This window comes from Strigops habroptila, chromosome 2, assembly GCF_004027225.2.
Source record: "Strigops habroptila isolate Jane chromosome 2, bStrHab1.2.pri, whole genome shotgun sequence".
In the NCBI taxonomy this organism is placed as follows: Eukaryota; Metazoa; Chordata; class Aves; order Psittaciformes; family Psittacidae; genus Strigops; species Strigops habroptila.
The window spans coordinates 26,411,838-26,483,926 of NC_044278.2; the positions used below are offsets into that span (position 1 = coordinate 26,411,838).

General features: G+C 40.1%; 1 protein-coding gene across 1 annotated transcript; it reads right to left on the reverse strand.

Annotated features, from left to right (window-relative positions):
* Window positions 1-7,300: 7,300 nt before the first annotated feature.
* Window positions 7,301-49,373, reverse strand: ADAMTS5 (ADAM metallopeptidase with thrombospondin type 1 motif 5). Its single transcript, XM_030476662.1, has 8 exons — window positions 47,535-49,373; window positions 35,498-35,630; window positions 20,996-21,163; window positions 15,013-15,296; window positions 13,601-13,784; window positions 12,976-13,151; window positions 11,949-12,124; window positions 7,301-8,340 (listed from the first exon to the last, which is right to left on the reverse strand). Exons 1-8 carry the CDS (start codon window positions 48,459-48,461, stop codon window positions 7,770-7,772), a joined length of 2,619 nt encoding a protein of 872 aa, XP_030332522.1. The 5' UTR covers window positions 48,462-49,373; the 3' UTR covers window positions 7,301-7,769.
* Between the last annotated feature and the right edge of the window lie 22,716 nt (window positions 49,374-72,089).

The following is a 72,089-nucleotide window of genomic DNA, read 5'->3' on the forward strand; positions in this document are numbered from 1 at the left end:
TGGGCAGGAGGAGACAAGGAGTTGGTGGGGATTTTGCTCTGCTCCAGAACCCTGGCTGAGGAAAGATGCAGGGAGGGATGAAAACCTGCAGTCAACTTTTACTGAAGAGTATAGCTGATGACTCATCTCCCTGTACCCTTTAGGCAGCATAAATGATAAAACTGCCTTCTAGCACAGGTTCTTCACTGCACCCTTCCCTGATATTGACCACTGTATGCTTTCTCATGGGCAGCGACCAGTCTTATAACCATCTAGTGTAAATGTATAAGCAAGATTTTCTGAAACATCTTTATATACATACAAACTATGTAGTAGTAATATTACAAATATGTAACATTTGTAATATACATATTTGTGCATATATAGAGACATATACTGTACCAAGCACTAACAGGATAGCTGTCTTGTAATGTGGTTCAAGCAGATTTGTAGGTAGTGTAATAGATATAGATTATCAGGCATTTTTTTTCTGAAGACTTTGGGCCTGTGCATAGGTACTGGCAGTTCTGTAAAGCTTCACTGCCTTTGTTTGAAAAACCTAGGAAGAAACGCTATTCCTTGTCCTATAGAAATTGTTTCTGTATTACAGGTCGTAAAACACAATAAAGCAAAAACACATTAATGAAAAGCAAAATCCACAATTCATGAAAATACCGGCAATCAACAAATTAGATACACGAGGGATAAGATTTAGAAAGGGTAAGTTTGCTTTTGCTTTTGGAAAGAAAACATCATTTTTGGGGACAAGAAAAACTCCAATGTGATGTTGTGGAATGAGAAGGGATAAGCAAGAGATCAGCATGAAAATTGAATTATAATGCATAATCATATGGTTCTATTAGAAACGTAAATCTTGTTAATAATGCATCTTAAGAGCTACACTTCAACTGGAGTGTGTATACAACTGTGTCACACCAGCCCAATCCCATAATCACTGCTCCTATCTTTCCTTTGGCACATACACTGTGCCAACACTTCTGCACATGTTGTACGCTGCCATTACCTGTTCCAGCAGGGTTTTGCTATTCTTAGATTGGTTTATATGGCTAATTATGAATCTAATTCTGAATATCTAATCCACTAACTGCAGGATGCTGCTTTTTGGACAGATCCCATGGATTTCATGGGGCCTTTGGGGAGGCTCAGGAGATCACAGGTATACACCATCTTTCTGAATTACAGCCTTTGTCTAAGGCTCTGGAAGGGCACCGAACGCCACTTTCTGCACTTTCCTGTTACGTTTCATGACCCAAAAAACCACTTTGACAGAACTCCACTTCACCACAACTGAAATGCAGTGTTTACATATAGAAAGAATATTTATGTCTTAATATAGGGATTAGCTCAATCTCTTTATGCTCATCTGTCTCTAGTGGGGCACAAATGGCAAAGAGTAGCCCACAAATATACCATATAGAACAAATATTTTGGACCTATGATACAGTTTATTACTTTTACTGAAATCACAGAATCAAATGTTTTAAGATTACAACTGGTAAATTATACATATGTAGTAGTTTACAAAACAAAATATTGGCCTTCAATGTGTCATAGTACAGTGTAGACCTTGTACAATTCAGTTCAAATGAATTTATATTTTGCATAACATTATTTGTGATGTAAACGGGCTGACATAGTAGTGCTCTAAAAATGTTAACTCTTCCATTAGACACATACTAGGATGAAAAAAGTTTTGTGACACATCTTGGTTTTTTCAAAGGGTACTGGTACTTCAGCCAAGTCATCTGTAATGCACAAAAAGTGACACTTCCCAGAATATACTGGCACCAATAGAGAGTATAAAGAGGCACATGATAAAATCTAAGCTAAACCAAACGTGTGCTTTCCCGTTAGTCTTCTCTAGAGTACCTCTCTTGTTTTATCTTATCTGATATTAGGCAGATGACCTGGCAATATAAATTGAATGGATTTATTGCTAAACAGGAGTATACACTGTCTCCAAAATACTTGAATTCAGTATCTTATTTCCTGTATCTGATGGGTTTTTAACAATTTATATATGCTTGACTGTCAGTGAGTACGTTTCATACAATAAACTATCTGAAAATTTCACAGTTCATGTGATAAATCGTGTAAACCAGTTCCTATAAGTTAAAAGACAAATTATGCTGTCACTTAAAGTGGTATAAGTCTGAAGCAGCTCCTGCAAAGCCAAATAATGATGTAATGAAGTTACTCTGAATTTACATAAGTATACCTAAAACCAGTTTAACTATTTTGCCCTGTGAGTGGGGGTAATGGAGACCCAAATACTCATTTGTGTATATACATACATCTATGTGTTTATATATACACAAGTATACACATGCACACACAAAACCCAGGCATTTGCATTTAGCCACAGTAAAGTTCTACATGTGCCCATATACGTATTTCAACATGGACTATGCAAGGCTGGTGTATCTGGAAATGGTTTTAGTGTCCTTACAGTGACTGCGATCCTCTGCAGACAATTTTCAGGGCAAATGACATTGTGGGATTTGTTTTTGGACAGTGTCAAAATGCTTGGTATGGTGTGTCTGGAGAGAAGATCTTACACCACTCACCTGGAACACTAAGAATATGTTTGGGGTGTTCCAAATTTTGTATGCTATCACTGAGAACTTGCACTTGTAATAAAGTCTTCTAAACCCCAAAGCTACATTTTGTGGTGCCATTGAGGACCTAATAATTTCTCTTACATTAAGACTCTTTACTGGTACACATGATAAACCAGAAATACCTGCATATACAACATTATTCAGAACAAGTATGTTGAACTAGCTCTACTATACAAGTTAGTGCCAGTGTACCCACAATAAAAAAAACTCTTGAAAATGATACGACAAGTGTGGATGCAGTGATGTATTCTGGCAACTCTATAAAAACCAACCACTTCATTAAAAAAAGACCAAACCCCTTCAAACCAGCAACTTTTTTCCTGAAAATTGCAGCCCATGATCAGAGAATGTAATTTTGGCTCTTGCCATAAGCTCCATCTTCCTCAGTGACAAAGAACATCACCTAAACATATTGCTGAAAACCCACAATTATTAATGTTCCATCCTTACAAATCCAGTTATAGCCTGCCCTAGAGTTCATCAAAGCCAAGGCTTATAGTCATTCCCTGGGATTTTGGAGTGGGTCTTAAGTGAGGAAGTATCACCCTCTGGCCATCGCAGATTCACCGAAAGCCTTGTAGCTGGCTCTGGGTCTTTGGTAGTGTCCACACGGCAGCAGACACTGGGCAGAGGGACTGAGTTGGAATTTAACTGGTGTGTATGTGGGCACTGATTAGCAAGATAACTTTCAACAGTCTGAAATAGATTGTTTGCAGTCTGTAGTACTGCCCTTACAGTGAAGTGGCTACAGAAGTAATTTGTTTTGTTAAATAAATTGACTGTAGAAAAGCTGTAGGTTTGCCTACATCCTTTCCCTTACACTGGACCCAACACAAGCTCTCTTGAGTTCAGCAGTAGTTGGACTGGATGAAAAGTGGAAGCAAACATATTGTTATTTTTAAGGAAACACTGGGAACACGTTTTGCTGGCTTTTTTGCATCTAACTGTGCCTGATGTGGTGCAAAGAGCTGGAATACAATGAAGTTAAACATTGCAAAGCCTTCCAAATTGGGCTTTTGACCTTTCATAGCCATATATACATATTTAAATATGTATACAAATGGTGAAAAGACTGGAAAAGTAGCTTTCTTAATGGCTCAGTCTTCACAACCCACATCATACATAGTTTCAGCTATATTTTTAAACAGGCACACATGAGTTTCTCTGTAGTGTTTTCACTTAAACATAAGAAGCATGAGAGAAGACTCGCCTGCCACCCTGACAACTCAGATGAACCTGATTCACATATAGAGGATACCATTTACTAGAAGCCTGAACATGCTCCTGTTGAGCACCAGCTTTCGTGGTAAATCAGTGAGGCACACAGCATGAATTACATGTGCCTACGTGAAGCAAGCTGTTGTCTGACTTCTTTAGGAGCTGGTATAGGTTTTTCTCTTGACTTACTAGTTGAGTAAAGTGTAACAAGGAGCTTTGAGCATGAGGTGTCACAAAATTACAAATCTACAACTTCTCTAAGAAAAAGATGGTGGCAGAAAAAGAATATACATCTATACTGTGTGCACACATGTATACACATATACTCCTGTTCCATGCAGAAAGCTTTCTAAATAAAATCATACAAAAAATAACCAGTGCCATATATTATGTAAACTCACAAGGCGTACTTTCAACACAAATTTGAAGCATAAATTAAAAGAGAGCGAGAAAGAGAGAGAGAGACAATAGCAAAACATTTTAAATATAGAATTTGCACAATTGGTATTTTTGTTAAATAAGAATAAATAAATTCATTACATCCGTTCACATACCAGTTGTAAAAACAATAAATTATTTTATTTTTTTCAGTGCTGTGTTGCTTTTTTTTTTTTTTTTAACAGTTGTGATTAATCCACAAGATTATTCCCTCTCTCCCTTGTGATAAAACTGTTTCCACAGGAGGGCAGCTAAATTTAATTTCTTGTATACATCTCATCAAACCAAAGATGATAGGCTTTTTCCTCATGAGAATCTCTTATTTGAAAAGCAGATGCTCTAAAACCCACAGATGCTTAGAGGTCCAAGTCCACCTAAGGGCACTGGAGACATGTCCCAGAGTCAGCAGTGAATTTAACACTGAGGATTGTTTCTTTCTATGCAAAGAGTAGTAGTCTGGGTTTTTATGCCCTAGATGCATTTTACATTTGGCAACGCTTGGTAGTAATGTAAACAATGACATAACAGTGTGAGTGACAAGGAATTTAGCTGAGAACAGAACCTGAAATGACAAAAAGTCACATACATACCTTGCACCTATTTTCCAATCATCAGTTATATGAGATAGCTATGACTGACAAAAGCAAGGTTTGGAATCTGAGTCTGATTACAAAGTACAGCTAAAAAGCAATGGTTAACTACAGCAGGCTGACCTGGTTTATCTTACACTTTTAGGGTTGCTTCCTTGGTCTGTCTCCTTTGCCCTCTTGCCATATAAAGGCAACTGCTTTTTGCTCATGTTAATTTGCTTCATTACTAGGCTGGTGAAAAGGGAAAAGTCACTATAGTGGTTTGTTCTCATACCTATCTATTTTTTTATAAATAATCTCTATCTATGAAAAAGATACTCTTGATCTAAGGAAGCTTTAAATTTATACCCGCTTATGGTATTGCTCTTCTGGAGCCTAAATAGCATCCAAAAGCTTTACTCATCCTGTTGAATGTATAATAAATCATTACTATGATGCAAACACAAATACTTGCACATTCTGTCTCTTGTACATTACGATAAAACACAGGAAAAACAAATGCCATTTAATGCAGCAGCTGTATGCCAACACAAATGTTAAGTCTATGCTGAGACACATTAAGTCTCCTGATTTTTCCTCTCATGATGGTTTCTATTTGTTATGAGCCTTTTTGAGAGGTTCTAGAACACATGTAATACATATATAAAAATTAGATTACTTGAAAGGAAAATAAGACACTTCAAAGGGAGCTTACATTAATATGTAGAGAAGGCATGAATCTTAATCTTTCCATATCTCTGCAAATATCCCTGCAGAGCCTTGATCTCAGTTCTTAGGGTAGGATCAGAGATTAAGTGGGGAATTTTCCTCAAGATCCACTGTTTTGCATACTACTACTCCTACAAAGAAGGCCAAACCACTTCTGAAAGCTGAAGATGACTAGTAGCATTCGCTGGTAATTAGTTTTGACAGAGGAAGAGGCCCTGCCCCTATTATCATTTATTTAGAACAGGGTACAAAAAAAAAATACTTCTCCAGGTTTCACACTTGTAGATGTAGCAATTCTATGCTGTTTCGAAATCATCACATGCTTTCTTAGAGTTCACAAAAACATGCCGCTGTTACAAAAACATGTTTGTGTCAGCCTGAGACCTGCCCTTCTTGCTACACAGGCCAACATGTTTTCTCTACTGATTTCATGACTGGGATTTTCAGAAGAGCCTGGAGTATTTCAGTGTTCAAGTACCACTGACTTACAGCTGTGAGGCTTGTCTGACAATCCTCCTGCAGTCTCATACTCTCCTGTGTGGATGATCAAAGGAATAAAAGATAGCTGGAATTCTATTTTCATCAGCATATTCGAACCACTTCTCTTGGTACCGTTACCCCAGAGCTTAATTCAAAGCCCGCTAATAGAAAAGCAAGCGATTTTAACAGGCTTGCTATCAGGCCTCCCCCTGCTACCTGCATAAGGTGAAATGCCCATCCTCAGTCACAGAACTTCTACCAGACAATAATGGAATTCAGAAGTTGCTGCCAATGAAAACTATTACCAGCTACTGCCTGTACTGTGGAAACAGTCTTATTGATATTGGGCAAGTCCTCCACATCCTGATGTGGTTTGACTTCCTAATGACCCCTTTTCCTCTCAAACGTGGTAGATGATAGATACACAAAACATGAATGCCTTCTATAGCTTTAAAAAAAACCCCCAAACACACACAAAACAATTAAAAGAGACAAACAGTTACAAACTTTTGCTGGTAAGACGAATACCAGAGTTAGACATGATGGACAAAACAGTGATAAAATATTAACTGCTTGCTGTGTTTTTTCTGACCCTTACAGACTCTTCAAAAGATGTGGGTTTATTACACGTTGTTAGATTCAAGGTGGAAGCCATAGAGAAAATAACAGAGAAAGCAGTCGAACACAGCCTCAGAATATCTGAGTTAGAAGACACTTGATTATTTTACCTGTAATTTTTGGTTCTCTAACTAGTTTCTACAAAATACAGTATGCCTTTGTTTTATGGAAAGAAGAAGCTAGCAGCTATTGTTCATCGACAACAAGGACCCCAAGCAGTGACACAGCCAGCACCAGTGCAAGGTGTACAAGCAAAGTGTACACAAATCCCCCCTAGCAGCCAAATCCTCCTCCTCTGTGTGTCTGACATACACATGGTGAGGAGTTGCTGATGGTGCTGGTATTGGAGCAATGTACATGTGGGGATCCCTGGTCTGCAAGCTGCTGCAGTGCTCCTTCTGAGAATTTGTTGGTGGAAACACAGTATTTGTCACAGAATAATGATCTGCTGCCAGGAAATTCCTAGTATGAAAATGTGTTTCCTTTTGTCAGAACCAAAAGGTATAACTTTTTAAAACCAATAGCAAGCTCTTAATTTTCCAGTAAAACATCTACAGCCCTTTCTGAAGAATGGACCAAGTCCTCAAGGGCTGCAGATATACTTTGGTCAATTTGCTTATTGTCTTTTGATTTTTTAATAGAACCAAGTGATATAAAGTGACATACCAAATGAAAGATATTTACAAAACAGTATAAAATAAGCTACTGTGGTATCATGGGTACATGTGATGTTTTCTAAGGATATACTGTATTAGAGGTAGGCGAAAAAGGGGAGATGATTCTGTAACCTTCAAATATCCCAGGATCCTCCATTCACTAGTTTTATTTCTTTTGCATTATTTTATTTTATATTTTTGCAGACACAGAGGGCTTGTAACAACTTTGATGCTTAGTTTTTTGACATATTAAGATCACCCTACTATTATTTAAAGCAGTGCACATCTTCATTTGGTCCAAATAGGCAGATTCTGCCCATAATTTGAGACTGTATGTAAGTACATTGAAGCCTTCGCTTCTCTCTGTCTGGGCAGACCTAATACCAATATGTCAACAATGGCTTAATCGAACCTCTTGTAAAGAAGATCACAACCACAGGTTAACATTTTTTCAACAAGCACTGTTTAAATGCTGATGGTCTCTGGGGGAGAAGACATCCCTTAGCTAATTTTCCATGCCCATCTTTGCACTGGACAGTCCTGGTGTGCCATCCTGTGTCACATGTTCGAGAACAAGAAAGCCACGGCCCCGTAACCCAGCGGGGTTGCATGAGCTGTGGAGGTACTTTGCTGCTGTTGCCACTGCTGGTGACAGAGTTGGTCATTTGCCCTTGCTTCTTTGGCACGAAGAAACTATAACGGACATCCACTTGTTGAGTTGGATCAGTCGCAAGTATCTGCACGATAAGAATCTCTTTTGTCGCAGAGTGTCCCATTGTGTGCAAGAAATCATCTTTGTGACTCCAGCCGCTGTAGTTCATGACAGTCCCATTGATGTCAATGATCGTTTCTGAAGTGGAGATCATATATTTTCCATTGACAAGGTACTCACCATTTTTCTTCTTCAGGGCCAGGTAGGCAGTGAACCTGCTCTGGTCCTTAGTCTTGAACTGCCGAACTTTGATGTGCGTTGCGCCTTCTGGGATTTTCACTACATCTGTGTAGCCCTTGCTGAATGAGGAAAAAAAAAAAGAGTATTCAGTAGCTATCATGAAATAAGCCTCAAGTCTTACTGCAACACCTAATGAAGTCACTGGCATAACACATCTTGCTTCATTTTAGTTCAAGTCCTGAATCCATCTGGCTTGAGGGTCATCTAAGATTAATTTAACCAGGTTCCACTGTTTGTCTATTGTATTGTTCTTCATGTTCTTGAAGAAATTTCTACTGCACTTATTTCAAATTGCTTAATCTTTAGCTTTAGCAACAATTTTACTAGAGTCAGATACAAGAGGAATGAAAAATAACAGATAGCTTATATATTTCAGCAAAGGGTGGGAGATATGAAATACGATGCACGCTTTGCCTGCCAAGGAAAAGATAATGAGATATGCATTGGTTACAGCTGTTTCTTGCTGTCTTTGCTATAATGATGATTAAGGAAAGTATGAGCAGACTAACAGCTGGGTAGAGGTACCTTGGGAACATTTAAAAATAATCTTGATCACCAAGAAAAAATTTGTTTACTTTGAAATACATAAAGCCAAAGATTAATTGTCACGTGTCTAATATGAAGTGCACTCAAACGTTTCATTTGTACCAATACAGAGTTCTCTCTGTTGCTACTTATGGAGTATCTTAATTCAGATTTGCAAAAAGATACTTAACTCTTCTACCAAAAGTGACAAGCAATCAAAACCTGCAAGTGTGCTGGAACTTAACACTATCTCAAGTATGTTATTTGTTTTAACTTTACTGATATATAGAAAAAATCTAAAGACCATACATAGCCATAAGCTACCAGATGGACTTTGGAGACATGTATTGTCATTTCTAAACCTGTGACAAAGCCATTCTGCAAGTATCTCAAATCTGAAAAGTTTAGTGCTGAAACTTCTAAGAAAAAAGGAAGGATAAAGTATACTAAAATGATATAAAAGTGAAAGGGTCTCCTTTGGGAATGTTTAAAGAACAGACTGCTAATTTTGAGAATTTTTGGCTGCACAAGTAGAGACTGCAGAGAGTACAGATTAAATGCTTGTGCTATTCCCCTGCTATTTCCAGCAGTTATGGGACAATGACTAAAACTCCATTGATTTAGCACCTCCATAAAGCTGAAGGAATATGGTGTGAAAAAAAGGCTGGGGGTACTCTGGTCTACAGCCTTGTGCTAACATTTTTACATGCACATATATTAAAGTTACAATATCATTTGTTCAAAAACTAAAAGCAATGCTGTAGAATTCAAGTGGTCTGCACAAAGAACTGTAACACTCCATGTGCACAAAGAAGCACATACAGCCTTAATTCCCAACTTCTGATAATTTGGCTTTAAAGCCTTTTACAAAAAGTTCTTAGGAAGTAGTTTTCCTGAAGATTATGTTTTGACTGCTTTAAAAGAAAAAAAGTACAAATGTTATGGCAATCGACTGCAATGGGAAATACTAGTTTCCCCTTGTACATTTAATAGTTTCCCTGTACACTGAATGTATAGATTGCTATAGTTTGGTTTATAATAGACAGCAATGTAGGAGCTGCTACTTTTTGGTGGAGAAAAGATAATTTTACTACAGCTACTGCCGTTTCATATGTAAAAACAGTTTTCAGACAATTAAGATTTCACTATTTTAATGAGGGTTTTATTTTAAAGGGTTTTATTTTAAAGTCAGTTGCTCACAGACTCATAGAATCACAGAATGGTTTGGGTTGGAAGGGACCTTAAAGACCATCCAGTTCCAACCTCCTTGCCATGTGCAGGAACACATTCCACTAGGCCAGGCTCTAAGCCCCATCCAGCCTGGCCTTAAACACTTACATATTAACATAAGGGAATTGTCTCAAACAGTATTTCCAGGAAAAAATAAATCCTTGTCATTCCAAAATTCAGTCAAAATCAAGTTAGAACTTGGCACTTACAGGTTGACTGTTACTTTCTAAATGGGGCAACCTTTTTAATGCATTGAAGTTGAATGAATATTTTACTCCTTGACCCCTCTCATTTCAGTTAAAGGCATGATTTGAGGACTAAGATGGCAATTTCATAGGGATAATTATAACATAATTTCTCCAGGTATATTTATGCTACAAATCTGGCCTCACTGAAATTCAAGGAGTCCATGTAACATTTTTGCTGGAGCTTGGATTCCAGTACAAAGATCATTACTGAATCTCATGAAGTATATTTCACACTGTCTTCTTCATTTCCACATCCCAGACATTTCAATATTTACAAACTAGAAAAGATTTGGTTTATATAATTACAAATTTGGACGGAAAGTCATTCTTTTTGGTGGAGGTGTTTTAGCATTCTTTGGTGAGTAATCATTGGTTTACCAGGAGGAAGGTTAGTTATGTTTATTTTTAGAATAAATTGACTCTCAAAGCCATTTTTGAGAGCTATTAATCAGTAAGTCAAAATGTATAGAAATAAAAAGTAGTTTCTGGAGTCAGATTCCAACTTCTCATAGCTTTCGATATGTGTGAGAATTTGGAAGATATAAACCAAAATCAAGTTTATGTACATTATACAAGACTACACTAATGCAGTCACAGATGCTGAGTAGAAATTGTCAACTGCAAGTTTCTAAGAGTAGATTACTACAGCAGTCCTTTGAGACCTTGGAATCTATACAAATGCTAATTAAAAATCCTCTTTTTTCTAAGCATCTTAAGACTTGAAGAGGGAAGGAAACAAGAGTTCAGAGAGAAAGCAGACTTCCTTGACATTGGTATCTCAGTACAAAGATTTCTGCTGCCCTCAATGTGGTTAAGGCGAACCATGGAGGCAGTTCCTTTTCTTTTACTTGTATTAAGTTTTATTACAGTTAAAAGCTAAACTCTGACAGGACAATGGATAACTGCTATAAATATTCTGACTTAAAAAGAAGTCTCTCTGGAGATCGATATGCCAATGGACATGAAGGGATATAGCAAATACCATGCTTGAGCCTGTGTTGACTTCTGACATTTCATCTAGTCATCTAAGCTCCATATATACTCAGCAGTGTGAAAAGGTATTTTTAGGTTATAATCCCTCTCAACTTCTAGCAATTAAGGAAGATTTGTACAGCTGTGCCCTAATGCAGTCTGCTTCTCTCCGCTAGCTATACAAGGAATCCGTGTCACTAAATCAGGTAGGATATCCTCATTGTCATTCAAAGTTTGATGAGATAAAACACATTCTCAGCATGTAAGTTGATAACCCAGCATCATCTGGAAATGGAGAGTTTCAGAGATACCCAGAGAGATTAATCTGATCCCAACAACTTCCTGATTCACTCCTCTCTTCCCTTTCCTCTCTCCTTTAGAAACCACAAGCCATCTAACAGTGAGATTAGCATGCCTTATTCCAGGCAAACTTCCTATTAATGGAGTGCTCACCTCTATTACTGGCACTTTGTGTCAGAAATGAACTGGGTGCAGTGTTTTGCCAGTTGATTATTTGCCACTTTCAGGATAATGTTAAGGTGCCAGCTGTAAACATCTGGAAAGTGCAATAAAGCACAGGCAATGTACTTTTTGCATATGAAAGTAAATTGCATTTAGAGACAGAAAGTAAGTAAGTACATAGCAATGTATTTGCACAAGAAGATTCATTTACTAAGACTCAAGATCGATACCTCTTTTTGGTAAAGGTTCCCATGATTTTTGTGCAGCTGGAATTGTCTCCTCCACACACGCCACATTTGTCATACTGGAGCTTTGAACCGATGATGCCATCGCAACCAGTTCGGATGCATTTTCCCCGCACGCAGACTGAATTACTGTACGGTCGACATTCGGTACCATCAGTTACCTGGGCAATCAAATGACAGTTAGTTAAAATTACCATGGAAAAGATTTGCTTTTTGTGAATCTGGCTAGCAAAACCCAGCTACTTATTTCTGTCACCTACTCAGAACAGAGTACCCACCCTGACAGACCAGACTGAGTTTCTCTAACATCCCAGCAGAAAAGCAGATAAAATTTAGCAAAGGGCTGAAAGAAATGACAGATAACTCCACTGTAAGACACTAAAATGACCTTGGCTTTCATGATGATCTCACAGCTTATTAATAATAACAATGACAGTACTTGTAGATAGCCTTACATTTGGGCTATTTACATCTAAATGTTACTGTCATAACATTTAGAGGCAGAAAACTGCAAGTATAAGTGTGGGAGATTTCAGTTCAAAATGCATTTGATATAACAAACTGACCACAAGTCACATCTATATTAATTGGCTAATTATTCTATATTAATTGGCTCCATAAGATTTACTCTGAACTCTCTTAACATAATTCAGGGTAAAACTTACTGTTTTACTATTAGTGCTCTTTCTCCCCCAGAAAACCCCATAATGACAGATGACTCTCCAGGCAGAAATGTCTTTATCCACTACTGAAGACAAACTAGTGCAGAGTGCACTAAGAGGCCCGTATTTTTTCAAGTATCCACATATTGAGATGTGGAAAAACTTACTTCATTTTAGAGGCCAATTATGGTCCTAATGTATAACCAGTGGATCAAACCATTACATCTAATCACACAGTTAAATCTTTGAATCATATGATTAACTTCTTTTCCCTTGTTGTAGGAAAAGATTTTTAAGATACAGGATACTTCTAAACTGGAGCATGAAATCATGACTGGAGATGCCATTACCTTCTGAGAAAACACCACATAATATCCAGTTCCTTTGGCTCGGCAGGTGAGCTTGCAAACGTCTCCAGGAAATACTCCAGCGTACTTGGGGACCCATTCAACAAATGTCTTGACTCCCTTTGCATCAGACTGATAGCCATTCCTTGCTTCACACTGCTCTTGTCGAAAAGATTTAGCTGTAGAATTATTCACATCATTAGTGACTATTTCAGACCACATTGCAAATATCATTATGACCATCTATTATTCCAATTTCTTTTTTACATAATTTTTAAGTTACATCACTTCATCTCTTTACTTAGAACTGGCCTTCAAATTCTTCAACTGTTTTAGCTTGGAAATCTTCCCACGACTTAAGAAGCATAAAAGGACTAAAGTTTTCATACAGTTCATTTTCCAGGACTGAAATTTCTTTCATTCAAGTGTCCTTTCTGTATGGCGTCAGGGTGGGGATGGGGGAAGAATTACAGCATTGTATTAATGATGAATGTCTTGCCTTGGTAAGTATATTTTGGAGAAACTACAATGGACCTTTGTTGTTTCCTTTCACAGTAGACGTTCAACATTTACTATCTATGAGCACAGAGGCTGGAGCGTGAAGACACTTTGGCACGAAGACACTTACCATTTGCTGGGCAGGGTGTGACGTTGCAGGAGCGGTAGATGGCCCTCTTGCCAGTGCAGTACCGGCCATTGTTTCTAGGAGCTGGGTTATTGCAGTGACGATAAGCAAACTGAACTCCTCCACCACAGGTACGGGAGCACTGTCCCCAAGGTCCCCAGGACCCCCAGTTACCATGACTTGAAGCCTGAAATATGTGGAACAGTGGGAGGTAAGGATATCATCCAAGTGTGAATAAAGGTGCTACATCTCAAAGACACTGCTAATGTTGAATTGAAGGCAATCCCTTGGTCATTTTAATGAGGCTTAACAGGTCTTAGGAGCCTTCTTTCTCCCACAGAGCAAATTTCTGTCTTTTAGCTGCACATTGATGATATCTCATTTGGCACTGTGTATGCAAATGCAAAACTAGGTTTTGGTCTGCACAGCCACCTTCAGCCTGTTTCATGGAAGACACACATGCACCAGAAATAGTGCCCACAGTCTCATCTGCTGCACTCTTATTTTCTGCTATTCCTACCAATAGAACCCCTTAAACTATCTCCAAAGGATTCTGCTCCCAGAATGTGTTCATAAGGCTAATCTATGATTAATTAAATGCAATTATTGGGATGTGTAGGTATTACTCTGAATTACTGGCAAGAGATGGAGTTGTCAGATATTGTTTGCAACTCCGCTAAAATTGGCTACCTAGAAAGAGTATTGCAACAGCAGGTAGAAGTATATAATTCCATAAAAAAGGGTATTGTAAGGGCTATATCTTGATTTGAATGACTCTCATCGTTTGCAAATATCTTCATAAATCTCTACAAGTCTGTACCTCTTCTGTGTGTATAACAGAAGGGGCAGTGTTACTGTCTACCCAGTAAATTGTGCAGCTGTCAGTTCTCATGAGCCTCAGGACTCTTCAGATGTACAAAGTTGACAGAGAGAACTCTGTCACTGGAGGTACAAACTTTTCTGCTCCAGAAATTACATTCTAGATGAATGTCATCCACCTTTCTCTTCACTAGTTTAGGGCCCCGAGGCCTTTCAGATAAGGACTGTAAATTGGATTTATAGATTTAATTTATCTCACAGTCTGTTGCCAAGAAGCCAGGAAGCTGAGAATAGGTCCTTGACAATCCTTCTGTATGTCCTGAGACTTGACTTACTGAATGGGCAAATCCTCTACTCTGAAGGGATTCTCTCAGTTTTCCAGGAATGAAGGCTTTCAGACTTCAAGGAGAAAACATGCTTCCTGAAACTCAGCAGTGTTTTTCCTATATTTCTCACCAATAACACTCCAATTACATGCAAAAAAATAAGGAAGCTTTCGATCTGACTTCCATAAAGTCCTTTTCACTCCCACAAAAATCAGCGCCTTTGAGGAGCATGCCTTCTAAAATTCCCTGGGGTTACAGCTGGTAACTTACTGAGTAGTATTTCTTCTTGGTTTTGTCAACACATTTTCCCTGGAGGCATATCCTCCCTTTTCCACATGGTGTTCCCTCCACAGCAGGCAGCTTCTTAGTCAGACAAACCATCTGACCTTGGCGCACAACTGCACACCAGAGGCGAGAGCACACATCCATACCGGGACACACTGTGTATTCAGATCCAAACGCCAGTTTGCACTGACGAATGGCATCGTAGGTTTGTCCCGGCAGCTCCTCGGGCCCCAGGATGTGCTTTCTTGGTTGGTCCAGCAAACAGTTACCTAAAAGAGCAAACCAACCTATTATTACTCATTTCCTAGTCATGCTATTGCAACTGTGGTCTCATCCAGCAGCGTACCAGTGTCGGGCTGCCTATTTCCAATCTGAGGGTGTAAATGAGAATTACTCAGGTCCCTGTGACCTTTCAGGGGTAAGAGAAGGAAAAAACCTCCAATGGGTCAAACAAAAAATATAAGTTGCATATCAAAACTAATGGTGGTAAATCTGGACTGGTCTTGCCTTGTAAGGAAAGGTACTTGACTGCTTCTGTAATTAGGTTGAAGAAGCCTATCCATTTTATATAAAAATACATAAATAAGAGAAGAAAAAAGATAAAATAGCATACACAAAGAATTGTATATGTGTTTTGAGATATTGCAGGTGTCAAGATTTGTCTGGCACACTCTAAAAATGAGGATTTACATTTGTGTTCTAAAGGATCTACTGATAGATTTTATAGGTTTTTTTACTATTGAAAACCTCACTTGTTGATGTGCAGAACTATTTATTCAGTGTAACCTCTTTTACACTTCATGAAAGGGATATGTGGTCTGGGCAAGCTTCGCTTATCCTTGGCCAAAATAACTTACCACAATTTACCTCACTTTGGAACCTACACCAGCATTCTTCAGTTGGATCAAGGGTGAAAAAAAGGCTACAAACCCCTCAGTATTTACATAAAAAGGAATAGAATATCAAGCTATGGAAGTGAATTTAAACAAATCAAATACCCCACCTCTCAATGGCTTGGGTTTTCCCTCCAGAACACACTGCAATTGTTCTTTTTCAGCTTTAAAGACTAATGCCAATTAGCCAAATCAGCCAAAAATTCTTTCTGCATAATCACTTACTACCAAAAAAACTCTCTATCTTGTTAAACCTGTTTCATTTGTCCTTTGATGACCCTGATTTACCCTAGCCTTACCTTTAATTTGGATTATGATGACTTTTTTAGTGCAGACAAGGTGTGCCAATGCTAACTGATAATCTGAGTGCCATGAGATAAAGATAATTAAAAGTACCCTAGTGTTCAAGGTATGTTGTAGTGCAAGTATTAGAGACATAGTGAGGAGTGAGGAAGCACAGGTTTTCTTTCTGGAGTTTCTATAAAGGACATAATTGGCAAAAGTTGTTGTCAAAAATATACTTTGTAAAAGTAAGTAACAGCGGAAGTCCTACTTCATATATCTTATGATGAGGGAGGAAGCTAGTACAGTGTTAGGGAAAACGCTAGCATGTGTAGTCTACACTACTATTGTGTATATACTGCAGTTTGTCAAACTCCTAAGTGGAACTGTTATTCAATATTTTGAAACATTGTAATAACACTTAATTTCACCATGACAGACACTGCTGCCCATCACTGAGGTCTACCATGACTGACAGAACTAGACATATAAATTTAGAGAAAAAAGAAAAAAAAACAGTCATACCCTTACACATACTTAATCTCTCAATCGTTTCAGTTAACACCATTTGAATACCTTTCACATGTGAATAACAAACAGAACATAGGGGAATGAGATCCAAACTTCTCCTTAACCAACCAATACTGCTCTGAGGAAACACGTATAATTTCTATAAAGCCAGGTGTTCCAGCTGAACCCACACGATAAATTCAAAACTGAAGACAACAAAAGTCCCTAAGGATTCCCCACAGGGAAAAAAACCCAGTGAAACAGGTCTTTACATTTATAGATTATAGACAGCAGCAGTGTCTATGTTTATACAGGTTGCAACGAGGTGCAGGTGTTTTTACCACCAACTCATCCAACCTCCTACTTGTAATGGTAAGAAAAGACAAAGTTTCGATGTTGGAGAATGGTTTGCCCTGGGCCTCCTGGTTGAGAGGGCAGAAAGGACTTCAATTCACTACATAAGATTGCAACATACAGAACACTTATACACTGGTATTCCCATTTTTTGTCCTGAGCATGAAAGAACATCTGTGTGCCCTGCAATTGAGCAACATTGTTGGCTGATGACAGTGTTAATTAAGCCATCTCCTTATCTCTTCTCAATGTTATGTGTAATATATCTTGAAAAAAAGGCAGCCAAAGACGTGTGCAAAGCAGATAACCAGGATATAAATTAATTAAAATAGAAATAGTCCTTGCATAGAGATTGCACAGAGCACCGAGCACTCTTAATAAACACAATAAATCGCAAGCAATCACACGACAGCACAGTGGTTGGCATGACAATAAAGGCAATTAGTACCTTAGGAGAGGGCTGGCTAAAAGCAGATGGAAATAAATGTCACTGTCTTCTGGACACTAATAAGCCTTTTCTTCTTAAATGTCGAACTGCTGTCTGGGGTCATCTCATGAGTGTAAAACAAATGGTGATATCATGACAATGATGTTTATAGTTCTCAAAGTGGGCCTCAAGAGAGAGGGAATCAGGCACCCTGATTCTTCCCAGACCTCCTGGTTGACTTTGGACAAGCCGTTTATATTGGGATTTATTTAGCTGACTTTAGCTGTATGTAATGCTAGTGTGTGCAACTCAGTCAGTTGTCAGATGTTTCACTACTCAGGCAAACTAGTTTACGGTGTAATTCAGCACCACCAATGCAGGCGATGAGATCAGTCAAACCACTGATGCCATTGATCAAATCCCTCTGCACTAAGACGGGAACTTAAATACCCAGGTTAGGAGTAGCTACATACATAGTAAATACCCACATTTTATAAGACGAGTCCACTCCCCGACATTCCAAATTTAGAAAATAGGAACATCAGTACTTGATAAAGTGATGTTAAGGAATTTGAGAGTCAAGAATAATGTTTTCTGCTACAGTAATACACTGTGAAAAATCTATATGGGAAACTTACTTAAAGCTTTGATAAGACATTGACTGTACTTTTGCAATAGAATACTGCTCACAGATCCAAACTTCTGGACTTCATTCACATTTCATTATGCTTACCCACAAGGAGCAGCAGATAATGCACTTTGTTTATTTCCTCACACCAATGCTGCCATGACTTGTTTGTCACAAAGCACAATTCATAAGATCATGCCCATTCAGACCAAAAGCCTAGTGCAAACTGGGCTTACATGGCCTATCAAAGAATAGAAGAGTGTCCTCTTGTTCAGTATTTCCCATATAAGGTTCCTGTGACTGTGCAAAATCCACTCACAAAAATCCTAAAAGAAGGCCTAGTATCCTTTTGTTGCAACTGCTTTTTTCTGCCTTCTTTTTCTACACTATGCCTGCAGCACCGCTCAAAACTACAATTGAATTGGTTAAGGTTTTTTTTCCTCTACCTAGTGGCACTTGAGAGACATAGGATTTTCTTCTTCCTATGGGAAGATTGCAGGGGAGCTCCTTCTTGAAAACAAAGAGGGAGGGAAAACACTGCAACTGTACGACAGTACATCTTCCCCAGCTAAGGAAAAAAATGAGCAACCCAAAAAGCATGGACATGCTTATTCTGAAGGAAACATGGACATATGGCACATCTGCACTGTTTTTTTATCAATCAGCCCAAAGCAGTCTGAAAGGCAGTGTCATGCTCTACTAGGATCCTGTGGTTTCTGGTATGCTCAGTGTACACTACAAATGGGAATTATGGAGCTATGGCTCATTCACTGGCTGGAAGAAGAAAATAAAACCAGAAGTTCCCTTCCTAAAATAACGCATGTCATTTCAGCACAATAATTTGAAGAAAGTGGAATTTAAATCACTGATTTCCATTTTTACTTCACAGATAGTGTTTGCATTCTGTTAAGACAAATCTTTGATTTAAAATAAATAATTGAAAAATTATAAACTTTAACAGAAAAGGAAAACTATTAATTAGAAAAGGTCTCTGAAGGCCTGATTTATCAAGTGAAGAGATTCCCTAGCCATTGTATGCTTGAAATCACATCAATAGCATCAGTAATAAAATTAATTCCCAGAGGACTATGGACCTCGATTTGACAAGAAGTCCTATAAATTATTTCATCATATCAATAACTCTTTCAGACTACATGCCTGAGTAAAAACTACTCATGAGCATTAGAAAGGGTTATGTACCCTAACCCATCTGTTAAGAGACTGACAGCTCCTAAGCCTTTTACGTGCAGCAAAGAATATGCGACTTTGTGAAAAGTGTCAGCAGTTGAGGACTGCCCAACTTCTTGTACAGGAGGAAGTCAGCACTCATGATGAACAAGGAGACCATAATGCAGCTCTGAAGGATGTGAAGCTCCTATCTACTTTTACTGAAAAAAACTGGCAGAGACCTGTAGGACTGATTGTTACAGCCCCCCCTACCCTCTCTTCACACTGAGACTGAGTCCAGCTCATGGTCAAGGGTCCAAATTTAAAGCATCTACCCAGCTACAAACGAGCCAAAGGTGAAGTGGTGGGAAAAATGCTTTCTTTGTTTTCTTGATTGTTGGGGAAAGTAGCTAGCTGGATGCATAGTAAAGAGAAGTCAGGTCACAGAAAAAGAAAAATAATGAGAACAACCTTTCTGTTCACCTGCAGCAGGAGAGGAACAGAAGAGGAAATGTAGTTCAGAGTCCTTTGCGCTAAGAGGTCATTCATGGATGGCAAGGCGGCAAGGGAGGTCCCTTTTTTTTACCCCAGTGAACTGAACTGTACCTCAGTAACTAACCTCAAAAAGAAAAGTTCTCTTCATATGTGGAAACTAACTTGGTAATATTAAGTCAATGCCAAAGCAATATGGACCATAAACCGGGACAGTACAGATTAATGGATCTAATAAAATTGTGAGAAAAAATGAAGTCATTCTCAAATAGAGGAAAATGGGAGAAAATATTTCAGAGAGCACTGAAATTAGCTGACAAAATACTTAAAAGCAAGAAAACCTTTACATTCAGCAGACATACCATACTTTTTATCCATAAGCATTTTGGTTACTATAACAACTTGATCCATTCACTCAATTATGTCATTTTTATCTCATCATTTTGGAATTCGAATGGTTTGTTTAAGAACTGCAGTTGCTTTGGGAGCACAATGAAGACTTTAAAAATCATTAAGAAGTGAAGACTATGCTTTTTTACTACTACATTTGGAAAATGAAAATTTTGCACTTATTCTCCAAAGGGTAAATGACATATTTAACAATATTAGTTACATGACTTGGAAGGTAAGTTCCTGGGGCAGAAGTAATCTTTTACTATATACAGCACAAAGGAGTCTTATTTCTTGCTTACAGCCCCTCTACATAACCATAATAAATACAATGGTATTATAAATGTAATAAGTATAACGGCATTATAAACATAATAAATGTAATTAATAGCAACAAGAACACATACACTTTGCTCATATCTGTAGTCTAACACTAAGTAGACCATATCACCCAATTTAATTTCTGTGAGGAAAAAGCCATTTCCTTGTATCCTCTGTTTAAAATACTCTCTGAGCTCATATCTGTGGCATTTGGGAAGACAAGAATAATTTCATGCTTCTAAAAAAAACCTCTCCATGTTCCAAACCAAATTATTGCCAACACACATTCCATCAACTCTCTCTTTTCTCTTGCATTTGAACTATGCAAAGGCAGGGCAAGACTCTGCCAGCCTTTTAGACCTTTGCCTTGTTTTGCAAGCACTTCCAAGATAGTCCTGAGGATGAGCAAGGAATGAACAAGCTGGTATAAAATGTTCTTATAAACAAAAAACAGAACACAGTAAAAACTAATGTGTAGCTGACACAAGGTGTGATAATACATACCATGACCATCATCAAAAAACTCTGTTATAGTTGCTGAAGTGCATTTGGACCAGGGTTTTGAGGCATCAATGCTAGTCAGAATGGAGGACATCAGACGCTTATCTTCCATGGAGCCAAAGTTCTCCTCACAAAATTTGGAGTCATCATGGGAAAGCCCAAGCAAGTGGCCTACAGAAATGAAACAAATAAATAAAATGATGTGACTATCCATAACAGAGTTTACCAGCTGGAGCTCACAGTCAAGGTCAAGTAACTGTATAATTAATACTCAAATTCTGAGCAGCGGCCCAACCCAGGCCACTTGATACCGCTTGAAATGTGGTATCTCTGCCTGAAGACAAAAAAGCTGTGACAGTTTACACCATTACATATAGCAAGGAAGTAATGCCATCAGCTGACATGTCATCAAACTGTGCTAACTGAAACGTGATGAAGACTAAAGTGAACTGTACTCATTTGTATTAGTCAGTAATTTGGTTCTTATTTTTTCCAAATTTTCTTCAATAAATAAGACTAATACTTCACTCTAATGTTGCTCTGCAACTGTCTAAAAAGGTGCTATACTATCTTTCTAAAGGGTCAAAATTGCTACTATTTATGGGGCAACTCAATAAACTATGTAAACTGTTGAAATAAACTCCTTGCTGAAGTGTGAGTACCCTCTACAATACATCAAACACTCTGAATAATGTTTCCAAATAGTCTCTTCCATGTACAATTTTGTTTTGTAAGAGGGTGCTTTCTAGTATTGGTTTGGTTAGGTTTTTAGTTTTGCTGGGTTTTATTTTTAAATGTATATGGTATTTGGTATTTATACTCCAGAACACAAAATAATTTGCACATAAAGCAGCACACGACAGAACATGCAAAACCCCTTAATGTTCAGGGGAGTTCAGTCCAGTGCTAGATGAGCTCTTCTAAGTGTGACAGCAACTTATCAGTGATCTCCATCTTCTCTAGTCTCTGGGCAACAATAGATTGCAGGCAACACACTTTGTTCCCTCTGTAAAAATCGGGTTTAACTTTAATTTCTATGCCCACACTGCATTTTTTCACAGCCAAGTTACTATCCAAGAGGTAGAAGACTGAATGGGAACCAAAGACACAGGGAGCTCAAGCCTGAACTTAACACTCACAGTCTTCAGCCTAGGCCAGGAGATGATTAATAAGACATCCAAGGCTAGACTAAGAGTGTTTTAATAATAAGGACAAAGACCACCCATCAAAGCCACTACAGAGAAATAAATCTGATGTCCTCATATAGCAGCTGAACAGATGCATTATTCTGCAGTAACTAAAAGCCTTCTACATACCATTGGCTTCATGCTTTTGTATAACTGCTGTAGACTAGCTGCAAGGTGACACAAGTAGAGACATTGATGGCAGGATATCATATTCTGATATCCATAGTAATAGGCATGACAATAGTAATAAAAATAATATTACCTATAATATGGGCTGGCAAAGAAGAAAATCAGCCAGTTTCACCTATTTGCCTTACATAAACTTGCTGGGTTTTTTTTTTTTCACCTGCTTTGGGGGAGCAGCCAAGAGGAAAGAGATGGAGACAGCACTCACTGCTGAGCAGTATCTGGGATTAGGAAAGCAGCTATCTGACCAGAAGTCTGTGTTACAGCTGCAGATCAGAAATCAGGGTTTCTGTCCTGTGAGAGAAGCCAAGGTATCATCTGGCAGCCTTACTCATATGCTGGGTTCCTGACCTAATGATGGAGTTACTGGAAAAGCGACAAGAGAAGTGATCTTTTACCAGTGATGACTGAGAACAGACAGTTCTCTGCAGCTACTGCCTCCCCACTGGAGGGGAGGTGGGAAGGAAAATGAAGGGGACATTTATCTTTTTTTCTCTCTTCCCCTAATGTGCACACATTTACCAAATTCATTCAAATACAGCTACTGTTTGAATAAAAGGCCCTGTAGTATTATAAATGCTAGTAGGAATTTATTCAAGGAACCTGGGTTAACACTGATGAGAGTTAGTACTCCCTTCCTTGTCACTACTGTTGCTGATTGCTATTACAATCAAGTACATTGCTGCAGAAACATCATGAATCAAACTGTCGTACTGAATGTGTACCTAATTAGTGGTGGGTTTTACATGCAAGATTTGGGCTTATTTTTTTCGGATGAGTAAAAACACTTTCCTTTGGCAATACTTATAGTGTACAGGCCAGATAATGCTATCTCTATTCTGCACCAAGGCATGGCTGAATATCAGTAAGTACATGTAAAGTTTCAATCTGATATAGCACTATATAAATACTTGCTTTGAAGAGGTGACATCTTTGTTTTATTTAAGCCAAATGCTAGTGTTGAGCAAAATAATTCACTAGAAGATCATTATTTCAAACAGATGCATTTCTCTGACAGAGTAACCAAATAATCAGTGCATCACTTCTAAGCTATAGAGCAAATTCTTTGGAGTGTCACAGGCTAAGCGTTTAATGAATCAGCAGCTACTATGCCAATGAGGACTAACTCTGACTTTGCCAAAGTCCCAAACACCAACAACGTGCATTGTCAGGAAATGCAAAGATGATGTTATTTTTGGCTGCTGTCCTATATAGTGTTATCACTAAGTTTGTATTTATGGTAATGCACTGAATGGCATCAGGTCACACCTCATGTCTGAGAACTATGAGCAGAGCTGACAGGTTAATGAACCTCAACACATGCTTAGTAGTAGTATAACTAGAACCATTTTCTGCTGACATTAAGTAACTCCTTGTAGTACATTTCACCAGTGTTCTGTTAACTTAAGTGAACATTTACTAGAGAGGGCTTTAGGCCTATCCTCTAGCTTTTGTTGACAGACCCCTCAATACACAGCACAGCTCCTCATTTAAATCAGGACCACACACACTCTGCTTTGCAGAGCTGGTCAGGAGTTTCAGCCAGCTTCTTACATTTTACTTGAATCCATGCACTTGAATATGCATATACTACCAATCAATTAAACAGAGAAATATTTGCAAAAGAATAGCCCAGCAATCAAGAAAACACTTTGCTGGTTAGACCTAAGCCCCACTATAGCAATCTTCTCTAGGATAAGTTGTATGCTTAAAGGTTGCAGAAAGAATGATTTTGTATTTAATGCCCCAAGAGTGCTCATAGTTGTAGAAATTACTTCACTGCAGCATGCTTGTGAAATAAGGTAACGAGGTTCTGTCAGTGGAAAAGTAGTTTCATTTCTAAGTCATTGGACTTGGTACTAAACAGTTCTGGGTGAATAAGAAAAGCTGAGGAAGTGTTCCAAAAAGTTCGGCTGAATAAAATCACATGGCACACAGTGCATGTTCAGTGTAGGGTAGGAATAATAGTTGGGTGCAAATCAGCAATTTGAGAACTTAATTTTTCAGAGTGCTCAACATTTTACAGCACCATTCAGAACTACCCAAAACTCTGTGATATGAAGGGTTCAGTCTGCAGAGAGGAATTCAAGGTTCTTAACCTTAACAACCTCTGACAACGCTCTGCAACACTCCACCCATTTGAGATACAACTTTGCTCTCTATACAAATCCCTTCTTGCATAACTGTACTTCACCTTTCGTAACTTTGTTCATCTCTTGTGACAGACATCCCACATGAGCATACAATAAAAGACTTAATACAGCGCAGATACACACAGGCCCTGTTAATGCTGATTATTCTGAATGTGCAATTTGGACATCTCTGAGTTTGTCTGCTACCTATGACATTCTTTTAACACAGTTTTTGTGTAAGTTCCTCCTTGCACCAACGTCATCAGCCCTGGCTCTGGAAAGACCTTTCTCTCTTTCTTACGTGCGTTTTTCAGCCCCAGCTCCTTCTGCAGTGCAATTTGTAAGCAACCCCAGCTTATACTACCTAGTGTCAGAGCAATGTGGTCACACTACATCAAACTAGTACGTTTGATGTGCTACAAGCCAAGCAATGTGAATGCCACTGGAGAAGGCCAGGAAGTATACTGTGCTTGCTCCTGGCTTCCCTGCCTAAAGATGGCGTAGTTTCCTCCCTCTCTACTCTGAGAGATGTGCTGACTCTGCAGAGAATGTAACTGCCAAACTGTGAACTGAAGTTGTCTTCCTTTCTTTTTCCTCCTTCATACAGCCCAAAAAAGTATCCTTCAGATATGAGAAAGCTTGCAGCCAAATTTCAAGCTCTTCACTTGGAGCAGAGAGACTGAAAATTTTTCCATGAAATGACTGAAGATTAGCCTCTGTGGAGAAGTTCAGAGTAAATAACTAAAATGAAATAAAATTAAATGTTTCTCAGGCGACTATTCAGCACAGAACATCTCATCCCAAATATTTTGGCAAAAGCACAGGAAACTGAAACCAGGTCATCTTCTGGAAAGTGTCAAGCTACCGGCTTCACCTTTAATTAGAGTGCGGCATAACATATATACTTAACAGTGACAAATGGGGTGAACCGAGGACGTACCTCATTAACAGTGTCTACTTTGTCATATTAATTCAGGCCATTGTTCTAATGCATGACGCAAACTAAGTCACTTACGTGACAGACTTCAGCTTTTTGAGAAGCTTCCCAAAGTATTTATGAATCTCCCTTGTCATTTTTTAATTATTCAAAAATAATTTTAGAAAATCCTTACAAGGAAAAAAGTAGTAGGTAGTGAATCATTTCCAAAAGATATAGTCCTGATTGTCAGTATTTGAACTTCTACCATCCACCAGTGACGTTACAAAGGATAATAGCTGTTTATAGCATTAAATATATGGATTCTAGCTCTCCATACCAATTTGCCAGTTAACTTTGTATGCACGCTTTCAAACACTGAGAATGAAACTTTTGAGGAATTTTATGGAACTAAAATTCCTAATTCTTATCACAACCTAAATCTCTCTCTGTTCTAACTTTGTCTTTGAAGGCATTTTGAGCAGGTTTCAACCAGATTAAAGCATATGACAAACTTTCAATGGCTCTTATTGTTTTTGCATTTCATTAAAAATAATCAAAATTCAAAATTTCATGGTGATCTGTAATCTCTACATAGTGTTTAGCTAAAATATGCTCTCCTTAGCACAGAAGTGAGACCAGCAAAGTACTTCTGCACCTGCATCCTTCATCCTTTTGCATCCAGGAATTAAAGAAGGAACACTTCCCTTCCTCCTTGAAAAGTCTCTCTCAACCCTCTCCTTGCATGCATGAACATGCTGGCATTATCACACATTCCTCAGGACATTAGGGTGGTTTCTGGCATTTACTGGTGGGAAGAACCAAAATGAAAAGGTTACAGGTGATCCTTCAAGTGATCCTGTATGTAAGCATAATTCCAGAGAAAACTCTGGGCAAAAGTGAAGACTTTATGAACACAGATCTTATAAAGAAGACGCTTAAAAACAATGCCAATTTTAGCACCACACCATTTTGTACTACTGTGAACTTCAAACCATGCTATTGAAAAAAGAAAAAATAGGCTTCCAGCAGCTGTGTAAAATGATGACTGATTGAGAATGGGTTAGTAGATCATCTGATGTTTTCTACTTAATGAAGCATCTTACTGGTGTTGACAGTTCCCGCTGAGTGAAAATGACATAATATAATTTTACCAGCAGGATGGTGTTTAGTTAAGTTACGCTGTAGGAATGCAGAAAATGGTAAAAGAAACAGATGGCGAGGAGGCAGGGTTTACCCTCATGCAAGTGAAGAGGAGCCAGTCTTCTTGTAAATTGGTTCCTTCCCATGCAGCAAAAAGACCAACCACCTAAATGGACTGACAGACTTTCCACACAGCCTTCTTTCTCCCCTTGAAGTGAGACAAAGTGTGACTACATCAGTAAACTGTTGAAAGCAGTATGAAAGCAACCTGCAGACTTTGGACCCCAGTATATTTTGGAACATCATCAGCAAGGGGCTCTTGGCATAGCTCAGTCTGTTTATATCCTGAAGCAAGACATGAAGGGGTCAGCAGCAGTCAGCAATCCCTGGATCCCTGTTCACCTGCACTGTCCGCATTCTTGATAGTAGGCCTTGTCCTGCACAAGGACTACTACACAAGCTATTGAAGGCCAACATCCATTGCAGCCCGACAGGAAACGATACCCCCAGTGGGTTATAAAGAATTTCTACACCTTGTAGGAATGGGGTATAACATAAGGTGGGAACACGCCAATGCAATTATGGCAGGTCAGCTAAAACTTACATCCTCTCTAATATCAGGACACAAAGAGCTGTGCAGGTAAATCAGGGGCTCATCACAGCTATGTTGGATATGTGGTGAAGCACATTGCACTGCAGCTATCTTCTTCCCAAGAGTGCTGTGAAGCAAAACATAAGTCTGGACATTTCTGAAGTTTCTTTCAATATGTTGCCAGACTATCTGTAGAGTTTCTCTGAGTGAACAGCATGCAAAAATTACACTAACGTCATTTATTTTCCACTGGTATCTCAAGCATAGAAATAAAGAAAATAAAAAAAGAGTCCCCAATGTACAGCAAGTAAAACCCGGCTTTTGCTAAAACACAAATCGTGGTGGCTCATGTGGAAAAAAACCCCAATAAACTTGTTTATAGACATATAAAGATCTCTAGTGCTTGAAGTGAACAGCTCTTGCACTTCAATTCCACTTGTCTTGAGGAATTTGACCACAGGACACATGCAAAGTGACACAACACGCTAAAAAATGCTGCAGGCACTGTAATTTGTTTTCTTAGAAAAGCTCAGCTCTGATGAAGCATGTGTTTTTCAGTGAGATCACGCCTTTCACCTAATTTTCAGTGGGGATGTCCGGGGTACAAAAGAAGGTCAAGTGATTTGCCCAGGGTTACCCAGTGGCCTTCACGGGATCAGGATTCAGGAAGCTCCTGACTCAACAGTCCTTGGGCTAATCACCAGCCCATACCTTCAGCACGAGAGAGCTGCTCGCTCTCTCCTTTGGTAAACAAAGACTGCACAAGGTAACTCTTTTAAAATAAAATCATCTCTTTCAGCATGTACTGTTTTTCTAACTTGTGCAAGTACTTGCCTCCTCATTAAGAACTGCACAATGATATTACTCAGAACTCCTCTTGAAGTAATGGGAATTTTGCATAAAAAATTATACACCTAAGCAATAACAATTAATAAAGTTGGGCTGTTTTTTTTTTTTACCAAACAGAAGTGTTTTGAATTACACAAGATTGCAAAAACCACGCATAAAATAAAAAACTGGGTATTCCTCTTTTTTATACTTAAACTTTCCTTCAATTTTTCTTTTCTTTGACTGCTATCCATCACTTATGAAAAGGAAAAAAAAAAATCACTCTCTCTTTTACATCTCTAGCCCAGAGGTAGTTTTTAATATTTCCTACTTAAAAGAGTTCTTCAGACTGAATGAAACAATAGTCTGAAGTGCAGCTTCCTTTCAGGAGCAGACATAAAAAAAAAAAAAGCCACAATAAGACATTCATACACCAGGCCTGCAGACTTCACACAAAACAAACTTCTGCTGAAACAGCTTGTTATAACAGACTTTGTTACACAGAAGATAGATAGTGATACATCACCACCATCAGACAGACAATTTGCAGGCAAGATTCTGTCCATGCAATGTGGATGAGGCAATCAGAAATCACTATAATCCACATAGACTCAAATAATCACTAAAAAGACGTGGTCTTGGAGGTCCATGCTACACCTACTATGCTAATTAATAGGTCATGAGAAGATAAATATTAATTTTAATGAAAAAGTGGGAGATGGTGACATCCATTGCACATCTGTCCAACTCAACTTGCAAAGAATGTAATTCATGGCAGCTCATGGTTAATGAATGAACTATGGGAGAGTAGATGGTGCAAGAATCTAAAAATGGCATTGCCTGCTGTCTGTTTATTTGGTAGTTCTGTCTTCCTCTCTGTACTGGAAGTACTTTCCACACAAAAAATACATGATCATATCTGTAGTATTTACCTGTCAAGGAGGAAAGTAATCCCTACTTTCCTCTGCACTGTGGAAGACTGGGAGTTCATCCAAACACAGCTGAAGGGGACTTCTTTTACAATAATTTAAGTTGGAAAAGACCCTTAAGGTCGTTGAGTCCAACCATAAACCTAACACCACCAAGTCCACCACTAAACCATGTCTCTAGGGTAATTTTTGATACTGATGGTTCTGAAACATTAGGCAAAATACAGTTTAATTCTCAATTTCCCTATGGTTGCAAAACCAGACATTTCACTCTATGTATTTGGCTTAGAGTTAGGATGTTTCAGGATCTGTAGCAGCTTTTAAAAGCATAGCGCCTGTTTCATCTAATTCTTCATGAGGTTGTATGTACACAAAGAACAGCAGAAGTCCAGAAAATCTCTGGAAACTTGGGCAATGTTAGTGCTGTGTCTGAGTCACTTCCTGAAGTCTCCGGTTGAGAACTTGCCCCCTGTCTCCTCACTGCTCTGACAGAATAGCTCCACAGACATTAAAAAGGCAAAGATCCCCAACCTACTCAGACTTCAAAGTATGTGGTAGACAAAGAAAAGCTCAAGCATATTCAGAACCTGAAAATTCATGTTTTCTACATCATACCAATTTCCCCTTTCCATGTCTCCACTTTTCCATACAAACTGTCTCAGTTTCACTAAAAAAGGTTTGTGCTAAGCACCATGTGTGCTGCAGGTGGAACAATTATATATTCCATATAACAGTATAAGTTAATCAAAATATTGTTGAGCAAGCCAAGAATTTTTACCCCAAATTTTAACTAGCGACCTTTCATACAGCTGATGTTTGCATTTTGAAGCATCAGTTAAATTTTCTGCCCCACTCTTCACCTCTTGTGAAGCTTTGGCTGCCCATTTTTTCTCTTAACCAAAGGGGATTATGTTCATGAGGGCTTAATTCAAGAGTTTTTGCAAGCAGAATTTTAGATGGAACTTTGAAAAACATTCAAAGAGAAGGAATCAGCAATTTTCCTGATGTATATCATCAGAGAAGACTTGGATGAGTGTACTCTCTCTCTCTTTTTTGTCATTTTAAGAAAGCAAATCTGCCTAATTATGATTACCTGGATACTTGCCTAACTTCATTTGTCATGAAGGAAATATAATACAAAAGTGAGACAACCGTCACCATTTTTTCATATGCCTATGAGATTCTGTGCCCTTGGCAATCTATCCACCTTGAAATGAAAGGCTACAAAAGATTTGTACCTGTCAAGTCTGAAGCTTATCTTTTATCGGCTTTATCTTGACAGCCTTGAAGTCAAACGGCTACATGTTCAGCAGTGGAAAAGAAAAGATGACTGTGTTTAGTTACTCTTGAGTGTGTACAAAATGAGCATGAAGTAAAATATGGAATGAGTATTTTTTGGCTCTTCTATGGACAGCAAAACCAAGACTACCATTTAAATATCAAATACATTGTTCTTGGTTTAATTTTTTTCTGAAGAATGGTCAGAATCATACAGTTTGCTGTAAAGGTTATGTTGGTTAGACGTGGTAGACATGACCCTCCTTCTACAGAGGTCTACAACTCAAATAAATACACACTCAGGCTCTGAATAAATACTTTCAATCCAATCAGAATTCAGCAAAATGGTATTTTGGTGTATTTCAGTGAAGCACCTGAGTAAGGACCCCACGAGTGATACCTCACTTCTAAAATGGCTTCTTTACATAATAATAAAGCACTACACTTTGCTGACAGTGCTTGTGATGTTTTTCTCCTCAATGGTGGCAGTCCTCAATGGTGGCAGATGCCACAGAATGACGGCATGCTGGAAAAGATTTGGTATTAAACACATCAGTTTCTGGTTTTAGTTTCTGTACTTGATTTTAGGTGTTACGCAGTATAGCTGTGGAGGAAGTTGTGATAACTTCATGTAACCATATAAAATGAGGCTGAGAGGAGACCTTGAAAAGCCATCTTGTGCATCCCTCCGCTGTAGGGTAGGATCAGCGTCCCCTAAGCCACAGCTGTTTTAGCCAGCCGGCTCCTGTGAACCTCCAGTAATGGAGATTTCACAGCCTCCCCAAGCAATTTATTCCTGTCCTTAACTGTCCTTCTGGTTAGATGATTTTGGCTAACGCTTAAAGTAAATTTCCCTTGCTGCAATTTAAAGCCATTACTCCTTGTTCTGTCCCAGGTGGACATGGAGAATGATACATTACAAAATTTTCGCAATGATTTTTTTAATATATTTGAACATTGCTTTTATGCCCCCTTTTGGCCTTCCTTTCTCTAAAGTCACATATAAAAGATAAAAGAAAACTAATGAGCAGAGGTTTAATTAGTTCCATGTAGGAATTTAAAAACTATATCCTAAAAATAAAATACTTGGAAAGAACATCAGTAAACCATATTACTCAGGAGGATAGAAGGAGTAATAACATGTCAGCGTGGTTGCTTAACAGAGAAATAGGAACTCTGCAAAAGGTCAAATGAACATTACCACTGAGCAAAAAGGCAGTGCTTTCTCTATATCTCCTCTAAAAAAAAAAAAAAGAAAAAAAGTTGTTTGAGATTGATGGAAAGAATAAAGACACATATAATTTATTAGACCCATGCAACTCTTGCTGAACTAAAATGGAGCTTTGACTGCTTAAAGAATGCAGGAAAGATGCTTTTGTATTTAAGGACTAAAACCTCAAGAGACAAGTTTAATCCTTGTATTTCCTTGAAACTTCCTTTGTGATTTTGGGAAATTACCTATTCATAAAATGAGCAGTAGCTCCACTCTTGAAATCCTCTTATTTTGTTTTTGTAGATAACAAATCCTTTAGGATGGCGGGCTGTCTGTATGGAAGCATGGGGGACTCCAGCATAAGACGAGCCAAAGTCAGCTGAAATCATTACTGTATCACAAAATGCAACACCAGGCTACTAAACAAGGAATTGTCCTGCACGAGATATATCCCATCACAAGAGATGTTAAATGTAACTTCAAACTGATTGACTGTGTCTGTTGGTAATGTTGGATCCTGCTTATCTTTACAGGATGCACAGGTTGGCTTATAATTCAACTGTAAAAGCGACAAATCTCCAACCCTAAATTCCAGAGTATTAGAGTGAGAATCTAGTTATTTTTGTTTCCTGATGGTTATTTTAGTAAGGGATATATGGAGAAGCAAAATACTAGTGCTGACCTATGAAAACCATTAAATAAATGTTGAGATTATGCGCAGTCATAGATTCTTTAATGCTTTTCTCCAGATGTTTCTGTGAAGCAGGGAAGTACATAAAATGAGGAAACACAATTTTTTTACAGACAATAACAAAGACCTAGAAAATGTCTACATACTGCACCTAAGCTAGCTCAGATATCCCTGGAAAGCTATGGGGGCATAGCTAAAGGAGATGCTTAAAGTCAAAAAAGACACCCATATGCCACAACATGGATGTCAGCTGATGATTTCAGGCAAGAATCCAGAAGACTGTTTTTGTGACAGCAAAGCTGCTGCTGTCCAAACTGATAGCAGCATGTCCTCTGCTAGAAAATAACTATATATGGATTTACTATTAGTAGCTGGATGTCTTGACAGGCTATGATCTAAAAGTAACATTTATTCTATTAGCACTGCTTCCTTTTATTTAGAGGAGAAACTGGATTATCACATTCAAAGTTACAAGCATTCCTCCTGTTTTTCTGTTGCATTATCCTCATTTTCTGCATTTGACATTGGAGACAAATTATTCCTGATTTTCCTACATAGAAGTAGGACAAGATTCAGGTCCAACCTTGTTAGTCTGTGTATATGGATCTCCACCTCTTACTGTCAGCTGATCAGTTGTACTAAGAATTTGGTTACACCTATTTCTTTCTGTGCTCTTGTTTATAGCTCTTTGGAGATTTTGCCTGTTATTGCTACTCATTCATACTCTTCCCCTCAAAACCCACTGGTCAAAACCCTTGGATTTTATCTGAAAGAAACAAAATAAACATCTAACATGTAAAGTAGTAGAAACCCTGGCAACTTTTTTGCTTCCTATGCATGTATCCAACCTCAGCCCCTGGGCTGTGCATCTCCCTGTTTGTCTGAGCTGCAGTTCCATTTACTTTGGTTGCCTTCCAAAGAAAGAATCTGATCCTAAAAAATGCTCTTGGATCCTTCAGAGAGGAAACAAGAGCATTCAGATCCCTATGGAAGTCAGTGAGAACACATAGCCATTCTCCAGATCAAGTCCATGTTAATGATGGTGCATCTGCTACCTGTGCACGTGCAGCAGGGTTATTTAAAAAATTGCAGATGGTGACTCTGATTCATTTAGCAGCTCACCTTGCTATTTCTACTGACAGAAAGAAGCATCTTAGGCTTAGAGCCCTTAGCATCCCCTTAGTCTCACAGGACATCTCTTATGCAGCCAGGTGAATTCCACTGAATAACTAAGCCACTGTAAAATTAAAGCTACACCCTACCCATAGGACAGGGGGAAGTTTAAGGCATCTGAATCATAGGAAGAAATTTGGTCTCCAAATAAAATAAAGCAAGGTTTTCCCCAAAGTGCTTAACTAAAGGGTATCCATGCCACACTTTTATTTTTCATCCTTTTTTACCTTTAATTTAAGTACTTAAGCAATTTTAGCTGTGTTTTCCTCTCAACTTCACCCACTTCAGGCCACACACACAAAAATCATTCTGCGACTTGACACTCCCCCTTTCTTAAAATCTTATGGTAAGGAGAAAAAAAAGGATGTTATTTTAAACAGCTTCAAAACTAGAGGTTTTTTTCTCCGTTAGGGTACTTATTTATTAATTTCAATTCATGCCTCTTTTACATTGAAAATTATAGCTTTTACAGATTCCTGTAAATGTTTAGGTATGAAAATGTCTCTTTTGTCAAAAATGTGCTTCTAGATCACTAAAAATATTTAATTTTGTTTACATTTTCTTTGTGTGGAATTCAAGGTAGTAATATGCACATTTATGCTCACCCCTATTTTTATTGATGTATGTTCTGTCATTTTTAATCTATCTGGACATGTATTTATTGGTAGTCGAGACACATTAGTCACCTCTTCACACACAGATAAATGTATCAACACTGGCATTGCAAGAAGGTCCCTTGTCTGACCTTGCCAATGCCTGCTAAACCTTCACCAGTGAGCATCGCTTCTGGATGCAAGAACACACAAGCAGTCCCTTTAGCAGACTGGCCTTTGAGTGATAGGCAGTTTGCCAATCTACTTGGCCCAGTTCCAGACAGGTTCATGAAGGGTCTTTAGCTTCACAGCATCCAGGTTTGATGCCACTAAACTCTTCTGATGTGAAGTTGTATTTGATGTATTATTGCACTTATCTCCAAATACTCTGAATTAGTGATTTCAGAGAGCTTTTTCTTTCATAATGATATTCTTGTTTATTAAAACAAGATTTCTGTTTTGGGGACTAATTCTGCCACAAACATTTTATATTTTCATGCAACACGTGATCACAGTCCAGCCACTACTGATTTCATTTCTCTGCAGCACCATCAGAGAAGTAGGGTTAGGTTCCCTAAACACTGAAGGGTCAGGTCAGTAACACCCCAGCTGCTTTTTCATACTTGGTGACCTCTGGTTGCTGATCCAGTTGTATATATAAGGCACACAACTCTTGGGTTCTACCTGCTAGCTACTTGAAAATTGAACTGCCGCAATGATACTCCCAAAGCAAACTTTACTTCGGTTTGGCATGAGGTACAAGGCAATTCAGCAATTGGCTTTCTCTGCAAGTTCTCCTTTCCTTGCTATTTCCTTCCAAGAAAGTTAAAAAAAAAAAGTTCTCCACTTTTAAATTGTTGTTCACTCACCAAGGTGAACAGCCCTCATACCGAATGTATTTCCAGTGAACACAGCTCACAAAACATTAGTAAATTAAAAATAATCAAAATGGCAGCAGCCTCTCTGAAGGAATATATCACAACAGATGGAATATCACAAACTATGAACTTTTCTTCTGTCACTAATTCTATCTTAAATCCTTACATTACATTGCTATTCAGAGGTGGAAACTGAAACAAATCTGAACAGGTTTTTTTGACCAAATCTTTATAATCTAAATAATATTTAACTTATTTCAAGATTCACATTAGTACCATATTTTACCATAAAGATGGAATTTCCATACACTTAGAAAAAGATCAGAATTCTGTTTTTTTCCACAATGCAGTTAATGCACTGTCCTAGGAAAATGTTTCATAACAGTAGAGCATGCAAGTACTTCAAAAAGGTGAGCTATTTTCCACTGTGTGTGCACTAAATGTATGCAAATTACAATAGACGGGCCAAATGCTTTCTCAGGAGACATGTGTATTGACATCTTCGGACAGTAGCAGCAGACTTTGAATTTTCACTTCAACTACTGCTTAGAAATGACACTGTCAGAAAGGAAACACCTACTGTGCGCCTTCACTTGCCTTCTGATCCCTTATTAGTTAACCCTGAAGTGCATATGTATACAGCCTTAATCCCCAAGTGAGTATCTGGACCAGGGGAAATCTGGAATTAATTGCGAAGTATTTTGGTTACTAATGCAGCTGTTACAAGTGTTTGATTTGGCAAGTGAACAGAAAAGGCACTGCATACCAATTTCGTGAGCCACTGTAAAAGCTGCATGGAGGCCGTCATCTTCAATCACTGCACAGCTGCGCTCAGGAGAGCATATGGTCCCAACGTCTGCCATTCCCAGAGTATCACATGAATGATGCCCACATAAATCCTGCCCAGGAAGGAAAAAACAAAAAATCGTTAAATGTTTACATCCATACGTAACAACAGGTTAAAGTCACCAACCCTTTGCAAACCGGAGAACATGGACAAAAACATCAATACAAGCTTCCATCTAATACAGTTTAAAAGTATGATACAATGATCCAATCCAACCCGTGGCAAAGTCAGTGGGAATATTTCCATTGACTTTAACAGGATTTGGATACCTTCTGTAACTAATTCTTGTTAGTTAAATTTATATTTCTGCAATGCATACAAGAGACTCAAACTTACACTGAGGTGCTCTAAATACATACCATAAAACCATTTCTTCATTGACAATAAAAATAGAATATTCTCTTTATTTACGGAAAATGAACCAAGGCACAAAGAGAAAGCTTCAGGTTCCTGGTCAGTCCTTGAACCAGAGATCGTCTTTCTTTTCCAAAGGCAAGTCTTATATTTGCTCTTAAGAAATTAGATTATTATATATTAAACCGCATGTCACATCTGTCAGGTAGTACAATGATCAATAATGTGTTACCCAATATACCAATTATTTAAGCAATTCTCACAGGTTGCTTAAAGACTCAGTGGTATGACAGTGTAAAACCCCTTGATTCCTAGTCTTACTAATGCAACAGTTCGATCATGTTTCCTACTTGTAGATATGGGGTGTCTCCAAAAACCATGCAGGTAGCATTAGGTTTTTACTTTCTGTTCCAAAATGGTAATAATAATGAAGGCAGCTTTGGCCAGATATAGGGTTTTAATCAGCAGCAGTAACTACTGCGTGCTTCTTCTGAAGCAAAGGGAGGAATAGTAGTCTGAATGCACATACACTCTTTTGGCTGAGAAGGAAAAGTAGGTACCATGGTACCACACCATTTTGGAACACTTCAACAGTTCATTGTGGTTGAATGAAATTGTCATTTTCAAGGTATGACAGGATTATCAAGTGTTATTATCAAAATGATCAAAGAGCAGCCTTTTCCCTTTATTTTTAAAACTTTTTCCCTTCAGATCTCTTTTTGTAATGACTTTCTTTCATGAAGCCTTTCATAATTAATCCATCTGACTAACAGATATCCTATATAAGGCTTCAGGTCAACAACGTCCACTGGTAAGTTTCAAATTTAGGCAAACTTCAAAATGCACAGGATTCAAATCCCACTGAAGTCAAAGAAAAACAGAGTTCATAGATACCGTGACAAAGCATCTCTTTACCAAAAGAAGTAGGGTTTTTTTCTCACCAAGATGAAATACAGAAATTTTCAAGCTAAAATTACATAGCAGTATTACATATATGTAGCTAGAATTTCGGGATCAGTTCTGACTTCCATGTGTCTGGGAACTCTTTTTGGTAAGTTCACTCTTGGTGCTACTTAATATCAAGGTTTAAATGCCACAGCATCACAAGAAGAGAAGGAGTAAGGTTCAAAAGTATTTCAATTCCCAAATATTCACAGGTATAATCTATGGTTTAAGAAAAACTTCCATTGTGTAGCAATGCAGATAATATGCAATTTTCTCTTGAATCCCACTGGCTCCCACCCTTGGTATCCAATCAGCTCCTCAGACTTTGCTCCTGGCTCTGCATGGCTTATCGGAAGGTACAGAATAAGGATGCTCATTTTCAAATACTTCAAAGGAAATGCAAGTTTTTTCCAGTTTTATTTAGGCAAATAAACTTCATATCATTTTCAGCATCTCTGGACCAACGCTGGAAAAGGCCCTAAGTGAAGTCATGTTATTATAGCATCAAACATCTGTGGCATATTCAACAAGGAAGATACAATCCTGAAACTCCTATTACTTTTGCTTGGGTTCATATCCATTTAGCCCTTTATGTATAACTCTATGTAAATGTATCTGGAAGTGGTTTACCTACAGCAGTATGAGTAACAAAACTCAGAAAAATGCATGTGCATAGTACCAATAAAAATACCTTCTCATGGTGATATAATCAGTCTAAATAATGAGTGTAAGCTGTATAGGAAGTAAGGTATTTTTATACTAGTGTAATTTGAACTGAATCCACACAAGCAGTTTAATGGAAATTCTTACACAAGTATCAAAAAGAACATAAATCAGATGGAAAGCAGCTTACTGGGGGAGGTCTAAATTACTTTCAGGTTGACAGTGCCAATAATAGTATAAAACACATTAATTCAGGCCTTGTCTCTGCATGCAGATTCTGTGTCATATGGTCTTTTCTTGCATTTGGGTGTCATTATTACGTAGATACTTACATCAGCACTGCTCCCAGTGTGGGCACAATTATATCAGCACACAGATGTCTTATGCCAGTGCATGCTATATTTCCATTTGCATACAAGAAGCAGCTATGCCACTGATATGACTATGAAGCTATACCAGCAAATGCAACCAGACCTCTGGATTTGATGACACAACTCTAATTAAAAGAATACAGTCTTTCTAAGCAGGCAATCTCATAAACTAATTCCTTAGAGTTACTTCTGATGGGATGTGTGGAGTAAGAAAAATCACAACAGGGATGTTAACTGTAAGCAGCCCTTCTGACTTTTGGCTGGTTAGTAATCCCTCCCTCAAAATTTTGAAAGCTATTCACAGGATTGCATTACACCACCTTCATTAGATATAAATAAATAGCTATGTACATATGCAAGCACTAACGGACATAGCAATGTTTGGTTCTTTTTCATATGTTATGTGTTACTGACATTGCACCACCTGCCTGCCCAGGTTTTCCTTAGAAATCCAGTCACTTCTTCAAACCACTGTTCCTCTATTTCCATCACTTCCAAGCATGACACATATCCACACATCTCAGCAACCCACTAATAACTTTCAAGGCATTGCATAATAGTTGTCTAGACAAAACAGAACAGGCTTTATTCTTTATTTATGAAATCCTTTAACTTTGGGTCAGATAAAATTAATTTCTTGAAGGGCTGTATTAGTTAAAGATTGCTCCCACAATCCCACAGCAGAAAATAAGTGATTCTGAAAACTGCTTATCTTTAAAATTACCTAGCTCCTCCAACACCTCATGCACAGCTGCAAAACAGCTGTCCTCAGATGGTGTGGGACCAAAGATCCCCGTAAAGGAGAAGACAGGAGAGAGACCGCTTTGTCGTCAGAAAGCAGCGGACAGTGATATAGTAAAGCCACATTCCCTTCAGCCAGCTCCCTGACCACATCTGCACTGCCTCCCCAGCAATCTGCGCAAGGCTGCGTGGGGAGCCCTGCAGCCACCTACTGAATCCCAGCTGGGAAGCGGTGGAGGAGGCTTGTAAAGGATCTTGGAAACAAGGACAGGAAATATTTTCTGGTGTTAGCTTCTTTGTATGAAGCTGTTATTGGGTAGGGATGTCTATGGATTGCCCATCTGCTGCTAGAGCAGGGCATGCATCGGCTACGCTTTGAACAGGGAGTATGTGCTGAGCCTTCTGATTTTCCTTGCAGACTTTAGTTCTCAGTGACTGCATGAGGATGATTTTTTTTAAGCTAATGCTGATATTGACAATAACCACTTAAGCAGATTACTGAAGACTCAGCTTCATTATGTTTGCAACTCATAGTCTCATTCTTTATTTCTCGTGCTACTGCACGTTTTGAACTTAAATGTATTTCTGGTCATAGCACCACATAGCATATACTATATATATAACTGAAGCTTATCCAGTGGCATCTCTGAGACAAATATTCCAAAAAGTTTGCTATCATCAGTTCAAGTCACCATTCCCTAGCTACATGGTCCTTGCCAACAGCATGATTTTGAGTGACGTTATTGAAAATCATGCCTGTTTACACTTCCACTGATCTAAACTTTATGGCAAAATTTCTTTTGACTTAAGCCTCATGTAGCTGTACTGGACATGGGTTATTTGTTACCAACATCAATAGTTATATTTTTAGTTTCCCTGGGCAGTCTTAGAAAGCAGTCTCAGAAAGCAGTCTCAGACTTTAATGAAGTAAAATATTGTATTTCCCTTGAAAATCTTTTCTTTTTTGTTGTTGTTAAAAACAGGCTTTGATGTAATGATGCAATCTAACAAAATCTGTGTGGGTCTCCTCAACTGTTCATATTCCAGCTAAAACACAAAGAAAGCAGGGACTCACATGATACTTTAAAACAGTTTCCAATGATTATTTCACTCTGGTGTCTGGCTTCTATTTAAAAAGTTAATCACTTACTCAGATCTGTATACTCATGTAGTTGCCTCCAAATAGTGGCAGAAGTTTCGAAGAATAAGTGTTTCTTGATACTGCTAAAGAAGGAATGCAGAGTCTGGCCCTTGATCTGCATTACAAATCTACATTACAGTAGTTTCAAAATAGAAGAATGCATTTGCTACACAGGCAGCAATAGAAGTTAAGACTTAAGCTTTGGCAAAAGAATGACTTAGGAAAACTGAGCTGTACATCATAAGACTAGTAGTTAATTAGATGGCTTATTAAAGGCCAAGTTTTCTTGGCATTCATAAGTACATCAAGAGCCGCTGGCTGTTTGCCATGTATACGTGGCATTGTTCTCAATGAAGATAACTGTCATGGCACCCTGCTGGAGCAGTTTATTTATTTTACCTGAAATTCTTTGATTTGTGCAGTAGGCTTAAAACCAAGAATAAACTGCTTAGTGAAACCTGATACTAGGCCAGAGCCTGTGGACCTGATCCAAAACAGGATTTAAGCACCAACATGGACAGTCTGGTGGAATGTAAGAAGAACTAAATTGGCTCACATGTCCTCTGATCTTTGAGTTACCTACCTTTCACAGGGTTTTCAGTTTGTGACCTTACGAGCCCCAAAGTGTCACAGTTTTACAGTCCTGAGTAGTTTAGCACCTAGCTTATACTAAAGCTTGATTGGGGTTGGCTGGCTTAATGTTTCTCCATCTTTGCCCCCGGGGAAGCTAAGCCTACAGATGTTTTTAGATCAGATGTATGAAAAACCAACTGGATTAGGCCACACAGCTGCCTATCACCTTCTTTTAAAGGATAGCAAACAGCTTTCATATCTCTGTGTGTTTGTTTGATTGCTGTCTGGTTTCTTTACAATGGCTCATCAGTTAAAGCCTTTGCCCAATGAGACGGTGATCCAGCTTCAAACTCCTTTCCAAGATGAGGATACTTAGAAGCCTCCTTCTTAGGAGAGCGCCCTGTGGTATATACCAGACTGTGGCCTACAATGAAGGTCTGCATGTGTCAATGCACATGGGGAGTTGCGGCTCCATGTGCCAGAGGCTTCCCTAGCCCAGGCTGCAGTTAGTGCTTACTTGGTGAAGGGACCTAATTTTTGTCCCTGTTCCTCAGTCTGCTTCTGTATTTTACACTGAACAGTCCTGCAGTAAATTACAGAAACAGCCTGGGAACCCAGACTGCCTTGCTCTAAGCGGTGCACTCCAGTCAGTGGCTTCAGGTCACGATTTCTCTCCTTCTCACCATATGAATCTTGAATTACTTGCTAAACAGTGACATAGCTTTGGTCAGAGAGGTGGAAAGTTTCCTTAACACCTGGAACAGCTTACAACCTACTGGTTAAGGACCTCTCCTGGGAGGTGGGCAATACAGACCTAAAATCCCTCAAGCAGAGGAAGGAATTAAATATGACTTTCCGACTTCCTGCAGCAGTGCTCTCACCACAGCCCTGCAAAGGCAGGGTGGGATCAGGCGGTATTCAGGACTCATGCATTCACCCTCCTGCATGCCCCCCTGCAAAGTGGGTGAAAGTTTATTAATGTCACAGCAAAGCTGAATGGCACATGCAGAGGAAAGTAAAGTTCACCCAAACAGAAAGGATTATGGGCATCACCCAAGGAGTGCATGATGCCTAGAAGGCAAAAGGAGCATGAGATTGAAGTTGATAGACAGCAAAAGTACACTGGAAATAAGGGCTAACTGGTGAACAAAGTAATTAGGGCATGGTCTATTTTACCCCTCAGCCGACATTATGACACTTAAAAGAGAGCCTTTAAAAGCCAAAATGGTGGAATGCTGCCCTGGAGGAAGCCTGCTGTGAAAAGTTCTCTTCCTGAGACACTGGTGGGTCTTGCTCATGGGGATGTCCAGGTTAGGGCACCAGGGAGAGGGCATGGCCACCACTGTGAAGCAACGAAGAACTCCTGCCAGAGTCACTGGGATAATGCTTTGCCCTTCTACTTTGGCCATATTTTGAGAGGATGACTGAAGCCTGGTTACCTTTCAAGGAAAATGAGAATGGTGGTACCTTCCATATCTAGCAAAACAAAAATCACATATTTTCCTCCAGTAGTTTAACTTAAAAATTGAGGTCAACTTGATTCTGGATTTGCAGCAGGAAGATGGATACTTACCCCAGAAGAAACTATGTGAATATCTGTCAAGGTTTAGAAGAACTGTCTTGTTTTGGGTAGATAATGTCTGACTGAACAAAGGCCAAAGGGCCCCAGAGGAGGAAGATAACATCCCCAGACCAAGGACATATATCTCATCAGTGAGAAGTTGGCAATGAAACTAACTTTTAAGGTGTGCTGAAGGGAACTGCCTTCATTATAATACTAAAAATCACACTCCCTTGACCCTTGCCTGCAGACACCCTTACTCACAGAACATGTGTAGTGAAATAAATCTATACTGTGTCTTTCAACAGAGATGAGAGAATGTAAGAGCCAATGACTATATATTACTGACCAACCATTGTAACCGGGACTGTACTACCTTGAAACTCTTGTGCATAAAGGTAAGGAACAAGCCACATGGGGTGTGCTTGATTTGTGGCAATGCACCACCAAGCACCCTGTACAGAATAAACAATGTTTCCTCTCTAACCAGAGTGTGTTTCACAAGTTCTCTTTCAAACAGGCAACAACCTTCCCTTCAGGTTAATACGATAAATACAGGCCTTAGTTTGGGGCATTTAAATATCAAATGTATAGAGCAGGCTTTCTGAATTCTAAAAGTAAGGTGACATTCAAGAAAACACAGCGTATGTGTGTGGGGCTCAGTTCAGCACATGTATGCTACATGTAGGGCTCAGTCTAGCACATGCATGCTACACTTGCTGGCTTCAGAAACTACCTCCTCACCAGACCAGATATTTAGGCATGTTCTCATTCTTCCCTTATATGGTACAGGGGACACCAGGCAGTCGTCAGCCAAGCACACTCCGAAACAAAGTACTAGAAATAGAGCCTAAACTAGATTAAGCTTTTATGCTCTGAATGGAGAGATTAACAAAACTTTTTTTTCCCCTAAAGCATAGAAAGAAAACACAGCAGCATTATGCAAACCACAGATCATTTAAAAATATTGACAAAATGCACGTAAAGCATTTTGGACTCTGCATGGGTCCAAGTTTCAGTTATGAAATTGGTGACTGGTGAACACGGAAAAATGTGCAGTTTAACTTGCCTGATCCGTAGTTCCTCTGTGGGGAAAATTCAGAGCATCTCTGTAGATTAGTGTGAACCATGCTATTTCTCCTGCACAAATTAGGTCCCACTTTATTCTCCCCAGGAACATTATCTAAATGTATTAGATTTGCAACAAAATTGGCAAAAATGCTATGAAACTGGTAGACACATCAAATTATAATTTCTTCAGGGTAGTAAACATTAGTGAAATATATTATTCTATCGACCGTTGGTACAGTGACCTGGTTTACTAATATGGGATAATAATTGTGGGAAGATGACAATATAAAAAAGAAAAGAAAAGAAAACAAAAAACTAGAGCCAAACAAAGTGTGTGCTTCACGCAATGAAATTATCATCTGTAGAGCTGAGATAATCAAAAGCTTGCTGTTAAATTTCAACAGCACTGTCAGATTGACAGTTAAACTAAATCATACACATAAGACCCATATAATTACTGTGTAGGAAAAAGCAGGACAGAAGCCTTTGGCTTGAGCATGAACTTTTTGTTAGAGCCAGGCATGATGGCACTACCACAGATGATGCTAACAAGCACTTCAGAAAGTATTTTTTCTTGCTCTTGTTGCCTGTATCTACTGTGAGAAATATCTGGTTTAATTTTCACATGACTCAGAATTGGGGGAAAAGGAAAGCAAGAGAACTGGATTTTGTCCAAACGCATTCAATAGTTCACTTGAAATTTAACTAAGGGTCACTAATGAAATAGACTGGATGAATTCTAGAGGATAATTGCAGAGCAGGCTAGACCTCTAAAAAGAACAGTCTGAGTTCAAGTGCAGTTTGCAAGTCACGTCCAACATGTTTTTCTACTGTGACAAATAATCTGCTAAGTATTCTGTTGCACCCATAAAAACCTGAAGACTGTAGATAACCTACTTCCAGCTTCCAAGAACTGTTCGCAATAAAAAAGCCTGAAACGGACTAAATTCTAAATTTGCTGTTGACTTCACTGCCATTGGGAACAAAGCAGGGGAAGAGGACTTTACAAGCTCTTCCTCCTCCCCACCAAACAGATGCTTCTCCACTGCCTTACGGTGCAAAGGACTCACCTGGCCACCAGATGATCACTGTATTCCACGGAGGATGCTCTGAGGATGCATGAGGCCCAAAAATTTACAGCTGCTGTCAAGGACTCAACCACAAAGTAGTCAAACAGCAGGGGACCCAGGTATTCTCTAAGGTTATTAAAGCCAAGCCACCTTATAGAGCTGTCACAGGTTTTATTAGAAAATGGTCACCTGTTGGCACTGACACATCAGACCTTTGTCAAGATTGATGCTGGCCATTGTGGGTAAAAATGAGATATTGAGACCACTGGGAAAATACACTTCTCCTTACTAGATTTTGGGAACTTAACTAATCACTGTGGAACCCAAATAAATCTCTGTGATATTTAGTGATAGATAATTTCTGTACCCATTGAAAGTTTCCCCAGCCTCCTATCCAGGTGACAAATAACAACCAGACACGTTACTGAAGTTTTCCTTGCAGTTACAGAGTAAACATAGGATTTGGTGCAGCTAAAGGATAGTTACATGGTCCTTGCCACTACTGATACGCAATATAAAGCCTTAGAATAGCTTTAACATGTTGTGTGTATCACCCAAAACTGCACTCATGTTTATATTTATTTACTATTTACTATGCTCTGCAGCACTATTGCTTTAAAGCCTTTATCAAATTAAATACAGATTATGACTGAAAGTGAGTGGATGTTTTAATCCAGAATGGGTAAATTGCCTTCTAAAAATCTTTTTGCATGGGAAGTACTTCCTAGTATGAATGATGATGTTGATCTTAATTTGAACTAGCAGTACGAGCTTTATAATGAGGAAAATCTGCCATCACGCTCTTAGTCTATCAATGGTTATTATTTTATCTTTAAACAAGCAATGACAACAGAAGAGAAGGAAGTGATGGTGCTGAATTCTGATGGGATTTTTCCTTTATAAGGAACTCAAGTAAAGCTGGTATCTTTTCAGAGCCTCTTCTGGTGTCAGAAATAACATCCAAGTAAATGTCACTCCAGAACGAAGATAATTAGTATATTAGAGACTTGTATGACAACAAGCATTTAGATTCTAACTACATGTAAACAGTTACATACAGTTGAGGACACGTGTTCAGCTGACAAATGATTTGCAAATATTATTCTGTTGACACAGAGACACGAAGTTCATGGTGGCCTCAGTTAGTAAACAAAGACAGAAAATGTACCTCACACATGCCTAAAAAACAAGCCATTTAGAAGAAGACATCTGGATGCTCAAAAATTAGCATGACGGTATTCAGAGCCCATCAAAACATGCAGCTATGGCTTGGCGTCTAGTAGCTAAGCAACGTACTTCTGACATTCAAAACATAGTTGTAAAAGTTGGATCCTCCTGCCAATTGCTGCCACTCTCATTGAAAAGCTAAACTGGAAAAAATCTCTCTTTAGCTCCAAGTGGGGCTGTTTTCTCCGGGAAACATCTCTACTGCTTTTTGATCCTTTAACCCTTTTTGTATTTACATGCCAAAAGGAGCAAATAGATTCATGTTGACATTTCAAGCGTAAGCATATAAAAATCCTGCAAAGAACATCATGAACACATGCAGCAAGAAACTATGGTCTTGTTCTTATTGAGTCAGACACTGAAACATAAAGCCAAACAACGTGTGTGTGCACACAGCAAATCGTTAAAGCAGATTAAGCTATACTGAACTGCACTGAGGAGCTAATCCCATAGTTAAACCTGTTAAAATGTAAACCAAGAAAACGGTAGCCTGTGCTTTTTTCTTGCAAATCATTTACATCCCTAAGTAACAGTACAAGCAATATTTGCATCTCAAGAGTGCAAGGAGATCACAGGAACTGTGACATTCTGTTTAGTTTAGGTACTACTTACATCCAAAAGAGTTAACTCTAGGCATGGAAGATGCATTGCTCAGGCATCTTTGAAAGTGGATTACTGATTAGCAGCACACCCTTACTCTGGCAGCAGGGCATCCATACAAAGAATTACACATAAGCATCTGTAAAGCAAGTGCTCTTTAAATTCCCATCGTATCTCAATCCAAATTAGCTTGGTAATTGATGTTAAGATTCACAGTCTGCCACCCTAAAAGTTTCTGAATTGTAATAAATCCCAGACAAATAAATGGAAATACTGGCAGAGAAAAACACTTTGGTGAAGTGATGGATTCTGGCACAGGATTAATTAATAAGCCATTAGAAAGGATGTTTACAGCAAAAAGCAAGAGCATTCTGACCCAGCCTAGGTAGCCTGCTTTCATTCAGATTATAACGATAAAAAAATGAAAGCTTGCAAATTGGACCGATGGGATTTAAACTGCTAAAAAAGGCTCTCCCTGTACAAGTGATGCCTGACTGACACAGAACCTAATGTTTCAACTATTTACAGCTATAAAAGCAAGCCAGGCACTCTTTTTTCCCCCCTTCTGGAGCAACTCCTTCCACAAACCATCCAAAGCATCCTTTTTGGCAGGCTCCTATGATGTAGAAAAGCAGGAGAACTCAAACGAACGGAAAGTCATGCAGTTATTTTTTTCGTACTTGGGGAAAGGAAGAAAACACCAAACCCAAACCGCTGAAGGGATATTCTTACAGAAGAACTTCATTGCATAAACTCGGCCACAAGTCTACTAGAGCAATGTCCCTTAACAACCTCTGGCAATGCAATTAATTAACAGCTGGGCAAGGAGCAAGGCTCAGCTCTGCATGGGTAATTCCGGCCAGATCCGACCCACAGTTGATCAGGACACCCATTTTTCACTTTGAGAAAGACACTTCATCCCCTTACCACCAGCCAACTCACTCAATTTCTGCAGCTCTGTTTACCTGCGGTTTGCATTTATGTCCTACCCTTGAACCACAAGTGCTGCTGGCTTCCAGTGCGGTGGAGCTATTCTTGCTGGAAATAGCATCCCAATGCACTCAACAAGGAAGCTGCATGTACTTTTAAGGTGTTTTCCCCCATTTTCACTAGCAGGTTTGTTTAGGGACTAATATAGGCTAGGGAGTGCTATCAGCTCTTTTTGCCTGGACCACCTTCCCAGAGAAAGAGAGAGGCTGTGTGTGAAACATCTCACTGGGAAAGATGGAACAACATCATCTCTCAAGCAGAGATAAGTTAGGTGGCCTCAGCCAAATTCCCCAATCTGGCAAATTACCACCTCTCCACCCTGGCAGGAGTCACCGCACTGCACTGGCATGAATGGCTGTGTACCCACAGTGGGGATGACCTTGCTAGGGAGGGGGTCACACAAATGCATACACAGTTTGTTGGGTTTTCAACCCCTCTTCCATCTCCAGCAGCTGTGCATGTGGGTGCTGGTCCCCAAGACGCAGTGCCACCCAGTGGAAAGGTTGAAGGTATGAATGGAGAGGCAACCACTGGGCAGAGCCAGCCAACATGGCTGGAGTGCCACCAGGCTGGCCTTGCTGTGGCCCAACTGCCCCATGACACATGGTTCAAGGGACATCAAGTCGCTGTCAGTCAGGGTGATGCCTACCTCGCGGGTGAAGAGGATGGCAGCATCATAGTGCTCATCATGGTCATCATCAAGGCGATTGTGCTGGTGCTGCCACTTGCAGAAGTTCTTGAGAGTGGTGGCGGCATTCCTGTTGACCTCCAGCCCCTTCTCCTTCTCGCCGAGGGCCACCACTTTCACCACGGCCAGGCGGACGTGGTTCTCCAGGCTGGCATGGGCGTAGAGCCGGGAGGCGATGGAGGCCAAGGTGAGCAGGTAGTGCTGCAGCCCCTTCCCGTACTTGCGGACCATGGAGGCGTCGGCCACCAGCAGCAGCTCCACCTGCCGGGCCCGGGAGACGGAGCGACGCCTCCGCCGCCGCCGTCGCCCGTTGTCCGCCGCCGCCGTCCCGGCCGGGTCGCGGGTCTCGCAGCTAGTGCGGGCCGGCACCGTCTCGAAGCTGAAGCGTTCCCTGCGGAAGAAGTGCGGGGCGCGTTCCGGGCCCTCCCCGTAGATGTGCGGGCCGGCCGCCTCCCCGCCGCGCCGCGCCGGCTTCACGGTGTAGCGGGAGCGGCCCACGGCGAAGAAGCCGTCGAGGCCGCCGCAGAGGTTGAAGACAGCCAGGGAGCGCGGGCTGCCGTCCACCGTGCCGCGGTAGTAGCAGCGCGGCGGCCCGCCGTCCCGCGGCCCCAGCGCCCCGTCGCGCTCCAGATCGAGGAGGAAACGCTGGCCCCCCGCGTAGAGGACGTATCCCGCCTTGCCGCCCCCCGCGTAGGTCGGGTCGAGGCGCTGCACGACGCCGCTGGCCCCGCGGGGCGGCCCGAGGGGAGGGTCGGGCCGGGGCCGGGGCGGCGGGTGCGGGGAGGCGGCGGGGGGTGGTGGCGCTACGGCGGCGGCAGGTGCCGGCGGCTGGGCCAGAGCGCGGTGCAGCTCGGCGGCCAGCAGCAGGGAGAGCAGCCTCAGGAGCATGCTTGCCTCGCCGTCAGGAGCGGCCGGGGTGGTGGTGGTAATTAATAGTAGTAATAATAATAATAACAGGAGTTGGGGAGCGGAGTGGAAAAGAGCCGGTCGGCGGAATGCGGCAGCGTCGTTAAGGGAAGGAGAGAAGGGAATAGGAAGGGGGTAAAAAAAGGGGGAAAAAAAGAAGAAAGAAAGAAAAAAGTTCTCCCTCCCAAACTCGAATCAAGTGTGAGTGGGAGAGAAAAAAATGTCAACAAAAGCCGCTCGCTTGTGAACTTTGTGTTTCTCTGCAAGGAAGAGCTGGGAGCACATGGAAGGAGAGAGAGAGGCAAAAAAATCCCAAATCACTGCTGCTGGGGAGGCAAGGCGGGGAGAGAGAAAAAGGAGGAGAGGAGGCTCGGAGCCGGCAAGTAGAGAAGTTTGAGCACTTCCCACTCCTCTTCCACTTCTCTGCTGTAGTCACCGGATCATCGCCAGCAGCACCAGCAGCAGGGGCTGGGGGCAGGTCTGCTGCGACTCGGCACTTTCTCGGGCTCCGGTGGGCTCCCTTTCCTTCTTTTGCCCCCTTTTGTTTTGAAGAGAAGGAGGAGAAGGGGAGAGAAGAAATTCAGGCACCACAAATCGCCTCTCGTCTCCGGTGAGAAGGTTAAAAAAAAAAAAAAAAGAAAAAAAGAAAAACCCTAGAAGCGGAAACTGTCCCGGATTTTTGTCAAAACCGCCTCCCTGTATCTTTTCTGTTGTTGTTGTTGTTATCCCCAGTCTGTCGATGTGAACAAGAGGAGAACGGAGAGAAATGTGAAGATGAGAGGAGGTGGAACAATGAATTTATAGCGGAATGCCATCCTGCAATGGCAATTTCAACAATTCGTCACTGCAGGCTGCCTCTTAAAGGGAGAGCTTCAAAACCACCACTCCCACACTTCCTTCTCATTTAATCAGAGGGAGAAACTTGAGGGGAGGGAGAAAGGAGGAGGGTGGCTGCGGGGGGAGGAGAAAAGGAGGGAGAGGGAGCGGGAGAGAGGGCGGCAGGAGAGGGGAAGAGCTGGAGGAAACCGGGGAGGGGAGAGAGACCGGCAGGGGAAAAAAATGTGTGTGAAAAACGCGAGGTTTCCCTCGAATCGCTTAAAGCCACAGAGCCACCCGGGGCTGGAGGTGTCCCCGCCGGCCGGGGACGGCGGAGCTGCGCTTACCTCGCGTCCTGCCCGCTCCCCGTCTCTCCTGCCTGAGGCTGCCGTTCATTTTGCAGTGCTCGGCGGAGGAGGCAGGTTTACGGCGAGATCTCGGAGGGGAGGGAAGCTGCCGGGGCTGTTCCGAGCGCTCCGGTGATGTGGAGCCCCGTGGGGCGGCCGGGGGGAGCGGAGCGGCTGCCGCTGACTCCCTGTCCCGGCTCGGCCCCTGCCCTTGCCCCTTCTCGGGTCGGCGGCAGCACCGAACTTCCTCCCTTTGTCTGGGCGGCCGCGACTCGTCTGCCCCGAGCCTGTCATTAAGTCCCAGCAAGCTGTCATCTAGTTTGGGCGGACTGTGATTTCCCCTGAGCCCCCGAGGAGGAGGGAGGGCGGGGAAGAGTTAATGCTTGCTTTGACCTTTCGAATGACTTCAGATACTTAGATCATCCCCCTGCTGACTGACACACACATCCATTCACCCTGTCCCCTCGTCTTCTTTCCCCTGCATCGTGATCGGACAGGGACACCACAAAGGGCAGATGTCTGCATTTACATCCTCATCTGCCCTTTCCACCTTAACGTTGCCCACAGAGCGAGAGAAGACTGGCAAACAGCTCGATCTTTGCCGGGATCCAGGGCTGGAAGGCAGCCTGGGCTTTGGGAAGGTGAGGGGAGCAGGACCCCGGAGCAATCAAGAGTCTGCTGGCTTTCCTCCTGTTGAGGACCCAGCATCACCAGGTGCCTTATTTTGCGCAGAGTCACACTCGGACGGATGGGAAACAGAAGTGCTTATTAGCTCATGTTTCCTCTCCACATCCCAAGACGGGTGCCATGAGCAGGTGCTCTCTAACTGTGTGACTCCAACGGGGATACAGCTCTCCGGTCTTGTCCTAGCCTGCAGACAACGTCGCAGCCTGAGCACAATGTCTGTGAGGGGATGGCATGCACATGTGTAACACTTCGCAGAATCAGGGCCGTGGTGTTGAGGTGGGTAGAGAATGGCAGGCCAGCACCTGCCTCTGTAGCTTCCAGAGGCTGCTTCAGGAGTCTAACCCTTCTGTAAAGAACAGGTTAACTAACTAGTGCCACAAATGTTGCAAAAATTAATATTCCCATGTAAATGATTACATTAATATCACCTGGAGGTTATGCTTATGAAATATGTAATGCACTGAAGTTTTGCAGGTGTTCTTTCTTCTTTTTCCATTTTTCTGGAAATGGTGATACCTGCGAACAAAAGTTCATTTCTCAACCTCCTGGTATTTCTTTTTCTATGTATCAGTATTTTATCATCACCAAAAATTCTTGACTGGAGTCAGTAAGTTCCAAAATTAAGAGTTATATATCAGGAAGGTCACATGACATTTTTAGGGCATTGATCCAGGACTATTCATCATTTTTAAATTTAAACATTTTCTCAGTTACTTTAAGCTAGTTATAAAGTTAAGACAGTTCAAAAAAAAAAAAAAAAAAGAGAGTGGAAGTGAGAGAGAAAAAGGTGGCATATTTTGATTTTAAAAAGAGCCTGTAATTTATCTCCCACTTTTCTTTGGATGGCTTTTACTTTTCACTTGAGCCTAGTAGATATCCGTTCAGCACCTACAATATTTTTATTGACTTCACTGCGACCTGGTCAAGGCCTGGATTCTCATATATGTCTGGATCCAAACTCCCAGATACCTGTGGGAGAGGTACTAAAGATGAGATCCGGGATAAGGAATGTAGTTTGGATAACAACTTCAGAAACTCTCATTAAAAAAGTGTTAGTTTGTCAATGAAAAGGTTTATGGTGCACAAGAGGCCAGTGTAATGTTCTCCCATGCTACAGCATAATTCCAACTGTCCAGCTACATAGACTAGGAAAAACAGGAATGCTTGGAAGGGTTAGTGGTAATTAAATAGTCTGTCTCTCTGCTTGTCTCTTGTGTTGTCTTTGATTTCCCAAATGACAGGAAAAGTTGGCTAAGATTCCACAATGCCCTGTTTCCCTGAGCAAGGATTTAGGCTTTCCAGGAAGGTACAAATTAGCCTGTGCAGATTACCCCATAGGTTATGAAGTCTTTCCTGTTTACATTTCAAAACTGTAATAACTCAGCAGTGCAATAATGGAAAGACAGGTCAGTCATGCCTCATGCAAGAAGAGGAACTCTCTTCTAGTCTCAGAGTCTTGAAGTGTGAGGATAAATCACTTGAACGAATCATCTTTTTCCTCCCAGTTTTACCCTCGTAACCTTTTTTTACAGTTACAGCCTTGCCTTTAAACAAGAAAGCCTGTTAGCATGTCCCAAGTTGTGGATGACACTAAATCCTTGTCGAACAGTTCTGACCTGGAGATCTCAAAGCTGGCCTTTCCAAACTGAGAGATAGCCACAAATCCTCAGCTAGCTTTAAGGCACAACACAAATTTTGTACAGTTTGGACAGTATTAAATCGTGATGTAAAAAGATGCAGTCTTTTTGAGTCTCTGGGAGCTGCAAGCTTCTTTCATTCAGATTTGTCCATGAAACCCTTTAGGATTCTCCAAGTGACAGCCTCTGTAGCTGGGGATTCCTGATCATATAGCCTTTTAGCCATGTAAGAAATACTGCTCTAAACATCATAAAAACTTGTATGAAGGAATAGCTTGAGAGACATGGAGATACCAACAAAGTTGCCAGTCATTTTATCCATATGTCCTTCAAATTGTCTTATAGAAGGGTCCCCTTTCACATCATGCCTTTTTCAGTTCTCAATCACATTACCGGGGTAGAAAAACATGAATCCAAGGTGTCAACAAAATTAGTCCTGTGCTGCCTACAGTCCCCTGATAGCCAAGGCCTAGCAGAGATGCCCTAGCCAACACCGCCTGTCTTTCACCATTAACTTAACTCTTCCTCCTTGGAAAAAAACCTAAAATCTGTTCAGCTTTTATTGTTCTGTTAGGAGTGTTTGATATTTTTGTGTAATTGAACAGGGGAGACAGCAAGTGCTACTGGAGATAATTGGATATTGCATAAAATTATAGGAAGATCCAATCAAACCCAAGAAAATCGCCTGTTCAGCGTATTCAAAGTAATATCAACCAAACAACATTTGATAGACTTGCAATCAATATAAGCCTATAGCTGGGAACTGGACACAGGGTCGGGTATGTTTCTGTCCAAGAATCTACCTGTAGCAATATGGTTCTTAATATGGGACAGCTCCTGAGAACTGAAAGCCTCTGTTAACTTTATGGGACGTTTTTAACACACATGTCAACAAGATCAAGCTTGCCTGCAACAGGAGGTTTTTTGACTCTTTATCCCCTAGAAATATATCAGTGACACTTTGCTCAAATCCACCAGTGATACCTCTCAAATCCACTATGGTTTATTAGTCTTGTCAGCAGTTTTAACAGTACAAACATTATGATTATGATGTTCAAGTCTATTCATTTTAAAGCTTTCCTATGGTGAGGCATTAAAACCACTGAAGACATTTCTAAAGGGCTCATTATTAAATAAAATACTCATTATAAGTAATTTTGCAAAGAACTCTTAAAGATGAATATTTTTGGTTAGCGTTCTGGAAAGGGCTAGATATACTGACATTTGGAATAAATTATGCAGCCTTTGACCCCCACCCTAGGACAGCAGCATAGTCAACATCGTCCCTTATTTGGACTATGTGTCTTTACATCCTTGAATGCTATGGAAACCCATTCAGATGGAGACTTCCTGACCATTGTTTTGACTAACTCTAAATTGTTTCTTGATATTGAAATGGGTTTGTGGTTGATAAATAAGCCAACATCACCATTATTGGTTTATCCTTTCTGCCAGTCTTACCAGATGTGTTGGAAACTGAGTGCTTCTGGAGACTGAGGTAACTTCTTCATCCTTCTCATATAGCATGTGGCAAAAGCAATAGTGGGAAGTTTGCTGTGGGCTGCAAGTTCTCTCATTTCCACGGCTGGCATTTCCTCTACACACAGCTGGCATTTCGAAGGATTCCAGTTCAAAGTTTTTGTAGGCCCTAAATTATTTATTTAAACGTCAAGTAATGTCTGCCTCAGGAAAACAACTAAAAGGTATTTTCACAATGAAGACACAAGCTGGTGTTCCTCAGTGTGCGAGTTCCTGGAGGGCATTAGGTTGTACCTTTGTGCCCCTCACAAGCCACCATTGCACATGACCACCACCTGTAGTTGTTGTAATTGGTCAGATATTTTCAAATAAAAATATCTTCAGTTACAATAACTTAAAGCAGTCATATTTGGTAAGAAATGTAAATCTTTTTGGTGTGAAGCACTGTAGCTTTAAGGCAAAATATTTTACTTGCTTCTTTATGGTCAATGACATCTTCTTCAACTACAGCCATGTGGGAGCGAAGGAGACGCCTTTGGCTTGGGGTTTATGTTTTTATAAGTGGCATGTGTAAGTAATGTATCAAGTACATAACAGTTCCAGCAGGCTGAAAGTTTTACATTTGACATCAGCTTCATTTTTCTGCAAGAGCTAAAGAGGCAGTTGTAAGGACTATAGTGTTAAAGTTGGGTTGGGCACCATTTAAATAGCTGTATTGTTTTAGTTTAACAAGACAAGAATATTGTGAATTGGTAGGTACCATATCAAATTAAAATAGGAAACTTTCTGAGGCCTGGCTAGCAATCAAATTGTTAAGGTATCCACTTGAGGAGAAGGAAAAGAGATTTCTGCAAGATTAATCATATGTAAAAATACGTAATAAAAGTATAACTCTTGCCTGCATAGCAGGATCCAGAGGAGGAGTGAGTTTACTGATCAAAAGAAACTATGACATTGTCCAGTCAGGAGGAAAAGGAGGCACAAATGAAAAATTATATTTTCTAGGTATTCACCTAGACAGTAGACCAGAATGGGGTCCTCGCCTTCCTACAACTGTTGAAAGAAATGAACTCACGGAAACCATAAGATAAGTGAATAATTGTGACCATTGAAACTACTATGAGTTTTGTTTAAAAGCACATGTTGGGTGGAGGCAGTGCTCTGCAGGAAGTATCAGATGTTAGTATAGCAAGTATCAGACCCCCTTTTTTTTATTTCTTCTGAACAGCGGCAAGAAAATCAGAGGAAGGGTAAGATGTTAAACCTTCCTTATAAAAAACTGACACTTGTTATAAAAATACATTTTGAGAGTGCAAGATATGCACATGATGTATTCTACAGCTGTTCTCTCAGAAGACTTGAAAGCCTGAAAAACTCTGGAGTCTAGTTGGTATGAGGAGCAGCAGACATTTAATTAATCTCAGTCCTAGAATTTTACAACCAATATGTGGTCTCTGAACATCTCTGCTCTAGTTAGCAGAACATCTGTAGTAGAAAAACAGAACTTGAATAAATCCGAATATTCTTGTACCCCTCCAAACCTTACTGCTTTTTATCATTATTTCTTTAAATATTTTTTCAAAGATTTGTATGTTCAGCTTCTCCCTGTCCTCTCAGCTCCATTCACGAATCTACCCTTTCAACCAGCTATGTGCCTTAGAATTTTTAATGAGCCATGTCTAAACAAGATCTATTTCAATACTGACTTAGCAGGCCCACTTCTACCCAAATCTTGTTCATTCTTTTTTGTACACAGGCTGGATATATGTTCCTGCATATATTCTGGAATAGCTGGATCTGAAATACTGGGACAATTATAATAAAAGAAATGCTTTTTTCAGTAAAGTTCTGAGTTGATGCAAATTGGGATAGTTCCATGTGGGCAAACTCTTAGAGGCATAGCTTTATGAATTTACACATCTATAAATGATATTCCAGTACTGTAGGTGGAATATCTTTTTCCATGTCATCTGAGGCATAAACCAGAAAATGTACTTCCCTAGACTTCAAAGTTAAAACTGTAAGAGTGATTAAAGAGAAATTTAAAACAAACATTCACTTGCCAGATCTCACCTGGCATTAATACACACACTGCACCACTTCAGATATCAAGTTCTGGTTGCTGTGTGCAGCCAGATTTTTCCACCTGAATCGTGGTTGCCCTGAAACTCGGGGAGAGAGAACTTTGCAGGTCCTCTGAGGCAGGAGCCCAGAGCGGGAGGCGCTCTGTCAGGTCGTACCGCTGCATGGCAAAAGCTTCATCTGGCTTGTCCTCGCTTGAAATAGAAATCTTTGCTATGAAACATGGAGACCATGCAACTTGCTCTCTCCACAGGTACTTCTGTACCATTAATCCACAAATAAGATCATTTTGTGAGCGCTTCTTTGTCTAGTATGTTGTCTAAGAAGGCATGTTGGTGTGCATTTAGCATAGGATCATGAATGTGCTTTTGGAGTGACTCTCCTCTCCCTATCATCTCAACTTGCTGTGCTTTGGTTTGCACCAGGTATGGGTCCTGGAGCACACAAACAGGATTCCTTTAGGATGAAACTTAACCAGAAGATACGTTCCCCTGGGCATGCAAGACACAGAACTAGACTAGAGCTAGACTAAATAAATTGAGTTAAAGGCATACTGAGTGTATGTCACATCCTTAACACCAACTGTTCTGCTTTCCGGATCTCCTCCTATTGAGCTGCACTACCTCCTACTCCTACTAAAGATCAGAAGGGCACAAACAGGCTGCAGTGTCAGTTGAGGGCCACACAATATTCCTTTTCAGATGCAAATGTTTTAGTCACTTTTTGCAGGCTAGGATGCTGTATGAAGAAATGGTAAGAGAATGCATATATGAGATAGGGAGGTATTTTTCTGAATATATTTTACTGTCTTCGACAGTGGATAGCATACATTTTAATGATTAGCACATATCTTGTAATGCATACACTTCTATCAAAAGGGCCAGGAGGTCCATGTAACATTTAAATGCTATGTTAGTCCTATTTTAAGGGCTTAAATGGGTCTCAAATGGTGCATAGGCTTATGCTGGCCTTGGGCGTAAGGGCACAATTCACCCTGGAAGGAGAAACCAAACAGAAGTCTCATCACAGCTGCAATATTCATTTCTGGAATTCACCCAGCAGGTCTTATCCAAGCCACTACAGACAGGCAGTTTGAGTTTTTCCAGTTCCTAATGATTACACAGTATCCTGGAGTCAGTTGGACAATTTCCACCAAGAGTGAAGCTCTTTGTATTTAATATCCCCCTAAAATAAAAGAGGTATAAGAGAAGGGCCTCAGTCTTTTTCTTTTTTTATTGCTGTTGTTGAAAAGGTTTAGCCTGCAGGGATCGGAGCACTGGGCAAAACTACAAAATATGCAGTACATCCTGTTACACCAAAGTAGGCAGATCCTCTCCCATAACCACCAGACTGGTACAATGGAAGACTTTGTCTAGTTTTCCTGACTCTACAGTACTACAGCATGCGTGGGATTTCATTATGGTTTTCATTTCAGGAAGTTAAATGGTGGAAATCTCTAAGTATCATGACTCCATTTTCACCATTGTTCTGGGAGGGACTGTGTTAGAAAGGAATGGGTAAATCTCTCTGGAGCTTTATTACATGACACTGCAATGTACCACATGAAATTATTTCCCTCTTTACTGGACACCCAGAATATTGTCAAATATGAGCCTTGAAAATCCACAGCAACCATGTTGCAAAGAAATTTGCAAAGCAATAAACCAATGAAGTGCCTAGCAGATATAACATACGGACAGCGCAGAGAATATCTTGATCTTAAGTTGATCTGAACAACTGGTCCTTTCAAAATCCATTTATTATGATCTTCAGCAGGAGAAAAAACCGAGCAGGTCCACTAGACAACACAACTACCTCCACTATATATCATGCTGCAAAATGTCATTCCTGTATCTTGTGACCTTCAATAGATTTACAAAGCAGTATACAAAACATATGCACCCAGGGAGGCAGCCTGCCCTTTCAAGGCGTTAGGAGAACAGGGCAAGAAATCTCTAAATCAGCCCAAACTTTTGCTCTCCTATGTAGTCTAAGTTACAGAGATTTCATCATAGCCTCAAGGCTGTTTCCCAAATTACCTGCTCTCTCTCTGAACACTTCCGCATTTGTGCTCCCTTGTCTGCAATATTTTCAGATTTTTTTTCTCCCAAGAGGACATTTTGAAATGTGCATGTCATGGTCGAGATCATAACCACACCATGCAGCCTTCTTTCCTCCCTAATGTTTACTGGGTTTTATATTCTCCAATATGAACTGAAAAATGTGTGTACTCAAGCCCTTGCCAACAAACAGCATGACTTTCCATGGTTCATAAAAACTCACCCATCCCCTGTGTAGGAAAACCATTCTCCTCTGCACAGAGCAGGAGTTCACTACTTCAAAACACGGAAACCATATGGTGACATGTTTTAAAAGAAAACATAACAAAACAGTGTCCCACCCATGACCCTTCCCAACAAAACCCCACCCTTTTCATCCTGGAAAACTGACCAGTGCAATCACCTGGTCTACCACAAGGTTCCAGCTGCTGTTGTGTGAGGAGGGATGAGTGTTAGCACCATGTTTGTGTTTGGCAGCAGTAAGTCAGCCCGTTGTCAACCTTGCAACCTTTTTCTTTGGTCACTCACAAAGCAGGGGGAAGGCAGAGGACATTAAGGAGTAGTTTATGTTGGAGCCTCTTGCCCTGTTGCAGCTGGGAAGCTCCCAAACCTGAGCTTCCAGATGTATGTACAGGAGTGTGCACATAAAGTCTGGAGTCCATGTATGTTTGGGCTTGAGAAGGGCCATGTGTTCACACCAAAAATACTCAGCTTGTCCCACTTGACTCATTAAAATCAAGATTTTGATATTTCCAGGGAAGAAATGACAGCCTTTGGTAAGGTGTTCCAATGCTTATTAGCCTTAACTGTTAAAAAGTTGTGTCCAACTTCTAATCTGAATTAATTTAACCACAGTGCCTAGCCAGCAAAACCTTGTGAAACTTTTGTCTGCTAGTGTGAAGAATCTGCTACTTCTTCTTCCTGGTTAGTAAAATTATAGATTTTACCCATGTCATTACCCACGTCACTCTAACATTTTCTTTCAGGGGCTAAAATACAATAAGAACCTTGTGCCTATGCAAAGATCTATTTTTTAATATTTCAGTCATTCTCAGGGTCCTTGACTTAGCCTCCTTCAATTTACCAGAATTCTCTCTGAACTGTGGATATTGAAGCTGGACAAAGCAATGCTGGTCAATGCTGCTCATGCCAGTGTAAGTGTTTGAGACCAGGCTCGATGGGGCTTTGTGCAGCCTGGTCTAGTGGAAGTTGTCTCTGCCCATGGCAGAGGAGTTGGAATTGGATGATCTTTAAGGTCCCTTCCCACCCAAACCATTCTATGATTCTATGAACTTGAGTTGCCATAACTCTGTTGGGCAGAGCACCACACCAGGAACTCACGGTACCTGATAAACAGCAGCAGCTTCTCCCTTTGCTTTTACAGATTCCCTGTTTCTCTGGAGAAAATGTTCCTCTTGTAAGGTTATGGCTTACAGTCTTTGTTTCCAGATGTACTGCTCTGCTCGATATTTATTCAGGATCCTAAATTCTTCATGTCAGTGTCCAGCCCATTTTAAAGCTTAGGCTGCCTTCCAAACCTATTTTATGATTTTATGTCTATTTCCAGGTCACTGATAAAAATATTAAATTGTGTTGTGCCAAAAATTGTGTTCTTTGGTATGCGGCAGAAGTCTTGCTTGATAGTAAGCACTTCTTTACAATCACATGTTGAGGTCTATCAGTTTCCAATACAGTCAATGTTTGCTTCATATTTTCTATGCCTAGGCAAATCCACATGAACTGAGCAACTGCAGTTTAGTAAAGCTGAATAATAGTTCTGTGTTGTATAGTCACTTCCTTCTTATTCTCTGTATGCTGGAGTGTTTGTCATTCAGGCTCAGGGCTGCTGTCTAGAACATTGCTGTTGGGGTCCCACAGAGTGAAGTCAAGCTTCCCGAGTGGCACTGACAAAGATGTGACCTCACTCCAGCTCTGTTTTGTCTGCTCATACACTTTTCTGCTTACAGTGCTCAGATAGCACCTCCCTCCCATACATCACAGAGACATTAAAAACCTCTGTCCTTTCCTGTTTGCATCTTCTGAATAACTCTTCTTGGTAAATTATCACTGCAAGCTTTTTTTGTCTTACTTAAAGCATCTGCCTACACTTTCTTGTGATCTTTAACTGATGACTCAACTCATTGTCCCATTTCAGATCAATTTCCAGTGAAGAGCAATACAGCAGTCTCACTATTGGGTTTTAAGTATTCAGGGGAAAATATTTAGTGGATAAGGAAAATCTGCATATCCTTGACAGAAAGCCTTAATGCATATCATTGTGCATAAACTGTGCTTTTACTTGGAAGTAAAGGCTGAGTGAGTCCCTATATTCTGTTGTGTTGTTTGGTTGGTTGGTTTTTAATCTATATGTTCATTTACAGGGATATGGAGTAGTCCCCATTATAACTAGCCAAGGAATTATGGTGCAACAGAGTCTCCCAGTTCGCACATGTGGAAATTAATGACTGCAAAAATGTAAGGCGGTAGCATATCAGACTGTCTGTTCTCTGCAGTATAACCCTTGTGGGTCTTTCTCCTCTCTCATTTGGCTAAACCTGTTTTAGCAAGCACCTGGAATGGTTCAGCTCAGATGTTCCTGCTGTTCCTGCTCTGTAAACCCAGAGTGACTCCTTTACATATTTCTCTAGAAGCAGTGACTTGCATGGGGCAGAGGCAGAATTCCAAAACAAAGTAAGCAGATGCTGTGGGTCTGTGAAAGCCACATGAAGTTGGAGTTCTGATGGCTTTCATTATGTTGTGGTGTGAATACCCTGCGTTCACATAGCCTGATGAATTTTGGTAAGCTTTGCCATTATTTTGAGTTTCAGGCTCTTTCTGCAGATCTGAGGGCACTCTGCGTGCATATATATTTGCCTGCACAAGGTGGGGATTTTCTTTTATTTTTTAACACTGGAAAGCGAAACACTCTCACGCTCCAGCCTCTTTACTTACACTTTGTTGGGCTACCAGGGAAACACTAGAAGACTTATTGGTCAATAGCTTTTATAGTAAAAGTTAGTAATGTTTCCCAGTAGTAAATGTTGTGGGAAAGACATGAATTCTTTTCAAGTTCTGAAACAGTTTCTTTTTTTCCTTCAACCGGTTCCTCAGATCTGGGGAATTCCAAAAATAAGGGGTTTCATACTGAAACCCAACCCATCTATATTGTTAATGGAACTGTCAAACTGCTGTTTTTACAATGTGTGATTCAGAGAACTCAGCCACCCACACACTAACTGTAACCACAAGAGGCAACACTTCAGAGCATCCTATCTGAGAATCTATCTATACGGACATTTCAGACAGACCTGAGGCTCCTTTGCTTATGCTTCAAACTACCTGGACCTGAGCCAGCTCTAATTTAGAAGTCCTGCAGACATGTTAGCTCAGTTCTGTGTTCGAGCTAGTATCAAAGCCCTTGCAATCACCTGGGTTGAGATGATGCCTTGTGGGTAAACCTCAGTCCTCAGGTGATTCAGGGTTGTGTTGCCTCTGTGGATATCAGGGGAATTTTGCCTCAGCAGAAAAACATGTAAGGGAGTACATGTTTTTCTGCTTTCTGTTATTCATGTGGCATTACCATAGCTCTTGCCCAACAGATTTTTCTACTGAACTGATGCTTAGTCCACAGTCAGTTTCAGGGAGGCTCCTTGCACCATGAAGCCTCCCTGTTGAACATGAAGCAGCTAATAACCCTAATAACCCCACAACGCTAGCCCATCTTTTTCTCCCTCCCTTTGCATCCACTCAGGCCTGGCCAAAATCCAGTCCTCAGCTGAAGCCTCTAGGACTCCTTTCCTAGTACACATACTTTACAGATAAAAAAGTGAGAGTTGCATCAGAAGAAAACCAGCCAGAAACCCCCTGCCTGCATTCACGTGTCACACCCAGAAGCAGTATCAAGGGCTCTTGGCTCTCTGTCTCGGCAGACGACAGGTTTGCACCTGAACCATTTGGAAGCAAAATCTTTTCAGGAAAAAGGCATCCAGTCCAAAATACAGTATCAATCCCTTTGTTTAGTTTAGCTGAATCCATGGCTTTGCATTTTCATCCCTCAATCCTTCCTACCAGAGAAACAAATCTCTGGTAATTTGAACACATGTATGCTCTTCACTAACTCCAACACTGGTAACTTGTTCCATATTCTCAGTACCATTTGCCTTAAATAGTTCTGCCATGTTTCCTCTGTGTTCCAAATGCAGAGAAACAGATGGGTAAACAAAGCAAAGAATGGCTATGTCTCACCGCACTTGATTTTTTGAAATCTATGCAAACTTTGGGACTAATTAGGTTATTTTAAAATAAGGGAAATTCCTGTAAAACCTTTTTTCACTTCTTCAAACAAAATGAAACATGGAAGCATTCTGGATTACAGCATATAAATTGATGTGAAGATAAGATAGGCTTTGTTTTGTTTGAGACTCAGAAAGATACTTCAGGTGAAGTTCCTTGTTGTTGGCAGTTTATTTAGCTTACTGAAGTGCAATTTGAAGATATCATTTACCAGCTTTTTTTCACAACACTTTAACAGAAGTAGGAGAAAAGTGGTAGTGGGAAGTCTTTCTATGGGAGGTTTCCCGAATAATTATGAGAATTTTGTTACACTTAAAAGCCAGTGCAAAATAACCATTCTGCTGATTGTTTTTCTAAACAAATCAGACAGATGGATAACTCTGTCTTTCATCCAATGTTGATACTGTCTGTATCTTTGAAAAACACATCCCAAAATGAAAACATGTGTAATGAAACCTCTCTTCTATAGAAGGGTGTACTCCAAAAGGTTGTTAGGTAGTGTTTTAATCTGGGACTGAGACAACTGGTATTTTACCGACTCAGGCAGCAGAGCTTAATGATTGTTAACAGTATCTAGTGACTGTGAATGTTCAACCTGTTTTGTCTCTGTCTGCTTCCACTAAGGAAGGCAGGAAAACCCTTCTGAAAGGCTGGTAGATCTTTTTGCAAAACCTTTGCAAAAAGGGTGGGAGATCTTTGTGACCCTTCAGTATGTTCGTTTATACTCTGCCCTTTCCAGCTCTCCTACCTCCACCTGGCAGCTGTTTTCTTCAAATGTCACTAGTAGGTGTTGCCTCTGGATTCTCGTTTCTCTCATCGTAGGCATATAGTGCCCTTTGCTCAGGCAGCACAGGCAACGTGGCCTCCTGCTGCCCTGGCTGTGTGGGTCAGCTTTTCCAGCTCTTTTTGATGCCTAAGAGGCTGTTTGCCTTCAGCAGCATCCCGCGGGGAAAGACGTGTTTGTCTTGTTGCTCTACCTAGAAGCCCTTCACTGCTATAGGTTTGTGGAGGGAGCAGGGATAATATAGGACCTACTATGCTGGAAAACAGGAGACCAGTTGCTGAAAAATAACTTTGCAAAATAAAGAAGCTGTCTTTAGCTTAATGGGTACAGTTTATTTGTTTTTTTGAAGGGCTGGGACCTTTTCTTATTGTTTAGCAAGCCAATAATAAAAGTTCCTAATTAAAAATAAATACAGATTTGGTACTTGGAAAGGCTGGTTTCTGCTTTCATAGATTGAAGAGATTGCAACTTTTGATCTGAGGTTTTCTGGAAACCAGACAACTCTCCAAGCCAAAGGCCCACAGCAAAGTGATATTGAACTATCCAGTGCCTCTTGTATATGCCTAAAAATCCGTAGACATTCTGATTTTAGCAGTATGCTTGGGAAGTAAGCATTTTCAAAGCTAATTTTTTATACCCTGCCACTGCTATTCTTTTTTATTGCAAATTTCTCTACTCCTCTGGCCACCAAGTAGTCACAGCAGGAAGCCTTGCAGATTCAGTAGATAAATGTGCAATCAGCTAATAAAAGTTGAAATTCTTCATAAAGGGACTTACACCAGGCAAGGAGCATCTACACCATCTATTTCTCCAAGGTCCTCTGTCAGAGGATCTGAGACTCTCACAGTCATTTGTTGCATGGCACAGCAGCACAGAGAAGTTTGTCTTACTCTTCTTTTTAAGTCAAACAGCTGAGAAAAGCTGATAGTGTAACAACATCAGGTGTTGTGGCCAGAGCCACATGGAGAGCTTGAGCTGGAGGAACAAAGCCCAAGAGCCCAGGCAAGCCCAGTAATGAAGCTGTTTTCATTTCAACAGCGACAGAAAGTCACCTCCATGGTGACGGTTATATCAGATGACCTGGGAACACAGTGACCCTCATTATAATAAATTGTTTCCTCTGAGACCTACTGATGGCCTGTAAAAGAGGAGAAGACTGGGCTGCAGTCCTGGAGATGGCAAGTGCAAGAGCCAGGAGTGCTATCCTTGAGGCTGGGGCTGCCAAGGAACTTCCTTGGCCCCTCCGTCGCCTCCCGTCTGTCACCTCACTCGCTGCACAGACCCTGCCTTTACGGATGTTCTGGCCTCTTCATTAACCACTGGTTGAATCACCCCCTCATTACTTCATACTTCTCAGAGCCTTGTCCTTCTCATTTTTTACTGTGTTTGGAGTCTCATTTTCAGGCCTTCGGCTTGAAGATGCACAGGTGACCAAAGCACACAAAAAGAAGTGAACAGGCAGGCTGATGTAATGTCAGCTGGACATCCTGGTTGAACCATGGTACTCTGAGGGACCTCAGAACTGACGGAAATGAGGAATCTTTCAGAATTCAGATTTTCTTTTGTTTTAATTCTTGGGCTTATCCAGGATGTGTTGAATATGGCAGACCCTTATCCGAACTCCATAAGCATCCAAACTTGCAATGACCTGGATTTGAACTACCTACAAATTGCCAATATGAGAGCGTTTGGGAAACAGCAGCAAAATCTTCTCCACAAGTTCTTACACTCACATTCCAGATAAGTGCCTGAGGCCTTTCTGGAAATCCTAGATGCCATCAAAAGTCACTGAGAAATGACTATGGAGTTATCTAAAACCCCAAATAATTTAGGAATACTTTTAGTAGTCCCTTGGAATGGTATGCTTTGGAAAATCCCAGCAATGTGGATTATCATTCCAAATCAGAGATGATTGTGGAAAACCTGTGAAAAGGCGAGTCTTTTTAGTTGTCCTAGAAGACCTCAGCTAGCATATTTTGTCTTCTTCGCCTGCGTCTCTACCTGAATTTGTTCTCAAATCTTGGAACAAAAGAACTCTTTGGTACACAGCCAATCCAAGAGCACTTCTCTTATATATGGAATTACATGTCTGAAAGCATGTGCCTCTTGAATCTGTTAATATTATTGCTATGATATGGAAAAGGTTCATGCATTTGATATTAGGACTATGCTGACAGATTTAGAGCTTTGCGTAATAACAGTACTTGAAAAAGTAAGATTTCACTAAGCATTAATTTTACAGGGCACAATTTTATTTTTATCATTCTGTTTGCCTAAACAAAAGCAAATTTGCCTTGAATAATTTTTCCTTTACTGATGTTAGTTGTACAAATATTTATTGACTCACCTAAGCCAGAGTTTCAGCTAAAACAGTTTTTATCCAACTAAATAAAGTAATTTAAAGAGCCATATACCATTAAAAAGAAGATTTTTTCACATACATCAAAACATAAGTTTTACTTTTGGTGACAGGGAGGATAATTTGCTATATTCACTCTTGAACTAAGCTTTATTTTGTAATGCACTAAATAAATTCATTTTGCTTCCTATCAACTCAAAACCAAACCCAATGAAAATGACATAGGTAATGATCATGAAAATGATCAGTCTGTTCAGAACCTCATTCTGCTGGTTTTGTTCAGAGTAAAAGGATAAGTAAAATGTCTCTAAAGGGTTTTTATCTAGGCTGACATTGCAAAATGTGCTTTGTGGGGTTTTTTTAAAGTTTGTTTGTTTTGCTGGATGTGTAAATTTGTATCCAGGTTCCCAAATAATGCAAAAATACAATCTCATCAGGGAAAACATGCACAGTGTACAGCAGCCTTTGTTTTAACAACAAGCAACCAGGGAAACTGGAGGAGATCCATCCTACAGGAGGAAGGACTGAAGGAGGCAACCATTGTGCAGGCTCTCTGAGAGTCCGTGAAGGAGTGTAAGCTCTGTTTGCAAGGATCTTTTCTTCCTCCTGTTCCCTCACTTTAGCTTCAGTTTAAAAAATAAAATAAAAACGTATAATGCCGTTATACCTTTTATAAAGCCATTAGTCACAGCTTTGTTAGAAGGAAGCCAGCACTAGATCTTTCTTCCTCCTAGGCCCTGCTTTATATTTTGGTGATGTGAAAAATGGGATCTGAATGCAAATGAGCCCATTGTTGATTCTGACCTTCTTTTCTATTTGTCTCTAAATTTTTAGTTTAAATGTAGCACTGATCGTCTGTTTCTAAGGCCATGATTAATGAGGGCAGCCCACGTCCTTAGCAATACCAGGAATGCTTCCTTGACATTTTCCAAGTCTACACCAGATACAATATTCCCTGAACCGCAGAGTAGTCATCCAGCTGACCTCAGTGGTTTTGAGCTCAGACCCAAGGTGTGTGGTGGAATGTGCAGAAGAGAGGATCTGAATCAAATTCCTCTTTAGTGTCTATTTTATAGAGGAAGGAACTGGTTAGTGAGCCTTCCCACCTCAGGTCTCAGTGCTTAACCATTTCATCATCCAAGAAACAGAGGGGAGTTATGAAGAGTCTGTAACCACTGTTTTTGAAAGAAATGCCTTTCTAATGCCTTTGCACCAGAAGTATCTGTTCTTCTTTATGAAGTTTTCCGTATACAAGAGGATATCACACATTTTCATTCTGGAGAGCTTATTCCTGACTGAAAAAAACAAACCCAAAAAACAAAACAAACAAATGAAAGGAAAAAAAATAAATCTCACACCATGGAGATATCTCCAGAGAAACTGAGACTGGGTTCCTGGCTCCTTGGTGAGGTACTGTCACCCATGCTGGCCCTGTTCAGCAAAGCACTCAAGTGTATCCATAAGCCTTGTTCACTCCAGTGGGCTACTAAACCTGGACTTAGGTTGGGACTTTTGGAACAGCCACTGAACAAACTCGTAGTACTGCCTCGCCCACAATGATGCAAGGAGAAACCTGATTAAAGCTGTTGTAAGAGACTACTAGTGAAAGCCAAGTACTCCGTACAGCAGGAAGTTTATGGACCTCTTAAAACCCAGGAACTCTTCTGTTAGCCAGCCACCTATTTTTGACCACCATATACCAACAACTAATCTACTATTCACATGTCTAAAGACATAGAGCACTCTTGCAATAAGTCCCATCCTTTAAAGTACTCCGTAAAAGAAACATCAGGACTCTCTCCACTTGTGCAACTACATAAACTTCGTGTCTCATTTGCATATGTCTAAGAGCATTTAGGCTGCCAAAGGTTGCTCTGGCTGGCGATTGCCTGTGCTGTTGCGCCACACAGTAGAAATAACAAGGCTGGAGAAGCTCTGCAAGTGGTCACAGCGTTCACTGCAACTGTGAATCTCTAGGATAAACTCTTCTCTCTCCATCGCCACTGACCACTCTTACATAGATCCCTAGTAGCTGAGCAGGGAATAAACCACTGCAACTTTTAAAGTGGTGTTGCTTTTTGGGGAGTATTCAGGCATGTGAGATTTCCAAGTTGGCAGTATGGACAAAAACAAGGCTGTAACAGAAAGTGATTTAGGATGGCGAAAACGGATGAAATAGGAAAGTCCCATTCTTGTGTGTCACTCATATAATCTACTATTGTTATCTGTATAGTTATATTTATTCATTTACAGAACTGAGATCTGTTTCATTGTTCTTGTCCTGTTTGTGCAGTTCCTTGCTAGCTAGTTCTTTGTACTGACAGGTTTCAACTTCAGCTGAAATCAGATACTAGAGGAAATGAATTGGATTTATGTCTGTGTAGAAGTTTTGCTCAGGCAGGATCTATGTTTATTAAAGCACTGTCTGGAAATTCTCATAGGGCATCTTTATAACACGTAAACCTTTAATACAAAAGGAGATTCAAAATACAATCAAGAATACAATGTAGTTTACAGGTTCATGCAGTTATTCATCTCCAATCCTATAATCCATTCTTACGTGGTGACTTGCATGTTTCTGGCCTGATTCTACAACCCTGTTCATATGAAAATGCATATTTTCATATGAATAACTGTTTAAAATCAATGTTATTTTATTACATGGTTTGTACATTTCAGAATCAGGCCTTCTGAGAAAAAGGCAGTATTGTTTGCAGACAAAATAATCAAGGCAGTAAAGTATTACTTATGCTCAAATGACTGAATGGGAGACTATGTATGAATTTCATATGGGGAAAACAGTACAAATACAGTATTTCTAAGGTGAGAGGAGAATACTTTAGAAAATTGTTCGCTTTAATTTAGAGACAAAAAATAAGCCTTGGAGAGGTGTGAATTGATCATCTAGTCCATGTCTCTGTGAAGGACTGGCTTGTAATGAGAAAGAACAAGGCAGAATGTTTTAAAGTGAAAGAGGTAGATTTAGATTAAGAAGAAATTCTTTTCACTATGAGAGTGGTGAGACACTGAAACAGGTTGCTCAGAGAAGTTGTGGATGCCCCTGGAAGTGTTCAAGGCCAGGTTGGATGGGGCTTTGAGCAACCTGGTCTAGTGGAAGATGTTCCTGCCCATGGCAGGGGGGATGGAACTATGTGATCTTTTAGGTCCCTTCCAACCCAAACCATGCTAAGATTCTATGAAGAATTAAAGAAAAACTTTGGTGTTAGGTTTGTTAACATAAAATAAACTTTTACTAGTTGGAGATTAGCTCTCACATTTTTAGAAGACAGCTGTGTTACTATATACCATATGGCTGATAAGGAATGTCATAAGCACGTGGTTTCTTTGAATACTTGGGGTTTTTTTAATGTATACAATGCTTTTCCATTCTGAACCAAAGAAAATTTTTGTTGACTGGGTAACCTAGTATGGAAAACTTAGTGGGGGTAGGCAATTATATTTTCATTTGTGTTTGATTTCTACTACTTATTCTATTAAAAATGTTAGACTCCCTCACCCAGCAATGCTATCAGTTATTCAGAGCAGATTATCTGTGAGCAAGCACAGGTTACATTTGAGATGAAGTAACTACAAATTCTTAGTATCTAATAATATGGCTTTGTTGAAGAAAAAGTGATTTGGAATTAGTAACCTTAAATACAAATTTGTCTCTGATACCAATAAAACCTTTTGCCTAGGAAGAGCTTATTCTATGGCAATTGGCTTTTCTTCTGAGCCTGGAAAGAAAAACAGTTTCTCAGTCCCACTAAACTGAATACTGAAACACAGAATCTTCACCCTCTCACCATTGCTTATCCAGTCTCTGGAACAAATTAAACCATAGAAGCTTTAACTAGGGAGGGCTCGCATTGTCAAAGTCTTTTAGTGAATTGCTTGAAATTACAGGTTCTCGGCACCAAAAATTTTTTTAGATACCCTTTCCGTTGTAAAAAAGATTATTAATAACCAAATATTGTTAGTTAATTTCTCCAGAGTCCTTAAAGGGTGGAAACAGTGTGTGGATGTGGTAGAACCCTTCACTACTCTCAGTATTCAACCCTCTGCTGGGTAATCCTAGTTTTTGAAATGTCTGCTTTGAATTATGCACGTTGCCTTTCTGCCAGATAGCAGGTGGAATAGCTTTCAGTTCAAGCGGGAACTAATGTAAACTTCTCTCAGCAAAGTCTCTTCAAGAGGATTGTCTTTCAAGGCTGCCTGTATCAAGCTGAGATTCTAGGTATGTGGAAGAGAATATTCTTTCAGTTAATTGCACAAGTAAGGTCTTCTCCTGTATATGGGTAAAATTCAGTAAAACTTGAACTTCCCCTCCTCCTCTGTTATCTGTCTACTATGAGACTACGTGGCTGTGCTGTAGTTTGGTGAAATAACACTATCTCTTTATATCCAGCCTGGCATAGAATCATAAAATATCTCAAGTTGGAAGGGACCCATAAGGATCATCAAGTCCAAGTGCTTGCTCCTCACAGGACTACCTAAAACTAAACTGTATGACTATCAAAAGAAACTGAAAAAAAAGAAGAAATTAGCTAGGAATGTCTTGTGGAAAATGTTATACAAGTTTTCTTCTTATAACCAAAACTCAGAAGGTATATACACCTGTATACTTCATATAGAAGTTCAAACAATGCATTAATGAAAAATATTAACATCAAGGTTGGCCAAGCAGCCAGAAGTCAATATTATATCTACTATATCTTTTTTCACTTTGCGTTTTAAATTATTATAATGGCAAGAATAACTACTGCATAACTAATGTAGAGCTGCCATTTGTTCTCATTTTTTCTCACCTTAAATTGAATCTGTCAGGGAAACTTTTTCCCCTTTTATGGCAATTTTTTCCAGGTTTTTCCTGCATTGTCTATAGACAGAATGAACACAGCTGCATACACAGGCGTGACTTAAAGTCAGGCATTCAACTCCCTATTTCTTTACAAGTTTGCATGTGCCAAAGAGCTTTCGTGTACAAGCTACTTGCTGACAGACATAAAGAGGTAGAGGTTTGAAAATTCTTGGAGATATTATTACACTGTACCAAGACTATCTGTCAACAGTCAGGAGAAATCCTACAGATCCAGGGTCTGATCCTCCAAAATTACTCACAGAACTTTGGTAAAGTTCAGTTAAAGAAGACACAGCTAATTACAGACCAAAGGAACATTATGTTTTTAAAGTTCTGATTCAAGAAAAGGCAGGCCTTAAGTATGTGCCTGATTGCTTTTCTGAATAACTGTAAATGGAAATAAAACCCCTGCCAAATGGAAAGAACCTGATAGCCCTAACCTCCCATAAGCCTCCCATCTTCTTGGTTTCATCTACAACTAGTTCCCCTGGTGTAGATGGGAGAGAAGATCTTGTGAAAAGCCAGCATGTGCTTAGCATAGCTACAACTTTAAAAAGTGTTAATATTTGTCTTGAAAATTAAAAATATAGCGCACTGCCACTCATTGACTGGATTTTACTATAAAAACTATAATCACCAATCTTGTGTCACGTTGACTCTGTTGCTGAGTACAGCACAGGAGTTTTGACAGTTTGAGGACTTGGTTTTACAAACAGCCCTCAAGGGTAGGTCTATAAAAGCAGCAGGTACTCCACACCACAGACTCATTTTTTATTCAAGAAAAAGCTTTCCGCAGAAAAGATGAGTCTTCTGGTGGTATGAGGTGGTAATTACAAAAATGCAGTCAGGAACTTCTTGTCTCTGGCAGGGGCCTAATATAAGCAGGAGAACAGCAAATGTAAGTGAGAGGGGACTAGCAAAAATAAGAGGGAGGGAGACTATCTGCATTTTGTTCAGTAAGGCTGCTTTGAAAAAAAACTATAATAACAACAGTTCTTAACTTCAGTGTGCCAGAGGTTATTACATTTCTTTCCCAACCTCGTAAAAAGTCCGTTTCTTATACAGGCATTAACATTTCTCAGATCAAGTGACCAGCTCCTCAGCTATTGTAGACATGCCACTATTTTCCCTACTTGGAGATCTAGACAAAAAAAATCAAAGTAGGTCTTAAGTGGGGTTTAAGATGGGTATAAGCTCTTTGCAAAGCCTGAGGAACAGCTGGCATGCAATATAAGCATTGTTCAACCAGCATATAACAATCCTGTGTGTGCTTCCCTTACACAAACACCCTCCTGAAGAGCCTGTTAATCCCTGCAGTGACTCTGAGCACCATGAACAGCATGAGCACCATAAACAGGATAACTGAAGCATGCACAGGACTAAGGAAATACTTACATGTGATAGTCAAACCTAGCATTTGCAAAAAAGCCCCACTGAAAATGTGTGAGGTAGAATAGTAGGAGTGATCCCATTGCTCTTAAAGGCCCTCTTTATCTTCAACGGTATAACTGCAAGACTGCTCCAAAGGCAGGCTTGACTCTTTGACGCATTTTGTGCACAAGACACTTCATACAGAGACTGTTCATTTAGGTCGTTAACAGTTCATCTGTTAGATGTATGAAACGAAAATCAGACCAGGTGTATGCAGTAGTTATGATGATGTGTAGTATTCCCTGAGCACAGTGGTTTATTGCCATTTCAGAAATCATCTATTACTGTGGTACTTGAGCGCTTAATATAGGATACTGCTGTAAACAGCTAAGGAAGAGAACTATATGCCCAGATTGTTCCAAAGATGTTCCAATGCAGAGCTTTTACACATGTATCTGTCTCATACTTTTAATTATGAGAGAAAATAGATTCTTTGACATGCAAAATGAAGTTGAAAGTAACTCATACATTTAAAGGAATTATTTACACTTGAAACAGCCTTCAGCCAACCCCACAAATTGCTCCCATCTCTCATCCTTTTTTACTGAAATTGTGGTGTGTTAAGAGACATCCCATAGTCTAAGAACAAATAAGGCCCCATATAGTGATAAAATGTCTGCTGCTTCCCTCAAACACTATTCTAGTCCTACTAAAATGAAGCAGAAATAAATTTTTAACATAATAAGCTTCAAATACATTTTTTTTCTGTCTTGGTTTAAGTTAGAACTGTAATGGCATTTGAACTTTTTTTCTCAGACATGTAATTGGCCAGAT

Bases quoted from the DNA above. Each gene is read 5' to 3' on its own strand.
- ADAMTS5 (XM_030476662.1), bottom strand. From the start codon at position 48,461: ATGCTCCTGAGGCTGCTCTCCCTGCTGCTGGCCGCCGAGCTGCACCGC. The intron at 13,785-15,012 runs GTAAGTTACCAG...CACATATTTCAG, and splicing joins CCAAGAAGAAATACTACTCA to GCTTCAAGTCATGGTAACTG. The intron at 13,152-13,600 runs GTAAGTGTCTTC...ATAATTCTACAG, and splicing joins CACACCCTGCCCAGCAAATG to CTAAATCTTTTCGACAAGAG.